Source organism: Heteronotia binoei, chromosome 15 (assembly GCF_032191835.1).
Source record: "Heteronotia binoei isolate CCM8104 ecotype False Entrance Well chromosome 15, APGP_CSIRO_Hbin_v1, whole genome shotgun sequence".
NCBI classification, from domain to species: domain Eukaryota; kingdom Metazoa; phylum Chordata; class Lepidosauria; order Squamata; family Gekkonidae; genus Heteronotia; species Heteronotia binoei.
Window position 1 is genome coordinate 27,122,389 of NC_083237.1, and position 70,084 is coordinate 27,192,472.

Consider the following 70,084-nt stretch of genomic DNA (forward strand, 5'->3'; position numbering starts at 1 on the left):
TCCTTCACTCCCTTACTGGGTTATGATCAGAATGTCTTGCCTTCTTGATGGCTGATTCCGTTTGTTTTTAAATGGTGCTATAATTCACAGGACAGGCTTCTGTGGCAATCCTGCAATCTTAATCCTCATTGTAGAAGCATCACACAGTTGTTTCGGCAACGTGCTGCTGTATGCCCATCGCTGTGCTATAATTTCCAAGTGGTGGCAAGAGAACATGCATCCGCTAAAGCACGAGCCAATTTACAATGCTACAACAATAATAAAAGATTTAATTGTTTGCAGAGGAAGCTCATAATTAACAAGCCAAATACAATTTGAGCAGAGAGGTATTTTTCTCTTCATTACTTGTAAATTCCTCCTCCCTCAGATTATAAAAGAGGCTTGCTAAAAGCTCCAGAAGCTATTTGAGAAACACAGGCCCAGAGGTGTTTTGGACGTGAAAATATAGTCTTGCACCTATTCTGATTTCCCTTTAAGATACCCTAACATTTTTTGTAGAAGTTTTGCTCCCCTTCAAGTTGTCCCCCACTACATGAAAATCCATCAGTCAGACAAAGTTGCCAGCAATGTAGCTAGGCCCTCAAAAGAGTCAGAGGTTGTAAATTTCTCATGCCAGTCCAAATGGGCAAAACAGAACAAGGTCGCTGGTCATTAGTTTTGTTACGCAGATCTCCTTTTCATCCAAAACCACAATGTAGGCCAAGCATTTCCATATTGGAAATTCTGTTGCCTCATCAGATAGGATGTGTTTAGATTGTGAAGTCACTCTCAGTATAGAGACACGACAGAACTATTTGCAGTCAGAGGAGGCTACCCACTGCATCTCTGAATGAGTCACTGCTCTTTAAGAGGCAGTCCACGACAGATACACGGGAGGACAGGTAATTTTTGCACATTTTAGGTTTAAGAGTGACAAGTCCATTCAGTTTCAGTTCAGGAAAAAGTACACGTTGGCCATCTAAGAACAACTGAAGGAGGCCTTATTATTTGCATTTCACATTCAACATCTCTCCCCTTAAATCTTGCCCGATGAAAAATTTTGAGCAACCCAGATTCAAAGACTGTCAATTTTAAAGAGGCAAACATTGGACACAGCTATTGCCCATTCCTCCTGCAGTGTGCCAACTTTTGAAATTCTGTTTTCAGCAAGTGTCCAAAATCATTGACGTATGAAAAAATGTCATCTTTTTTTTTCAGAAGACAAGTCCAAAAGGGCAGTTGATCTTGGTAAAAGCAAACAGATGTAACACATCCATTGTAAACAAACCCTAACTTTAGATGTGTCCATTTGTGGCATGTTTTCCTCTCCCCAAAGTTGGCACTTCTAACATCAGGCCACCAATTATTTACAGAGTTTCTTGGAACTCAAGAGAGAGGCTCTTCTTGGCGACGGCTGAATCAAAAGCACCAACACTCCCAATCCAGCAGAGGAGATCCAAACATATAAGCGGGCATTTGTAGGTTTATTACACATTGGAAGTAGGATCCACAGATATAAATCAGATGCATGTGCAGGTAAGAACAAGCCTGTGTGATTGGATCAGTGGTTCATTGAGCCCAGCATCCTGTTTCCCACATGGACAACCACATGCCCCAGAAGGGACCCGGAGGCCAAAGACTTTCTCAGGCTATTACACCCTCTGGCTCCCAGCAATTTCTGTCCCATTAAGCAGGGAGACTCCATTCAACCAGTATGGCTAACAAACATGGACACAACTACCCTCCAGGGATTTGACTAAGCCCCGTTTTGGAACTGCCTGAACTAGCAGCCATTGCTACATCCCATGGTGGTGAGTTCCACATGTTACTTATGCATGGTGTAAAGAATGAATTTGCTTAAGTGCCAGTGAGAAAGAGGTGCACCCAAGGACAGGCGCTGCCTCCCCCCACCCACACACTCTGCATCACTGATTCAATGGGAAAATCAATCCACATTGGCAACTAGTTTGTGGAAATGCTGATTTTTTAAATAGCACACAATTGGAGATGGATCAGGGTGTACAATTTTGACGTCGACGGGAGCCCACCGTTCTCATCCTCCACCAATGCAAACAGTTGGATCCAGCCAGCTTCTTCACTCTCTCATCCCAATTCCCCTCCTTATTAAAGCCCCCATCCTGCATAACTTCCACCCAAGCAGGTCCCATGATCCCTCACACAACCTTTTTTGGGTGGTCCAAGGGGACCCCATCCTTTTCCTTTATGACCTGACAGAAAACTGTCTGGATCCAACTCAAAGGGTTTTTAAAATAAAATCCTGGCCTGATAAAAACAATGTATATTTAACCTAGTTTATTCCAGCACCTCCCATGAAGAGCAGTTTGTATTTCTTGCACCCTCACTGGCCTATGAAAGCCAACAAGGATCTTGCTCAGGGTAGGAATTTCTGAGGCTCAGTCACCCAGTGACGCTGATGGGAAAGTCTTCTTTCCACAGAGAAGGATTAAAATGTGGGGTTTGCTGCCAGAGATGCAGCGATGGCCGCAGGAATAAACAACTTTAAAAGGGGATTAGATTCATGGAGGAGAAGTCTATCAACGGCTACTAGGCATGATGACTGAAGAGAACCGGCTTAGTGCCTCTGAATCCCAGAGCCAGAAGGCAGCACCAGGGGAAAATCTTGGCCTTTATGCCCTGCTGTTATCCATCCAGAGGAACTGGCTGGCCACTGTGTGAAACAGGATGCTCGGACTGGCAGGGCTTTTCTTATGTTCTTATTGAGCATCTTATGTTCTTATAGAGTGGTGTAAAGAATGGAGAAAGTTATTGGAGAAAGTTGCTACTCTTCAATCCCTGGCATCTCTAGTTAAAAAATCTGTGGCTACAGATGGCGGCGGGGGGAGAAAGTTGTCTCCCTGAGACTGCAGAGAACCACCACCAGCCAGAGTAGACAATACTGAGCTAGATGAACCAACCATGTGACTCAATATAAGGCAACTTCATATGTACTATACAAAGAATCCACAGTATCAAAAACTCCCATAGTGCATTGCTTCAGAACACACTGTGTTACAGGAAATGTGAACTGCAGCTATGGTGGAAGAGTAGCACCTTTCTCCAATAAGCCGCATCAACCTTTTGAAGCACTACTCCAAGGATTTGCTGGACCATCATCTCAGAAGTCTCCCATAATGCGTTGCTTGCAGAGGCAAGCAGGGAGATCAGAAATGGGTGGCAAGAAATGGTTTTAAATAGTTTCTGGAGTAAAAAAAAATTGCTGGCAAATTCCCCCCACCCCAAAAAGGACTCCAAACTCATTCTGAACCTGTAACATACACAGCACTTCATTAACTAAGCCAGCATTGATACAGTTCTGAAACTGAAATTTTAAACAGTAAGTTTAGACTTCTGGAAACCAACAATCCAGTATTAGAAATTTGGCAAACCCGCCTTGAATTCTGTGTGGCAAAATTCAGCACCCCGGGCATAAGGAAACAGGTAGAGAAGTTCAAATTTTAGCACCAAGCGTTCTGGCACCCAAACGGAAATTTTAAAGAACAAATTTTGTTTAGATTGAAAATATCTAAACATGCTTCTGCGCTAACCTAGGCATGGGGATGTTTGTGACTTTCAGACACTTTAAAATGCACACACGCACACACACATGAACAAGTCTCGCTCTCTCTCCATATTGCACTTTTAAAGAAGGAAACGGCTGAATTTGGAACCCAAAGGAAGAACAAAAAGGAGAGAGTGTCTCAGTCCAGATCTTCCATTCCCTGGCATAAAGGCTGACCTCAAAGTCCTTCAAAACTTTGGAGCTCCCCAAGGCGGAGTGTTTCAGAACCACAACTGGCCTCCGTGTGTAACATGACAGAAAACGGTTCTTTAAAAAAGCAGCCAACCGGTCCAGACTCTGAGGAGATGCAAGGCAGATGAGGCAGAGATAGCAGACAGTATTATTATAAATAAAACCCGGGTGACAGACAGGCTGGAGTGGGGGAGGAAGAGGCGTCTGGTGGGGGCTGCTCAGCCTGCGTCAGATGGGCTCAGCCCAGTCGCTGGGAACACGGCCGTACTGTGGAGGAAGAGGAACATAGAGCTGGTTTGATGCTGAAGGCGTCTCCATTGTCTTTCCTTCATTTCCACCCTGCCTTTCTCTTCAATGGGAACCCAAAGCAGCATACATTGTACTCCTCTATTCCATTTTATCCTCACAAAACCCCTGTGAGGGAGGCTAGGCTGAGATGGTGTGACTGGCTCCAGTGTCACCCAGTGACCCTCCATGGGAGTGTGAGGATTCCAAACTAGGCCTCCCAGTTCCTTGAACCACCACACCATGTTGGCTCACAGGGACTTCCACATTCAGGAGCTGAAAGAGCTCCCAAGTCTTGGCTCCCTTTCTCTCTCTCTTCCCTCCCCTCCCCTCCCCTCCCCCCTCCCCATGGAACAAAGTTGGAGACCAGTAGCAGCTTTAAGACCAACAAAGTTTTATCCAGAATGTTAGCTTTCATGTGCTAAAAAGCACACTTCATCAGACAATGAAATGGGGTACAGTGAGCCAGAATTACACATAGCTGGTGCGCATTAGTTAAGCATGCAAAATACTACCAAATCAGAATCTATGCAAAAATAGTATAATTAACAAAGGGGCAATAAGGTTAAGAAAGATCCCCCCCTCGCCCAGACAGCCAGTCCCCGATCTGAGCAGGAGCCCACGTGAGGGTAGCCACGATTCTTTTTACTTTTCATTCTTCCAGGCTAAAACGAAGTACAAAACTTGATCTGAAGGCAGGGAATAAGAAATGCAAGCTACTATGCTGCCCTCTGGTGGCCAAAAAGGAAACCCACAGACCTCAGCTGCCCCTGCGGCACATGGTATAAAACTTAACTGGGCTGCAAAAAGCAGCCATGGTGGGAAGGGGTAGGATTAAAGAGTAAAGACATAGTACTGGAGATGTTTTAAATCTCCCTTCCCCATTGATCTGCCCCAAGGCTGCATTTGAGACCCCACCTCATCAGGGAAGAAGAGAAGGAATGGACACCAACCTCCCCTCCCTCCCTCAATAAGGGCTAAACTCAGCCTAAGAGGAACCCCTTAAAATCTACTTCTTGCCCCAGCTAGATTTACCTGAATATCTGTCAGCTCCTTCAGAAACCGTTTTGCAATCTCTGGTCCGTTTTCCATCGTGGGGATATGATAAGGCTGAGGGGAGGAAACACATTGTGTATTGAGAAAAAAACGGCATTTGGGGAAGAACCAACTAGGGCTGGCAAGTCCCTCCGCTTCTGTGGCAGGGGACTTGTTTCTCTTGCTCGAGAAGCACACGCAGCACGACAACATCACCTGGAAGTGATGGGGACACTCTAGGGCTCACGATAAAACTCTAAGGTACCGTAAGTTTTACCACGAGTCCTAGAGAGTCCCCAGCATGATAATGTCACTTCTGGGTGATGTCATCACATCAGGGGTCTTCGGGGGTGGAGATCCCCCTGGTGGCCTGCTCCCTGTCTGTGGGTTAGGGCCCCCCAGGACAGGGGATCCCCCGCCCTTGGGGGGAGCTTGGCAACGCTAGAACTCACAGGCCAGAATCAGGTCTGGGAGTCAACTCACTTTGCCCTGGTATAAGATCTTGTTCACGGGACAAACAACACATGCTGTGCCTGAGCCAAAAACCTCCTTCACCCTCTTCTCCTCCAGGCCTTTGATGAAGTCAGCCATGGTGATTATCTTCTCTGAGACCTTGAATTCCCCCTGAGCAGAAAGAGATTCAGGGATGAGAAAATGTCTTGCTTACTAAGAGCTGTAGGAAACCCAGCTACTGTACAGGTGGCCAACTATCTGGTGTATTTAAGAGCCACCTGCATGGTTTGTTTTATCTGATTGTGTGGCCAGGTCAGGCTCATCAGGTCTTTTGCTTGGCCTTTGGAGATCTGATCTCCTGGCCCCTTCTTACATGCCCAGGGAAATGCTGATTGCCACTTTGGAGTCAGAAAGCATTTTCTCCACTTTGGCCAGGGATCCTGGAGGGTTTTTTTTTGCCATCTTCTGGACACAAAGCAGGTGTCACTGGGTGTGTGTCAGGGTGTGTGGGGGGGGGGGGAGGTATTTGTGAATTTCCTGCATTGTGCATGAGGTTGGACTAGGTGACCCTGGCAGTTCCTTCCAACTCTATGATTCTATGATTGGCTGTGCAAATTAAAACCACCATAACAATGTAGGTTTATTCTCTCACTCCTCTTTCCCAGTGCATTTTTTAAAATCCCTCCTCTTGTCTCCTGCCTTTGGACTTTCCTTTGTGTATGGCTCCACCTCCCATGATCTTCATTTTGTGGTTTTGTCAGAATCCCAAAGATTCAGCCCCCTGTAGGCTCACCCACTCGCGTGCAAGATCTAGAAGGCTCTGCCGGGTCACGCCGGGCAAGATGATCCCGTTCAGCGGAGGGGTGACCAGCTCCAGTTCTGGAAGAAGAAACGGGAGTTACAAGCAAGCGTCAATGTGCATATCCCACAATTCTAGAGGAGCGCTGAAACAGCACAGCATTTGCATGCAGAGCTCACCATATCGAGAACTTCAGCTTGTTTTAAGTTTGCATGAATGAGGCTTCTACCTGGTTTGATTTTTTTAAGAAATATATTTCAGCTACACGTTTCCTCGCCCCAAAGTGGCTGGAACCAACAACAATCCCCAGGGGCCGAGCCTCTCACCTCCCTGCTGGTCCTTCCAGAACATGAAGATGTTCATAGTCCCCACTTCTGTCAGCTGGTGGTCATTTCCATAAAGCCACAGGACTTGCTGGCAACCCTCTTTGGCGGCCTCAATCTGCACGTAGATGGTGGGACCGTAGTTGCTAAAGGTGGCCAGAGAACAGGACAGATGCCAGTCAGATACCAACCACCCCTAAGGAGCAAGGACAACCTTCTGCGGGTTGGTAGGGGGAGGAGAGGATTAAATTCTTACTCACCCGCCCAACTTGCAGTCCCCAACCCCACCCATCCAGGCCCGGACAAAGTGGGGATCTGCCAGGAGAGAGACAGGGTTGAAGCTGCCGGTGGCAAAATACGGGCCCACAGGCCCCAGGATCACAAACAACAAGGCACGGGTTGACCTGGCCACCCCCAAGGAAGGCTGCAGAGGGAGAAAAGCATCGCATGAAATCAAACCACACTGGAATCAAAGGCACTGCACTTGAAGAACAAGGAAAGTGGGCACAGGAAAACAAGTTTAACCTTTAGGGGTCATTTTGTAGCAGGAGCTCCTTTGCATACCCTGATGTAGCCAATCCTCCAAGACCTTAAAAGGTAAGGGTTAAGGTGCAAGCACCAGTCATTTTTGACTCTGGGGTGATGCTGCTTTTCACAACGTTTTCACGGCAGACTTTTTACGGGGTGGTTTGCCATTGCCTTCCCCAGTCATCTACACTTCCCCCCCCAGCAAGCTGAGTACTCATTTTACCGACCTCGGAAGGATGGAAGGCTGAGTCAACCTGGAGCCGGCTACCTGAACCAGCTTCCGCTGGGATTGAACTCAGGTCATGGGCAGAGGGCTCCGACTGCAGTGCTGCAGCTTTATCACTCTGCACCACGAGGCAGAGACCTAACAGGGCTCTTATTACAGGGCCTACTATAAGCTCCAGAGAGACATGCAAAGAAGCTCCTGCTACAAAATGAGCCCTGAGTTTAACCTTTAGGGGTCATGTCTCTCATAAACCTTTTTTTTTAATTACTATTTTATTGAAAATTGAGATAAATTTTACCTTATGGCTTAATAATTGTGTACAAACATCATACAAAAAGTGAATACACGTAGGTACCTGCTGATATTAGCATGCTAATACAAACAAAAACAGCATAATTTTTTAAACAAATACCATCCAACACATTAGAGTAGACAGAGAAGAGTCCTGGCTTTTTTCTTAGGACCAGTGTTCCCTCTAAGCTGCAGAGTCTTGTGAGCATAAATTCTACTTTGTGAGCTACTGGCATTAAAGTTGTGAACTACTGCATAAATTGTGCTCTCTGGGGCCATCCTTCCTGAGCTAAGGCAAAAATGTGTGAGCTGGAGGCTAAAAATCTGTGAGCTAGCTCACACTAACTCAGCTTAGAGAGAACACTGCTACCAGCACTCCTATCAGCTGGCAGCAGAGACTTGAGCATGTACGTGTTGATCCGTGATTGAATTCTTTGTACTGTGGCTCCAGTTAAAACAGCATTGAGAGAAGACTGATGAAGGGTGAAACCAACGAAACCGTAGGAAATCCAGGAAATACGGTCTTTTGAACTCTTTGCGAAGAGTTGAGCAGAACGATGCCCTTGTCTCCACCCAGATTCTGAGCTGCAAGAAGCGGCTGAAGGCAGTGCCTCCAAGACGTGACTTTAGAAAACAGTCTGGGGGAGCATCGTGTGGGTGTTCGTTCTACTATTTTGCTGTATGGACTCATTATAAACTGTCCACTAAATGTTTGTTTATACACTTTTTGTGCGAGAGTGATAATTCAACTGGTGAGGTTTTGAAGAATATAGAGAGCATTTTGTGGCTAAGGGAAAACCAGAACCTGGGCTCTCCCTTGTTCTGGTCTAGGGCCTGAGCCGCACCAGCTACTGGAATGGCAGCCCAGTGGAGAGGAAGCCTGTGAAAGTACCCACCTCGGTGCCGATGAAGGTGGGGCGGATGTAGAGGCTGGCGGAGTCTGAGTGGGGGACCCAGTCTTGCTCCACGCGGATGAGCTGCCGGATGCATTCGAGTAACTCGTCCTTATCAAAGGGCTGCATGGGAGAGACAAACAGGCCCAGGAGGATCAGCAGTGCTCCTCGGGACACCAAAGGCCTCAAAGCCAGCATTCTTCCCCCCACCACTCTCCCCTCCCCAAACCTCCTAGGTCAGGGGTGGCCAAACTGTGGCTTGGGAGCCACATGTGGCTCTTTCACACATATTGTGCGGCTCCCAAAGCTTCCACCAGCCCGTCAGCTGGCTTGGAGAATGCATTTAAAGCTGCTTTCTTTCCACCTCTCCATCCCTCCTTCCATTTATTTGCTTTCTTTCCATCTTGCAGCTCTCAAACATCTGATGTTCCTTTCTTGTGGCTCTCAATCATCTGATGCTTATTCTGTGTGGTTCTTACATTAAGCAAGTTTGGCCACCCCTGCTCTAGAGAGATGGTCTCCCAAGCTATCTCCTCCTTCCATTAAAAAGTCTCCCCTATCCCAGAGAACCTTGGGGGTCTGGCTCTTGGACACAAAAGCCCCATTTCTTTTCAGTCCTTTCTCTCCTCCCAAGACACTCTCACACTCCCTTCTCCCTAAAGAAACCAGTTAAATCAGCTCGGACTTTGTGCAGAGAAAAAGGGCTCATTAGAATGCCACACACAGTGTCTTCAATTGTGACACGTCCAAGCCCCTCTCGGGAGGTGATTTAAACACCAGTAAGCTGCAGCTTGGTCACCAGGCAAGAGGGAGACAAGAGGAGATTATGGAGAATACTCACAGGCAGGCAAGAACGGAGAGCGGAATAGAACATGCGGTCCATGTTCATTGTGGGACGGAAAAGACGGATGTGCTTGTCTGGGCCTCGGAAAGCCTTCATCCCCTCGAAAAGCTAAATGGAGGGGAAAGGGGGATAGTTTACACCGGGGCCTCAGTGGAAGGAGCCCAGGTGGATCAGGTCCACCATCCTGTTTCCCAAAGTCACTAACTAGGTGACTTTGGGAAGTCTACAAAGCCAGGCAGGAAAGAAACAGCCCTTCTCTGCAATCGCCCCCAGAAGCCACTATTCAGAGGTACACTGCTTCTGAAACTGAAAGTTAGCTACTGAGGCTAAAGGCACATATATGCCTTCAACCAAGTTGAGAGGCAACTGCTTCAGGAATTGGAAAGGGGAACTATACCCCGTGGCGCAGAGTGTTAAATCTGCAGTACTGCTGTCCTAAGCTCTGCTCACGACCTGAGTTCGATCCCCGGCGGAAGCTGGGTTTTCAGACAGCTGCCTCGAGGTTGACTCAGACTTCCATCCTTCCATGGTTGGTAAAATGAGTACCCAGCTTGCTGGGGGGAAAGCGTAGATTTCTGGGGAAGGCAATGGCAAACCACCCTGTAAAAAGTCTGCCATGAAAACGTGAAAGCGACGTCACCCCAGAGTCAGAAACGACTGGTGCTTGCACAGGGGACTACCTTTACCTTATATATATACATATACAGTATATATATATATATATATATATATATATATATATATATATATATATATATATATATATATATATTTGGATTTATATTCCGCCCTCCCTGCTGAAGCAGGCTCAGGGCGGCTCATATTTTAAAGTCTTCAAAATTGCATCTATATCTTTGCATACATTTCATTTCTTTGCATGCAGGGGCAGGGGGAGGGGAGATCTTGTGGTCTGTGCATCTGGGACACACTGCGGACTGATCAGTTTGCAAAGGCCATTGGAATAGCGCCTGAAGTCTCGCGAGACTTTGGCAATCATTTGCTTTGCCTGCAACCACCAGACAGTTGTGCTGCGGGAGGCTCCCTCAGGCAGGAACTGGCTGCCAGGTGGGACAGTCCCTGTAAGTCAAAAGGAGCTGCAGGCCTCCATATGTGTTTGTTGCTACGGCAACCCAAAATGGCATCCAATGTCTCATGAACTCTTCCTGGGAGACTTCCAGGGCTATTCTGGATGCCATAGTAACCCAAGACATACACACACACAGGGGACAATGGCAAGGAGGGACAATGAAGGGGGACAGGAGAGGGAATGGAAAGTGGAGGAAGAGGCACAGAAGACCAGGGGTGGTGGAAGGAATTTCTGTGTATCACTGTGAGCCCTGTTTTCTGCCATACTAAATATGTCACATACTGAATTCAAAATATGTTAAAATAATATTGTAATCAGAATATAAATTATTGAGATTGCAAAATGTAATGAAAAACTTTCAGTTCTAATTGGGCTGCACTTCCTGAAACTCTATGGTAAAACTCTATGGTAAAACCATAGTTTCCAGCGATTCCTAGAGCCACCACCATCATTTCCATGTTTTTCCTGGGAGTGATACCATCACACTTGCAATGAGGCTCCCCCACATCGCCGGCGCCTACCCACCCACTGGTTGTGGCTCTCCAACATTGAATATTAAGCAGATCCAAACTTGTGGGCCTTTCCTTGCATCATTTGGGTGGCTTCTTCCTCAGAATCAGGAGCTCAAAGACATTCCCACAGTTGCAGAAGCATATTCCCTCCAGCATCCTGAGCCCATTTCACCCAGCATTCCTTTACCTGTTCCATGAAGTCGTTACCTGTACTGAGTAGTGCAGGGCTGAAGTGGCTGGATGCAGAGAGATGTTTTGGAAGGGCTTGATATGAGGCTTGCTCCAGCCATTGTCCTGTGCCCATTCCACTGTGAGCATGTGATCAGTGAAATGTTTGCCAAAGACCAACTTCTCAGGGTCTGGCTTGGGCTTTCGATGGCTGCTCAACTCGACCTGGAGATCAGAGGCCTAGGAAACAACGAGGCAACCATTACACCCCTCCCTGTTGAGCAAAGAACTGGATGTATTCCACGATTACTAAAAGACTTTCAGTGGCTTTTGATTCTGGTCATAATCCAAAGTGCTTGGGATCAACACATCAGAAGGATCATCTGCTCCAAAAGGAACCTACCACAAGAACCTCCTCCCTCTCTCTGCATATCAGCATCTGGCACTGTCTCTTTTTAGGTACTATGTATGCACGGTCACCACAGAGAAGGCTCTGTCTCTGGAAGGCACTTCTGGCACTGAACAGGCTTCTGGTTTTAAAACAATTTATTGATAACATATGGTTACAGTATCTAATTACATCCTTGCTATCTCTAACCCATATGATATTTTCAATCCCCCCTCCCTCCATAACTAGACTCCTGCCGAGGTTATATACTTAAGTTCAATTATAAAGGTACCCTTATCCAATCAAAGTTCAATGTCTTTCTTTTCTCACATTCATTTTAAAAAATTGTCCAATGTCTTTTTACATTCCACTCTTGCTCTATATATCCTCTAAATTTCTTCCACTCTTTTTAAAAAATATCCAAATCATAGTCTCTTAAAGTTCTTGTTAGTTTGTCCATCTCACTCCATGATAAAACTTTCACAATCCAGTCCCATTTCTCTGGTATTTTTTCTTGTTTCCACAGCTGTGCATACAATGTCCTAGACACTGAACAGGGCTTCTGAAGATCTCAAAAGCTGGACGGTCTAAAGTGTGGGCAGGTCCCCTGTGTGTACTATGTGCTGCCAAGTTACTTCTGAGTTATGGCAATAATTAATGTTCTCCAAAACATCCTGCCATTAACAGCCATCCTTAGGCCTTGCATCTTGAAGGCCGTGGCTTCCTCAATTGAGTCAATCCATCTCAGGCTGGGTCTTCCTCTATTTGTGCTGCCTTCGACTTTTCCTAGCATCATTGGCTTTTCCAGTGACTCTGGTGTTCTCATGATATAACCAAAGTACGCTAACCCTCTGTTTTCACATTTTAGCTTCTAAGAAGAGTTCAGGCTTGGCTTAACCTAGAAGCCACTTATTTGCTGGCCTGCACACCTCGTGACCAACCAGGTCAAAGGCAGTCCAGCCACTGTGTTGCATGGCTTGGAAAGCGTTCCTTGTTTTGATGGTCCCAGGTGGACTCCAGTCCCAAATGTTTTTCTAAAACCATGCTGTATGTGGCTGCTCTTGACTGTTTGAATCACAAAGTTATACTCAGGGCTTTTTTTGTAGCAGGAAGTCCTTTGCATATTAGGCCACACACCCCTGAGGTAGCCAATCCTCCTCAAGATTACAGTAGGCCCTGTACTAAGAGCCCTGTAAACCCTGTACTAAGAGCCCTGTGGAGAGCTGGTTTGGTGTAGTGGTTAAGTGTGCGGACTCTTATCTGGGAGAACCGGGTTTGATTCCCCACTCCTCCACTTGCATCTACTAGCATGGCCTTGGGTCAGCCATACCTCTGGCAGAGGTTGTCCTTGAAAGGGCAGCTGCTGTGAGAGCCCTCTCCAGCCCCACCCACCTCACAGGGTGACTGTTGTGGGGGAGGAAGGTAAAGGAGATTGTGAGCCGCTCTGAGACTCTTCGGAGTGGAGGGCGGGATATAAATCCAATATCTTCTTCTTCTCTTGGAGGGTTGACTACATCAGGGTGTGTGGCCTAATATGCAAAGGAGTTCCTGCTACAAAAAACCCCCCTGATTATACTACATCAGACCCCTGGCCCGCCTATCTTGCTATCGATTGCTCTGACTCGAAGACATTCTCCAGAGGCCCCAGCAGTCAAAGACCTCTTCCAATCCCCATTGAAGCCCTTTGGCTGAAGACTGGAGGCACTGAAATTTGGGCTCTCTGAACACCAAAGAGGCTTGTCTGGTGGGCACATGAAAGAGGGTCTTTTTGGTGGCAGCCCCACAATTGTGGAACAACCTCCCCATGAAAATGCGCCTGACTCCCTCAATGTCAATCTTCAAGAGAAAGCTAGAAGACCCAGTTAAGTGTTGTTTTTATTGCATTTTTGTAATGTTTTTATGTTGTAGGATTGCCTTGAGTTCCACAATAGAGAAAGGCAGCTAATAAATGTTTTAAATAAATAAACCTGAAGCCTTGATTTTGCCACAAACTCCCCAGCCCTCTCAAAAGCCTAGAATTCACAAATCAAGCCCATACACCTAATATATCATAAACGCGAGGCTTCAGATTCAGCTATATCAGGTTTACTTAGCGTTTCAACTGTTCCTTCATGAGCTGGCCATCCACAAGGACTAGAAACTCTGTTTTTTGCCTTTCCTAACAGTCAGAATTCCTACTGCTCATGGTTCTTCATTAGAAAACATCTTCCTGGTCCAGCATTGATCACAGAATCGGCCTGCAAATTTTCTTACCTTGAATGAGGTGCTTTGAAATCTCTGAGGCCCAAGGAGTGAAATCGCAGTGGCGCAGGCCCTTCCTTTCAAAACCTGAGATGGCAAAAGAGGGAAAAGGTTCAGAAAAGAAACTTTTATCCCAATGAAAGGAGGAGAGGAATCCTTTGCTTCAGGCCCTCCTGGGTCAGCTCAACAATGAGAGCAGAAAGGATACCCAGATAACCTTTATTCAATTGATATGAGACTTCTGTTTATTAAAGCAGGCCACTTTTCAAGTGACTGTTCCCTTAAAGCCACCTCACGAGGCTCCCCAAAACACCGATAATTTAAAAAAAACAACAGATCCCCAAATGAACAAGGACAGGAGAAGATTTACATGAGCAACAGAAGCCCAACAAAAGACTGTCATGAATTATGAGACAGCCAATGAACCCCAAAGCCTTTCTGACCCACCGCTTGCTGCCTCAGTGCTATGTGGAATAAGGGAGGCCTCCCTAGAGAGGGAGTTTCACAGCTAGGGATGCCAATCTCCAGGTGGAGGCAGGGGATCCCCCCAGTTTGGAGGCCCTCCCCCCACTTCAGGGTCATTAAAAAGTGGTGGTGGGGAGGGAAATGTCTGCTGGGCACTCCGTTATTTCCTATGGAGACCGATTCCCATAGGGTATAATGGAGAATTGATCTGTGGGTATATGGGGCTCGGGTGGGGGGGAGGTTTGAGGTAGAGGCACCAGATCTGTAGCATAGTGTCTGGTGCCTCTCCGCAAAACACCCTCCACGTTTCAAAACGATTGGACCAGGGAGTCCAATTCTATGAGCCCCAAAAGATGGTGCCCCTATCCTTCATTATTTCCGCTGCAGGGGATACAGCGTGTTAGACTAGGGGAGACCCCAACTCAGGTAAGAAGTTCACTGGGAGATCTAAAATCCACTAGGCAGGTTTGTGGTGAGGATAAACAGAGCTCCTTTGATGAAAGATGCAAAAGAACAGATACTGATGGGCCACTGAAAATGCCCATGGGCTAATAAACATGGCTTGGTTTATGAGTCTGCCTTACCCAGCTGAAGTAGTGGAGTCATTACAGGAGCAGAAGAGAGAATAATTAAAAACCAACAAAAAGAGAAAAGAGGGAATGCCAATCTTCTGTTTGGCTCATCCATTCTCCTTTAGCAAACAGTGTTTGTTAATGTGTAATCCACAAACACAACTGGGGCCTTCTGGGAGCTGAACAGCTGACATCCCATTACGGGGGTGGGGGAAGAATCTGGCCTTTTCCTTTGCCCCTTCTGTGCCTCCACCGTGCTGGCAACCAACTCCCAGGTTTTCAAAAGTGCCTGCTTCATTGACAGGCTGAGCGAGATTCCCACAAGAGTGACACAAAGGCGCCCATTGACAAGCCAAGCGTGGGAACACCCGCTCGTTCTGGTTTTGCTGAGGTGGTCATTCTCTCCTCAGATGCGGACCAACCTCTGACCCCTACTCCTTTCTTTTTTTTCCTAATCTCCCCAGGGGTTGAACTTCAGCCCCTGTTAAGTTACACGCAGCAGACTGGGATGGGAGAGAGAAGGAACAAGCAGCTATGAAGAGGAACTGCTTCTGGGAGATTTTTTTGTCCTTGTGGCAGAGGGACTGCAACTCCGACAGGCAAAGCCAAGAGGGGAGATTTGAGGAGGTAAGTCTGCATGAATTTTGATAGCATGATGGTTCGTTTTCCCTCCTCCCTGGCCAGAAATCGCACCATTTAGGGGTGTCACCAAGTTAAGTGGTTAAGCTAGAACTGAATTTCAAAGAGTGGTGGGCACTTGAGGATTCAGTCCTGCACTGCTACTCTGTCCTCTCCCATCCAGAAAAAGGCAACATAGCTTAAATTGACAGGGGCAGGGAGTGGTAACAGCAAGGAGTGAGGTTTAAGAAGTTTCCATTTTAATGTCAATCACATTGGCAGGCAGCAAGAGAAGTAGGGTGCCTTGAAAGAAGCCCAAGTATGCCGGAACAACCCATTTTCTGAGCTATTAAAGCACAGCAAATTTAGAATGTGGCTCACAGGAAATCTTCTTCTGAGAGAGGAAGATAAAGGAAGAACTGGCTGACTCTGGAAAATTGGGCTCTAATCACTGCATTGAAAACGTTGGACAAGGACAGAAGAAGAGTTGTTTTTTTAAAGCCTGCTTTTCTCTACCTTAAGGAGTCTCAAAGCAGATTACAATCAGTGTTCCCTCTAAGCTGAGTTAGTGTGAGCTAGCTCACAATTTTTAAGCTTCTGGCTCACACATTTTTGTCTCAGCTCAGGAAAAATGGCCCCAGAGCAAACTAACTCATGCAGTAGCTCACAACTTTCATGCCAGTAGCTCACAAAGTGGAATTCTTGCTCACAAGACTCCACAGCTTAGAGGGAACTTTGGTTACAATCGCTTTCCCTCCTTCTCCCCACAGTGGGCACCTTGTGAGGTAGGTGGGACTCCCAGGAGAATTGTGACTGGCCCAAGGTCATCCAGCAAGCTTCATGTGGAGGACTGGAGGAATCAAAGCTGGTTCTCCAAATTAGAGTTCTCCGCTTTTAACCACCACCACACCATGCTAGCTCTCAAAGCATGTCAGTCTAAGGGGAGCCACACACCCCACCTCAGCATCACCAAAACAGGGTTGCCAACTTCCAGGTGACACCCGGAGACCTCCCATTACTACAGTTGATTTCCAGATGAGCAAGATCAGCCCCCCTGGATAAAATGGCTACTCTGGAGGATGGATTCTATGGCACTGTGCCCTGCAGAGGTCCCTCCTTTCTCCCAACCCTGCCTGCTACAGGCTCCACCCCCAAAATCTTCAGGAATTTTCCAACCCAGAGCTGGAAAACCTGCAATGAGAAAAGTCTAGAAAGTGACTTTGTTTGAGCTAGGAATGCTATCAAATTTTTCAACTCTAGTATATGGACCTTAAAAATCTCCTTTTTTCATTTTTGCGTTGTGCAGACTGAACATGTGACTCTCAATTTTTGCACCCGGTTCTGTTTCCCTGCATCATTCCCCCCCACACCCGGTTAAATATATGAACTTTTTTTCCTGACAATTGCATAGAAATAGGAATGTACAGCAACAAATAATAGGCAAAATGAACAGATTTGTAACAACACACGAGAAGAAACAAGGAAAGACTTCTTTGTACTTTCCCCACTGAGACTGATTGGACATTTGTATTAGAAGTTCCTTCAGTCTCCATTGCTTGCCAAAATTCAAAATCCCACCTATGGCCAGCAGGAGGTATTATGGATTGGCCTAGAACTGAAACAAACTTCAACACACAATCAAAGCAAGTATTATATTGTGTATTCAAAGCCCTTCATGTTATCGTCTTGTTGTAATCTTGCCCCTGTAAAGTATACTAATAACAGTATCCTCATATTCCAGGTGGAGTGCTGAGACAGAGAGAGAAAGTAGCTTGCCTAAGGCTACTGAGTGAATTAGTAGCGTGGTAAAATTCACACCACAGACTGCTCAATTCGTACCTCAAGCTCTTCACCACCGTGAGACACTGGATGAACAATGGCTCATATGCAAATGTGGCAAAAGAGTCCACCTCCAACAAAGGTCAAGCCAGTGCCGGGGAGCATACAGAGACACAGCAGGCAACCTACTTTGCAGGTTGGTAAGCTACATAGACATTATTTGTTTGCTTATCATGGTAGATTGACAGTTTCCTGGCATCATGCCGAGGTGCCTCCAACACACAATTCTGCATCTTTCCTTTTAGAGGGTTAGATCAACAGCAGAAAGGATTCCTGGGTGCTCCATGATAGTTTCCAATGGGTCAGGACACCAGGCACTCCAAAGTAGGGTGCTGGTGGTGCAGTGGAGGAGGAGTAGACTTAGGAGAGTTGAAAGAATGGACCCTGGGATTCTACTTTCATGAAAAATAGGCTTCTGCAGAAGATGGCTGGAGGCTCAAGTGACACCAGTCTCCTTCCTTCTCACTCTTTTTTTTCATTTTCCAGGTTCATGCTAAGAATTAGTAGAAAAGAACTTCCTAGTCAGTACAGAAATGCCCTTGTATAGAAATGATATTGCTAAGGCGGATTCAGGTGGGAAGTCCTGTTGGTCTGAAGAAGCAGATTAAAGTTTGAGTCCAGTAGTACCTTTAAGACCAACAAGATTTAATTCTGGGTATATGCTTTTATGTGCATGAAAGCTTATACCCGGAAATAAACTTTGTTGGTCTTAAAGGAGCCACGGGACTCAAACTTTGTAAAGGTGGAAAGAAATACAGGAAAGAGCAACCAAATTGATCAAAGAGTTGGAACGTGTTCCCTCTGAGGAAAGGCACCTGGGCACTTGGACAGTCTCTGCCCATTACAGTGTACAGGACTGTGCTAGATAAACCAAAGGTCAGATTCAGAATAAGGCAGCTTCATGCTTTTGTTGTTTAGACTTCTCTGGAAGCACAGATGGGGCTGTTTTGCAATCTATTTTACAGACTTTCCCCTCTAAAAAAGATGCAGAATTCTTTTTCAACAGCAGGGGGCAGCAAGAGGCAAAGAACACCAGAAAATATTCCAACACATTAGGCATATGCAACCCTATCAGGAAATTGAGACGGTGAAGACTCCCAGTGGATACCACAAGGGAGTTGGTGCCTGGTTTCCAGAGCTAAGGCAAAGATTACTGTTATCATTCTTGCAAATAAGGTGGGTTAAAGAGTGTGACAAAACAGGGATTCTGGCCTGGATTTGGGTTTGTGAATACAAAACCAGGAATGGCTAGGGGTGGGGCATTTGAATACAGATTAAAAGGCCCAATTTGGGGACCCTGGGAAAGTATTTTGAGAAAGTAGTTTGACACTAAAACACATGCCTTGGGCGCAGAAGGTTGCATGTTTAATTCCTGGCATTTCCACTTAAAGGATTTTGGGTAGCAGCTGTTGTGGAACAGAAGAGCGACATAAGTGACCCACCTGGTCCAGCATCCTGTTTCTTTCAGTAGCCAAACAACTGCCCTGGTGGGCCAACAAACAGGTCCGAAAAGCCAAGGCCTTGCCCTAATATTGCCTCCGAGGGCTGGTATTCAGAAATCGGCTTCCTCTGAATACAGTGGCTCCCTTTGGTCATCATGGCCAGTGGCCACTGATGTTGGAACATGGCTAATAGCCTCCAGAGCCAGTTTGGTGAAGCAGTTAAGTGTGTGGACTCTTATCTGAGAGAACCAGGTTTGATTCCCCACTCCTCCACTTGCAGCTGCTGGAATGGCCTTGAGTCAGCCATCGCTTTCTTAGGAGTTGTCCTTGAAAGGGCAGCTGCTGCAAGAGCTCTCTCAGCCCCACCCACCTCACAGGGTGTCTGTTGTTGGAAGGGGGGAAGGTAAAGGAAATTGTGACCACTCTGAGATTCAGAGTACAGGGTGGGATATAAATCCAATATAATCAAAACCATCACGAAAGAGCCTGCTCCACTTGGGACTAGAAAGCAGCCACAAACAGTAGACCTGGGTGCCCAATGTCAGAACTTGGATGAACTTCAAGCGAGTCCCATACTTGTAGCAAGTTAGGATCTTTATTGGAAGAACAACAGTACTATAGAAACGAAATAACAGTAATGGCGCATCTGGGCAGTTGGTTACATTTTATGCCCACAGCAAAGCATAATAAAACAATAAGTCACACGGGATCAAGTGAGAGTCTCTCCTTCCCAGCCATCGTTATCAGCAAAGGAGGATGCCCCCCTATTGCGAAGGCCAAACGGCCTGGCTTCAAAGCGCACCTGTGATGTTGAGCAGAGACTCTCTGCCGCCTGTCTTACCCCCTGAATATTTTGCATAGCAAAGGGCCTTGGGTCAATGACCGCTGTCAGGCACTCTAAATTATAATATGGAGTCAGGTCAGCCAAGCAAAGCATATAAAGTTACAAGTTCTGACACCCAGCATCGTGCCTGTAGGTGCCATGGTGCCTGCTGAGACTTTTCCTGGCACCCAAGTGTTTTTAGAAAGTGAGTGGGGACAGGTGGGTCTTTAGCACAGCGGGGCTTCTGACTGACTACTGGAGAACCATGTAAATTCAAAGGCATCCTGTTAGACGATGAATTACTATTAGATTTATCTAAGTATAACCTTGCCCCTTGACATTTTGTGGCTGGCTCTACCTCCTGGGGTAGCCATTTTGTTGATGTGTCCACTGCCCTGTGTCAGAATGCCACAGGCTCCAAAAAGCTGGGGACCTCTGCACCGGTCAATACTGAGCTAAGAACATAAGAGAAGCCATGTTGGATCAGGCCAATGGTGCATCTAGTCCAACACTCTGTGTCACACAGTGACCAAAAAAACAGGTGCCATCAGGAGGTCCATCAGTGGGGCCAGGACACTAGAAGCCTTCCCACTGTCCGCCCTCCCCAAGCACTAAGAATACAGAGCATCACTGCCCCAGACAGAGACAGCCACTGATGGACCTCTGCTCCATATGTTTATCCAGTCCCCTCTTGAAGCTGTCTATGCTTGTAGGCACCATCACCTCCTGTGGCAGTGAATTCCATGAACCAGTGATGGGCCTTGATGTAGGACAGTTTCATATATTCCTCTATGTGGCTTTAAGAGAGGCGAGTACAAGAAGTCTCTGTCAAAAAGATCTTTCTGCTTCCACGAATCACATTTGCAAATCATTTGAATTCTCTAATGGGAATAAATATTTGAGGCAGAGGCAACAATGCAGAAAGTGGGGGAGAGGCATTTTCAGGCTTTCAGGTTTTAAAAAACAATACCCAAAATCTGTGATTCTCACATTCCAGGGCAGATTCTACGTTTGCCCAGCAAACTTGATCATGGCTGAAATACACACCACCCCCAAGCAGCTTCAGAACTAGTTCCTGCCTTGTAAAATGAGAGCCTGGGACAAAAGCCCAAGCAGACCAGAACACGCCCCCCCTCACTGCCTAAGGCATCACTCTCCAGCAGGGAGAGAAAAAACAAAACAAAAAAGATGTGATAGGAATTTGGAAGAGTCTGCTTGGTTCTCAAAAGAGAAAAGAAAGACAAACAGGGAACCCAGCCGAGAGATCTGCATGCGCACACAAGCACTATAGAGGTGTGGTCTGAGTTACATAAGCAGCACAGACCATATGCAAAGCACCCGCAGATGCGGAACCTAAACCAAAATCTAGTCCTGGACACCCATCTGTAGCCCTTGACCTTGTTTTTCCACCCTTGAACCAGCAGTTTTCCCAGCTCCTTGGCGCTCCTTTCACCTCTGCCTTGCCTTTGGCTTCCAGGTTCTGTGCCTCACCCACACCCCCCCCCCCCCATCTCCCCACTTAGATTCAAACTAGAGAGGAAGAGGAAGTTCTCAGTCCTTGAGGCAAGAGGGCAACAGAAAGGCAGCAGCCAAGACCTGGAAGGAAGCCAGGGAGCCGTTAGGCAGCCCTGCAAACTATCTGCATAAGCCTCAGCAGACACGTGGCAGAGGGTGTAGTACAGCCCAGGCCAAATTCAATCCTTTGGGCATTGAGTTAACCACTAATTAGGAGGATTAGGGAGGGATTAACAGCAGGCACTAGAGGGAGCGTTTAATGACTTCGGTGGAGAGATCCCTAGCATCAGTCGAGCAGGGCAAAAGCCAGGCGATCTCTCAAAGCTAGCCTTGTTTGGGCTTTTTTCTTTACTTTCCCCCCTTGGATAACAAGGAGTTTGCCATTGCCATTTAAGTGCCAGTACAAAGGACATGAGTAGAACAAAGAGGCATTTGTTTCTTCCTCATGATCTGTCTTCCCAAAATAAGAAGAATTGGAAATTGATTAATGGGTAGGCCTCCCATTCAGGATTTATTTTAAAACAAGAGAACAATGGAGAGTATTTATCCTGGCCATCTACAAGGGCAGGGGACATATATGCATTGAGAAACTGTATGTTTCCATGGCTGAAGTAAAAAGTCATATCCTTTCTCTTCCAAGGACAGTGAAAATGTAACCCTGTTAAGACCGGGAGTAATAATTTCAGTTCTAGGTATCTGCCCTGCATCTCCATTTACTGGGCCACTGACTTCAGTACAGAGATCTGGTCTTATTGTCATGTTTGGCTGCACAGTTAATCAACCCACAGCCTGTTAATCTCTTTCCTCTTCCCTAGGCAGGCTTGCCTAGGAAACAAGGGATGAACCAACTTCATTCCAGCCCATAGCAGCCAGGAATATTGACTAGATCAGCTCTGCTGTAGTGCGGGCTTAATAAATAAAATATTTATTAGCTGTCTTTCTTCCTATGAAGCTCAAGGCAGCTAACAATATTAATAAAAAACATGAAACAACACCCCCCCCAAATTTTTTAAAACCATGATCTTTAATTAAAAACAGTCTTCAGCTGCCTCCTAAAGATCCAAAATGAGGGGGCCGAGCACACCTCATTGGGGAGGTTGTTCTATAATCGTGGTGCTTCCACTGATAAGGCCCTCTTTCATTTACCTGTGCTTAACATGCAAACCCAATAATCATTTTTTTCTTTCTGTTCTGAAGCCTTATCATACTGCTGAATAAAATTCTGATGCCAAATATTTGTTCAGGTTTTTTTTTTAAGTGACACAATGAGGTGAAAGGAAGGGCCTCTCAAAGACAGCAATTCTAAGCAGGTTACTCAGAATCCAACTCAGACCTATTCAATGGGGTTTACTCCCAGGAAAGTGTCCTTAGGTTTGCACGGCAAGTCTTTAAAAGACCCCACATCTTTCAGGTTTTATGTTGCACTTATCTATTTCCAGTTCCAGGCTACATTTATTATTTGGCATATTTATATTAACAGAGTTTCTCGTTCCATTTTAACACTTTAAATAGCTTCCTAATTTAGATGGTCCAGGCTAACCTAATCTTGTCAGATTTCACAAACTAAGCAGGGTCAGCCCTGGTCAGTATTTGGATGGGAGACCACCAAGGAAGACCAAGGTTGTGGCGCAGAGGCAGGCAATGGCAAACCACCTCTGAACATCTCTTGCCTTGGAAACCCTATGGGGTTGCCATGTCAGTTGTGACTTGATGGCACTTTACACAAACACACACAAACAGTTCCCAAAGTCGATCACAGGAATCAAGACCAAATGCAAAAGCAGTTTACAATTACAATAAAATAGAAAATACTTCTTGAGAAAGGGATTTTCAGCAGAGCTATACCCTCACACGATGGAGGGGTGCCCTGCTGCCTGCAGTCCTCCAGCTAAGATCTTTGGTGTATTATTATATTTTTTTCTAAATAGCTTGAGGCAATACAATTTATTTACAGGCATCAGCATATTTTAGAGCTGGATTATTTTTGTGCCTTTAGTTATGTTCTTGACAGTTTACCTCTTTATTCTCCCATTTCCAGCTTTTCCCATGTAGCATGCCACCTACCATGTAGAGGCAACAACCACAGGGCTTTCTTCCTTATCTTCAAACCCCTTCCAACCCTCCCAGCAATTAACACGGAACAATGGTCACATTCAACAGCCAGTTTCCTTATCACTACCCTTCCAGGAAGCCCCACCAAACAATGGGCACATCCACAAACCAATTGCCCTTTCATCACACACCCTCCAGCCTAGAAATAGCAGCTCTCCAGCAGCCCTGGCCCCACTCAATGCACAGCAGCCAAGAAGGTCTGAGCGCCTGCTCCGGCTGCAACGCCACTGAGGATGTTCTCCGCAGCTGAGAACGAAACGTCTGGAAGGAAAACTTTCTCCAGTAGAACACGGCGCTTGATCCCGAAAGATTCTACAAACCCTTTAACACTTTGACAAACTGAAATGCAGCCTGGGGACAGGGTTGATCCTGCCCCATCAGGTGATATTGTCAATCAAAGCCCTGTTCTGGGTGCCCACCTCTTTGTAGGTTAGTCTACCACAAACAACAGGGACTTTTCTAAGGTGGTCTCCCAGTTTAGCTTCCTAAACATATTAGCATAGCAACAATACCATTATTCTTTAAGTGCCAGGTTAACACTGTCATTGTCTCCTATCAGCAAATACTATGGACCAGGCCTCTTACATTTTAAATTGCTGTCTCATCCGTTCAAAGTTCTAGGTTGTTTTCTCTTTTGTCTTGATATTTTATGGGCTATTTTTAAAAAAAGTGTAGGCCACACTGGAGACCCATTGGTGGAAAGGCAAGACACTTTTTTAAATGTACAGGAAGGATGTGGTTCAGTGGTAAACTGTATCCTTTCTGTGAAAAAGGTTCAGCCACCAGAATAATCAGTTCAAGGGTCTCAGTTGCCGAGAAAAGTCTTGTTTTTATCTGGGATCCTGGAAAATGACTGCCAGCAAGTCAACAAAAGAGGGTCATATGGACCAGTGGCACAATGCAGTTGCACACATCTAAATTACCACAACAGATTTGTGCAAAGATTTTCTAGCCATTTTCAGATATGGGATCCCTGTGGCCAGATTTTTGTCTCTTATGATATCTGTAAGATGCTCCTCTGCTACACATTAATGCAATTACTTGGAGGGTTATATATCTTTTAATGCTAATATATTAGTGATGTAATACTTTTATTTATTATTTGTAAATGTTTCTGATGTGATCTATGTTTTAAATGTAATTACTGTTCAGTTCAAGACCTCAGGTTATGGAAGTTATTGTTAATAAAGAAAGGACATGGAATCCATCTTTAGATCACACCAGCAGTGTGAAACCTATTTTAATGTTTTATTATGTATGCCAATATTGCTCTCTTCCTTGTCTCAGAAAAGCAAAACCTATTAAATGGTAGCAGTTTCCACCATTGTGAGTCACTTTAGGTCAGACCATGATCCTGCTGTAGCTCACAATCCACCAGCAAAAGTCTAGCTATCTAGAATGCAGTATTTAAGGTTCCTTTACAGAGAATGTATGCTTCCTGGTTGTGGAGTGCACAACTTTGGAGAAAAGGAAAACTCCAGCTGAATCTCGTAATGAACAGAAACTATTTCCTGTTGCTGGCATGAAATGAGAATTCTTGGCTATGATCTTGGCCTTCCTCTTTCCCACCCTGGCAAACACTAATGCTCTGAACTTCTCTTCTCTGGCAGAAACCCAACCCAGGCCTCTCTCGACACAATCAGCTCAGTTTATCAGGAAGTTGCAGTTCTTGCAAGATGCATGTCAGAAAGTCAGAGGGGAAAAAAGCTGCGGAAAAGAACACAGTGTTCAAGGTGAGATTATCTTGCCAATGTAAATAATGTAAGGCAGAGGTAGATTGCCAAGAGGCTGTGGCAAAAAAGCAAGGGACAGGCTCACAATTAAGACAGGAAGCCAGGAATTCACCAATGACACAGGGTGTGTGTAGAGAGAATTCGACAGGCTCAGAGTGAAGGTTCAGTGAAAGGGGCCTTGGGGGAGTTTAACAAAAGGCAGTTTATTCTGGCCCATGAAAAGTAGATGTCCTGTATGCTTATTCCTTATGAAAAGGATTAGAACTAGAGTGAAGTTATCTTAAGTATATTCCCAGATGAGAGATCTGTAGTTAGGGGTTCCAAGATGTCTGTTTCTCTTTGCTATGTCCAAAATTTTCTAATTGAAATTGATAATCTATTTGGGAACTGCTTCTAGGAATACAAGGAGAGGAAACAAGAAATGATTTCTGGATAAGAAAAAGGATTGGAGCCGTATTCATTTTTTTGTTTTAAATACAGATTTTATTTATTACATTTATGGGGACCCAATGTTGTTTACATCATTTTCCTCTCCTCCATTTTATCCTCACAACTATCCTGTGAGGTAGGTTAGACAGCATGTCTGTGACTGGCTCAAGGTCACTCAGCAAGTTCCCAGGGCAGAGCAGGGATTCAAATCCAGAATACCTCAGATCCTAGAAAAAGGACTGAGGTATAGGAATTCTTATCAAGACTGAAGGATTTCTATGGAGGAAGAAATGTGTTTTGAGACACGGATGGTTTTGCCAATTAGCAGGGATATCCCTTTAAGGAATACTGTTCCTATAGGACATCTTCAGTAAAAGAAGCTGGTGGAACTTTCCTTAGCTGATGGAGGCAGGTAGCTGGGTCATGCCTCTTTCTGAAAGTAAGGTTATGGAACTGTTGACTTTAGCTGGAGGGAAAGAAACAGCCTGATGGTGTTATTGTTGGCACTGGGTTCTATGCTGGAGCACCAGTTTAACGAAGGGAGATGGGAGGGGGGAAGCTTCTGGGATGGCAGACAGCTGGGAGATTTCCCTAGGGACACACTACTTGGAGGAGGGGAGGTTATCTGGAGGTGATGGAGACAGGTAAAGTCATACCCCGTAATTAGATGCCTATGAGAACTGTGAGCGTCTATGTTGTGGAATGTGGACAGCAATTATGAGCGTCGGTCATTCGGCGAGGTATTTGGGAAGGGGAAGCTACTTTCAAAACAGGAGTCACGTTTCCGCCCGGAGCTATTTAAGAAGGGACCAAACCCACCATCATCTCCACGCCGGAAGGAAAGCCCCTTCCCCATTTTCCCGGATAAGGGGAAAGAAGGAAGCCAGGTGGCCCCGTCCCCTCCCATCCCTTTGCCCCTAACTTACCCGCCTGACGGCCCGCGGGACAACTCCTGTCGCTGCCATGCCGTTAATGGTGCTGCTGTCTAATGGGACCGGGCGGGGTCCGCGGGAGCCGTGAGAGAAAAGTTCCGCCCCCGGCCCGCCTCTGACCACTCCTCCTCCCTTTGCTGGCGGGTCGCTTTTCCTAGCAGAAGGCTTGCTATTTAAATCAGGGGACACAGCCCCAAAATCGGTTGTCAGTCATCCTCGATTGTTTTAAAAAAGTTTTTGAGTGTGTGTTCAACGGAAAAACGAGCGCTCTCCCTCCGCTGGTGAAGTATTAGGGCTTCTGGAGCCCCCATAGGAATGATGATCAAACGGGTGTGAAGCATTATAGCACGTTTCGTTTTCACACCAGTCATATCCTGACCGTAAACATCTTATACTTTCATGAATAACCATCTTGTTGGGTCAGATCAAGAACCTCTGTAATCTAGAACTTTGCAGATCCCCCTGAAAGGAAAAGAGCAAGATAGACTCATTCCCCTAGAGGAAGGCGAGCTGGCACGCTTAAGGGCCACAAGGGAAAGCAAGATCAGAAACTCGTTAGATGTACAGGGAAGAAAATAGAGCAGGCAGGCGCTAGAAGGGGAGTACTTGAGGGGTGTGGGCAAGGGAGGAAGGTGTTATTCAGCAGCCTAGCTGGTTATTTTTTTCTGTGTGGGGGAGGGAGTATGCAGCCAATCACATCCACCCTTCCCCATACACACCCTCTAATACAGCCAATGGCAGAGCTGGAAGGAGCCGCATATACTATCTTAAACAAGCACATGTATCTGGCTTGTAAGCATACAGAACTACTAGAAGGGGGTATAGAAAGGTAGCCAATAGGGAACATGTACAGGAACATGTACAAACATTCCCCACGTCATCTAGGTGTGTGCTTATTTAAATTAACAGCCCTCTCAAAGCTTGGGACATGTAAGGGGGGGGGGGAGGAGGAGGAAGAAGCGCAAACATAAAGTTCAGTTAAAATCAGCTCCAATAGGAGGTAAAGCACATAAAAAGTTGTGGGGTTTTTGTTTTTTTTGCAAACGTTAGTGGTTTAGCCAAAGTGGTAGACTCATCGTTTAAGATAAAACAGGAATCTGCTGGCACCTTAGAGGCTAACAAAATTTGTTACTGCATCAGATTTCATGCCAGAGGTCTGGCTCGGGAAAGCTCAAGCTGGAATACATTTGGGCACTCTAAAGCACCAGCAGATTCGGGTTATCTTTTGCTTGTCCAAATATAAGTCTGGAACAAACAAATGTCAAAAAACCCCAACAATGATGCTCAGACGTCCAGTTTTTGGGATCACCTGCCAAGCTGAGTTTATTTTCTGAAAGAAATTTAAGCCCACTTTTTCTAGCTTCATTAAGTACTTTTAAAAAGAACATCTAAGCAAAAATAATTGTCACAATAAATGTATTCTAGAAAGTGTTAGTCTTTCCGTGTGATCAAAAGCATAGTGAACTGGGTGGTCTTCAGCAGATACCAGAAAGATCTGAGAAGGGATGGAGTTCTACCATTGGGGGCCACAAGTTGCTTAACTTCAGCAGACAAAGACACTCAGAGGAGGACCTCTTCTGATTTTCTTTGACAGGCCTGTTCATATGTTGTGACAAGTCAGCATGTGAATCAGTGCTTCAGGCCTTGATCTGAGTTTCAAGCTGGCATTGGCATACTCAAAGTATAAGTAAGAAGGTTCTGGGTACAGTCTTTGCACAAATGTAAATGAATTGGTTGACTTTTAATGTGGTACTATCGAGCTTCAACACTCTCCTCCCATCTGTAAAACAATGGTGTTACTGCCATTCTGACCCATCTTTTTTTTTTTTTGTCCAAAAACTTTTTTATTGAATTTAGTAAACATACAAATAAAGCAATCAATGACTGTATCTGCAATCATTCTTTGTGTATAAGCATAGCATACCAGCAGAAAACAAAATATATATATATACACAAAATACAAACAAAACAACACATACATACATTCACACATACATACATACTTGGCAGCTGAATTAAAAAATAAGTACTCTGTCCATATGTTAATTACATCAAATTAATAATGTCATAATATCTACCAGGAACACATGTACGCATCTGATCTACAGGACTAAAAGAAAATTTAAGAAATGGAAGCCACTTGTACATCAGAGAATCTTTACCTTCTGAATTATTTATATTGCATAAACTATCTGCTATCTTGTCCATAGCATAAACCTCCCAGATTTTAGCATACCAGGCTTTAACTGGAGGAATATTGGGAGATTTCCAAAATTGGGCTAACACCATTTTAGCAGCAGCTAGTAACAGGGATATCAGGGATTTATTGAGAGAAGTAATAGAAATACCTTTCCAACAGTCAAGCAAAATGAGTTCCAATCTTAAGGGTAAACTATAGCCCGTGATATCCTTGATTTTTGCCACAATTACTGCCCAAAACGACTGCACCCTCGGGCAAGACCACCAGCAGTGTATAAATGTGCCCACCTCTCCACAATTTTTCCAACATTTGGAGGATTGATTTATCGCCAATGTCAGAACTTGGATGAACTTCAGAAGAGTCCAATACTTGTTGCAAGTTAGGAATCTTTATTAGAAGAACTACAGTACTATAGTAACGAAATAACAGTAATGGCGATTCTGGGCAGTTGGTTACATTTTATGCCCACAGCAAAGCATAATAAAACAATAATTCACACGGGTCCCAAGCAGTTGTCTCTCCTTCCCAGCCTTCGTTATCAGCAAAGGAGGATGCCCCCCTATTGTGAAGGCCAAACGGCTCGGCTTCAAAGGGCACCTGTGGATGTTAAGCAGAGACTCTCTGCCGCCTGTCTTACTGCCCTAAATATTTGGCATAGCAGAGAGGCCCGGGTCAATGACCGCTGTCAGCTTTCTAAGTTACAACATGGAGGCAGTTTGGCTAAGCAAAGAAATCACAGTTACAAGTTCTGACATACTGCCCCCCCTAAGCTCTTCGGCTTGGGCTTGTGTGGGTACAGTAGGTGAAACTTTTTTAGCAATTGCGGTGCAGATACATCAGTGGCTTTCACCCATTCATCACAGCTAGGGGGAAAGTACTTCCACCTAATGAGATAGTACAGCACCCCCCTCCGGACCTTAGAGTCTAGAATATCTAACACCTCATGGTGACTCTGACCCTTCACTAATGTCGGCGGCGGTTCCGGGGGGCGGGGATGGAATGGCGTAGCTCCAGGATCCTTGCGAAGAAGGCTGCAATGAAAAACAGGGTGGATCTTACTGAGGGATTTGGGTAACTCCAGTTCGACAGTCACTTTATTGATAACTTTCTTTATTTTGAACGGACCCAGATACTTGAGGGCGAGTTTGCAGCACCCTTGCGGAAGGGGCAAGTTTTTTGTAGATAAGAACACTGTGTCCCCCTCCTTCATGTCCCACTGCGGGGCATGTTTCTTGTCAAAGTATCGTTTGTACTCCCTTTTTGCCTCTTCCAGATTTTCTTGAATCACCTTCCATCCTTCCCTTATTCCCTCCCACCATTGGAGGCAAGACGTGGGTTCTTTTGGTCCTGCCGGAAGGGGGAGGTTTGGGAAAGGTCTCCCTTCATAGCCGTTGACTATTTGGAAAGGGGAGGTTTTGGTGGAACTGTGGAGGCTGTTATTGTATCCATACTCTGCGAACGGCAACAGCTCCACCCAGTTTGTTTGTTGGTAGTTAATGTAACACCGTAAGTATTGTTCGAGAAGCCCATTTACTCTCTCCGTCTGTCCGTCCGTCTGCGGGTGGTAGGCTGAGCTAAGCCCTTGTTCGATGCCAGCTAGCTTGCAAAACTCCCGCCAGAAGTTGGCAACGAACTGTGGCCCGCGGTCGCTAATGACCTTCTCCGGGAACGAGTGTAGGCGGACCACGTGATTAAAGAACAGTTGGGCCAATTTTTTAGCGGTGGGTAATTTCTTACAAGGGATGAAGTGGGCTTGCTTTGAAAAAGTGTCAACCACTACCAATATCACCGTTTTCCCCTGGGACGGGGGCAGCTCCACTATAAAATCCATCGATACTACAGCCCATGGTTGGCTAGCCGTGGGAAGAGGGACAAGGTGGCCGGGGGGCTTCCCTCCTCTGCGTTTGGACATAATACATGTAGGGCATGCTAATACGAATTCAGAAACGTGACTTTTTAGTTTTGGCCACCAGAATTGTCGGGTGATGAGGTGGAGCGTCTTCACATACCCAAAGTGACCAGCAAGGCGGTTGGAGTGGCTCTGTTCTAACACCTCCTTCCTCATAGACTTTGGTACGTAAATTTTCCCTTTGTGGAGCCAAAGCCCCCCCTCCCCCTGCTCTAGTCCGTCGGGGCGCTCTGCTCCTTCTAAGTCCGCTTCTGACGCAAAGCGCTCTCTATGTGGCAGTTCCGGGGCTCCGGTCGTTTTCCCTGAACGTGTGGTGACCCCTCCCGCCACTGCCGATGGGGGAATGAGAGAGTCGATCACTTCCTCTCTCTGGCTTTCGTGCTGGGGCATGCGCGATAGCGCGTCGGCCAAGAAGTTTTTAGTGCCTGGGATGTGTTTCAGCACGAAATCAAATTTTGCAAAGAACCCCGCCCAGCGAATTTGTTTGGCTGTCAGTTTGCGGCGTCCCGTGAGGGCTTCTAGGTTTTTGTGATCGGTCCAGATTTCGAAGGGGACTCGGGCTCCCTCTAGCCAAGATCTCCAAGTTTTCAAGGCAAACATTACAGCAAAAGCTTCCTTGTCCCACACCGACCAGTTTCTTTGTTCGTTTGAAAATTTGTGGGAAATGTAAGTGCAGGGACGCAGTTCCCCCTCTTCGTTCCTCTGCATCAATATGGCTCCTACGGCGACGTCGGAGGCGTCGCATTGCACCACGAAGGGTTTTAATTCATTGGGGTGAGCCAGTATTGGTTCAGAGGTAAAGAGTTGCTTAAGTTCTCGGAACACCCGGTGGCATTCTGGCGTCCAGGCCAGGCGCGCCCCGGGTTTTTTCGCCGCTTCCCCCTCCCCCTTTGTTTTCAGGAGCTCTGTGAGGGGGAGCATCACCCGGGCGAACCCCTTAATGAACCCGCAGTAGAAATTTGCGAACCCGATGAAAGATTGTAACTGCCGTCGGGTTCGGGGCGGCTCCCAATCCAGAACCGCTTGGATTTTTGCGGGGTCCATCGCTAGTCCCTCCCCCGACACTCGGAACCCTAGGTAGTCGAGTTCCGTCTTGTGGAACTCACATTTAGACAGCTTAGCATACAGTTTGTTCTTACAGAGTGTAGCTAGTACTTTTCGCACAAGGGGCACATGAGATTCAAGATCTTTCGAATAGATAATGATGTCATCAAGGTACACCACCACCCCAATAAATAGGAATTCTCTTAACACTTCATTTATAAAGTTCATAAAGACTCCTGGTGCACCCTGAAGCCCGAATGGCATCACTAGATACTCAAACTGTCCCATAGGTGTGTTGAACGCAGTCTTCCACTCGTCTCCTTCCTTAATCCGCACGCGGAAGTACGCGTCTCTGAGATCGAGCTTAGTGAAAATCTTGCCCTCGGCCACTGTGTTCAAGAGGTCTCTTATCAACGGGATCGGGTAAGCATTGGACATAGAAATCCCGTTTATCCCGCGAAAATCTGTGCAAAGCCTAAGCCCCCCATCCTTTTTCTTGCGGAACAGTACGGGGGCCGCATGGGGGGCGGTAGCTGGTCGAATGAAGTCCCGTTTCAAATTTTTGTCAATGAACTTTCTCAACTCCTCTTTCTCTGCCCAGCCCATAAAGTACAGTTTTGCTTTTGGTAGCGTCTGCCCAGGAATGAGTTCGATGGCACAGTCTGTAGGGCGGTGAGGGGGAAGTTCGTCCGCCTCCCTTTCGCTAAACGCTTTCCTCAAGTCCCTGTACTCTTTGGGGATCGATCCTACCTCCTCGAGGGTGAGGCAGAGTCTTTCGTTCTGCGGGGGTGCCTTCGGGCCCCACTCGGGTCTCCAGTGGTGGTGCTCGCACCGCCAGTCCGGGAACCGCACTATTTGCTCTGCCCAACGAATGTCCGGTTGGTGTCTTGCTAGCCATCCCGATCCCACCACCACATCGAAGGAGCAGGAAGGGGCTATGACAAAAGCTTCTACCCCCCAGTGTTCTTCAGTTCCCACGAGGATGGCCTGGGTCTCCAGGGTGCACGGTTCCCCCCTCATTGGTGTCCCGTCCATTTGCTCGAATTGGATGGGGTGGGGAAGGGGGGCCGTGGCTAACCCCAGCGCTTCCACTAAGCGGGGGGTGATGATGTCCCGCGTGCACCCAGAGTCAATTAGGGCCCGGGCGTGCATAAATCTTTTCAAGTTGGGGTTGTCGGAGCGGGAGTAGCAGAGTGAGGGAGATGACTTGCCCGACACAGGGCTTCAGGAAAGAAAATCAGGCAGACACGTGCAACTAGTGCCAAAAGGTGTATTAACATATATACACAACAAGTGCTCTCTTGTGCAGTCTATACAATATCACCTCCACGGACAAAGTGCTTCGCCTAACCACCATCTCACAGGGAGAGACCTGTGTGATGCACACACAGATCATATATAGTCCAAGCAGCCAATCCTGGCCATGCTGACTCAGCAGATTGCATCACTTGGCTTCTGCCGGCTCAAGCCGGTCTGCTGATCAGGTCACTGTGACCTAGCCTGGCAGCTAGATCACCAGCTGTCATACTGTAGCTGTCAGACTGGGTTTATGTAGATTCTTGCTCCAACACACCTCCTAATCTATTTAAACCCAGTGCACCAAAACACTTTACACAGTTTACATACATGTCCACCAGCAACATTACAGTTCATATTTACGTAGCTCGGAACCCTTTCCGGAATTCGTTCAGGAACTCATCATGATTGTAAAACACATCATCGTGTTCCTGTTCAGCCAGCTCTTTCAGACGCTTGGCTTCAGCCTCCTTCTCCCTTGCCTCGCACTCTGCCACCCAGGCTTTCCATTTCTTAGCCTTTTCTTTTAACATTTCCTCAAATCCGGGTGGGTCTGGATTGACAGTCAGAGTGACATAGGGACACTTGTACCTAGCGGGACGTTGGCCTTTGGTGGACCTGGCAGACACCCGTGGCCCTGTGCTTGGACCAGCTTTGTCTTCTTCGGGTTGCTCTGTTCCCACCTCCTGGGCTGGTTGCTCTGCCCCTGTAATTGGGTGTTGAACCTCCTGACTCTCACACTTTACCTCCAGTTCCTGCATTTGAGGCTCTGCCTCCTGACTCTGCTCGTCAGGCTCTGTGCCAGCATTCGGCTCACCTTCTCCAGCCCCACTGGGTGCCACCTCCTGGGCTGGAGTTCTGGGCTGCGCTCCAACATCGTTATCGCTACTTGGCAGCAGGACAAATTGTTTCTGCAAGGAGTGCAACCTTGGCCAGCTGCTTTCTTCATTGAACTGGGCACTCTTACTAAGTGTTATCTTGCTTTTGCTATTGCAGAAACGATAACACCTGGCCCTTGGCTTGTAGCCCAGAAAAATTAGGCTCTCTGCCCGGACATCCCCCTCCCCGCTACTCGTGGAGTGGATGCCAACCCGAGCCCGTGACCCAAAGACTTTTAAAGAACTCAAATCTGGGGTCTTGTTCGACAGTAACCTGTAAGGCACATTTTTCACAGTATTACACCAAACCCTATTTTGCAAAAAAACAGCTGCATGTATGGTTTCTGCCCAATAGGTCATTGGCAGTTGTGCATCCTCTAACATGCAATACATCACATTCTGCAATACAGCCCCATGCCCATTTTCTCGGGGCGTTGCCGGGTTCGTCAGACGGTGGGCGATGCCCTTGTTCTCCAGCCAACGTTTCATCTGGTTAGATAAGAATTCCCCCCCTCTGTCGGTTTGTACAGCTAGGAGATTAACCCCTAATTGTCTCTCCACTGCTTTGACCCACTTGGTGAATGTCTTATACACCTCAGACTTATGCACCATGGTGAAAACCCACGCGTACCTCGTGTGGTCGTCGGTGGCCACCAAGCAGTATCTCCTCCCCGACAGACTCTTTGGCAATGGGCCAATAACGTCTAAATGGACTAGTTCCAGGGCTCGTGTGCTTTCCCTTGAGCTTTCTTTAGCAACAGCACACGCCTTGCTTTTGGTCTTCTTGCAGACCTGGCAATCCAAGTAACATTTGCAAGGATTTACTTTCAAACTAGGCACAAGCTCCAGGGTTTTCTTTAACGCCCTAAATCCGCAGTGCCCGAGTCTCCTATGGAGCAAATGTATACAATTATTGTGCACAGGCTCATTCGACACTTGAGCCACCTGGGCACAATCACTCTGGACCACATACAGTTTACCTTCCCTCTTTCCTGTCACAAGCAACTTTCCCCCACCTCCCAGGATTTTGCAGCAGGTTTTCTCAAATCTCACCTGGTATCCCTGGTCAAACAGTGTGCTAACACTCAACAGGTTAGACTGCAGTGAGGGTACATACAACACATTTTGCAACATACATTTCAGTGCAGGAAATTCCACATTGCCTGAGCAAACAGAATTGGCAGTGGTCCCATCAGCCAATCTCACATACTTATGCTCAGGACTGTCAATGTTTTTCAACAACTCCTTCTCGCAGCAGAGATGGCTCGTTGCCCCGGAGTCTAAAATCCAAGCAGACCCTGTGCTCTCTACTGCAGACGTGACCAGCCGGGTTGCTTCCTCACACGGGCTGGCGGTCCTCCGCTCTCGCCGCACACGCCCCCGCCTCTTCTCCCTCTCAGGGCAAGCTCGGAGCAGGTGCTGCGACGACCCGCATCCATAGCAGCGACGGACTGCAAACGCAGTCGGCTCCACTTCCTCCACCTTCGGACGCCTGCCAGCAGCAAAAGCTGGCTCATTCTTGGCTGTCTTCCCGGACACACCGATAACAGCACGCTGCCCGGCCGACACCCCCGGACAGCTCACGGCCGCAATTCTCTCTTGGAAGTCAAGCAGGTGGGCACAGACGTAGTCCATGGTCAGGGTCGCTACGTCCACCGTCTCCAGAGAAGTTATCAGGGGAGTGTACTCAGGTGGCAACGACGACAGCAAAATGTACACTCTGTCGTCTGGAGCTACAGTCTTGCCTCTTGCCTCCAGCTCAACGAAACAGTCCGTTAGCCGTTTGATGTGATCTTTCACACACCCTCCAGCCGGCATAACGGTGCGGAACATCCTCCTTGTCAAGGCCATGAGGGAACCAGCAGTGGTGCTAACATGCACCGCACTCAACGCGTCCCAGGCAGCCTTGGGAGTGTCCTTCCCTCGCACATAAACCAGCTGGTCATCTCCTATAGACAGCACTATGTTGGCCAGTGCCTTATCCGATAACACAGTCTCGGCAGGAGATAAGTCAGCAGGGGGGTTACTCACGAACAGCCATTGCCCTTCACGCTTGAGGTAGTGTTGCATTCTCAGGCTCCACACCGCGTAGTTGGCTGAGGTGAGCTTCTCAACGGCTACTCCAAGCTGTTGCTGAGCCATCGTGCCGACTCCTCCTCACAGCTGGCTGCCGACGTCCCTCTGGCTCTCAAACAGAGAACGGTGGTGCTTCTGTGTCCTTCACCGGCGTTCCTCGCCTCCGGCTCTTTCCAAACTCACAGTCAGCTCAACTCTCAACTCTCTCCTCCGCGCAGCGGAACCGCCCTGGGCCCATAACCCTGTCGGAGCGGGAGTAGCAGAGTGAGGGAGATGACTTGCCCGACACAGGGCTTCAGGAAAGAAAATCAGGCAGACACGTGCAACTAGTGCCAAAAGGTGTATTAACATATATACACAACAAGTGCTCTCTTGTGCAGTCTATACAATATCACCTCCACGGACAAAGTGCTTCGCCTAACCACCATCTCACAGGGAGAGACCTGTGTGATGCACACACAGATCATATATAGTCCAAGCAGCCAATCCTGGCCATGCTGACTCAGCAGATTGCATCACTTGGCTTCTGCCGGCTCAAGCCGGTCTGCTGATCAGGTCACTGTGACCTAGCCTGGCAGCTAGATCACCAGCTGTCATACTGTAGCTGTCAGACTGGGTTTATGTAGATTCTTGCTCCAACAGCAGGAAGGGGCTATGACAAAAGCTTCTACCCCCCAGTGTTCTTCAGTTCCCACGAGGATGGCCTGGGTCTCCAGGGTGCACGGTTCCCCCCTCATTGGTGTCCCGTCCATTTGCTCGAATTGGATGGGGTGGGGAAGGGGGGCCGTGGCTAACCCCAGCGCTTCCACTAAGCGGGGGGTGATGATGTCCCGCGTGCACCCAGAGTCAATTAGGGCCCGGGCGTGCATAAATCTTTTCAAGTTGGGGTTCAAAAGGGTGATTGCCATGAACAACAACCCCCCGGTAACTCTCACCGTCAGTAGTGCCGGCGTTTTGTCAACCTGCCTCGCGGCACTGGTTAAAGCAGGTCGCTGTCGTTTCCCGCCGACTCCTGATCCCAGGATTCCTCGCTGGATTCTTCTATGGTGGTAATATCCTCGTCAATCGCCAAGGAAGTGGCGACGGTGCCCCGACTGGGCTCCTTCGCTCGTCCGCCTTTCTTCTTCGGCGCGGTGGGCGTCGTTTTGGGTAGCGTCGGAGTAGGGGTCGGTTTCCCTGGGCAATTTGCTGCCAGGTGATTCGGGTCCCCGCACCTGAAGCACTTCCGCGCTGCCGACCCCGGGGTTGAGGTTGCGGGGCCCCGCTTCCCTTCTGTCTTGCTCGGCGAGGGGCTCAGTCTCCCTCCTTTCTTACTCTGTTGCTGGCGTCGCATCCCGACGTGCTGGAGGTCGGTCTCTACCTCCCCGGCCAGCTGGATCCATCCCACCAGGGTATCTGGCCTTCCCTGGTGGTAGCACTGGTCTAAGATGTTAGCGTTCAGGCCGTTCTTGAACGCGGTGTATTTCATAACTTCATTCCACCCCCTGGCTGCCGCGCAGTAGCCCATGAACTCGGTGGCGTACTCTCGGGTGGTGCGGTTGCCTTGCTCGATCCTTTGTAGGGCCGCGACGGCTTTTTCCTCTCGCAGGGGGTCCCCGTATTGCCGGAGCATCGCCTGTAGAAAATCGGCCACGGTGGCTAGCTCGGGTTTCCGCCCCGTGTAGAGCCCCACGTACCACTTCTGGGCCGGTCCTCTCAGTCGGGAGGCGATGTGGGCCACGCGGCTCGCTTCCGTGGGGTACCCCGCTCCCCAGTGCGTAAAAAACGTGTTGCACTGGATCGTGAAGTATTCCACCACTTCCCCATCTCCGTCGAAGGTAATCTTCAGTTCCCAGTGTCCTCCCCCGTCTCCCCCGGCCGGGGCAACGGGGGTGGGGGCCACCGGAGCCACCGGCCCACCGGGTGGCGGGGCCGGCGGTCCCACCGGAGGGCCCGCTGGCGGTCCTGCGGGCGGTCCAGCCGGGGGACCTGCTGGAGGACCGACCGGAGGTCCGGCTGGGGGTCCTGCTGGGGGTCCAGCCGGCGGCCCCGCCGGGGGTCCTGCTGGGGGGCCGGCCGGCGGTCCCGCCGGAGGGCCAGCCGGCGGCCCCACTGGGGCCCCGGCCGGGGGTCCAGCCGGCGCGCCTGCCGGCGGACCCGCTGGTCCTCCTCCCGGGGCTTGTCCCGTTGCCACGACTCCTTGGAGCGTGCGGATTTGGTCGCGGATCGCTCCCAGGTTCTGCTGCATCTCCTCTGCCATCAGGGTTCTGGAGGCATGAACCTCGTCGTGGATCTCTCTCACCCAATCGAACAGCTTGTTGCGCAACGTTCGGATCGGGTCCCCTCCTCCATAAGTCCCGAGCCCTTCGTCTCTGGGCTCGTCCCCTTCCCTCTCGCCCGTGGCGATGAGTCGGTAGCGTTGCTCCGCGGCCTCCATAGCGGCCGTAGATTTCCGCGGGCTCCAGGTTCTGGAGGGGAAGGCGTCGACGGAGAACGGTGCCGGGACTTTAATCTTCCTCCTCGCCCCGGTTACCTTCGGGTCGAGGGGTTCCTCGTCTGGTGGGATATTGGGCTCTCCGTTGTCTGGTGCCAGTGCCGCCATGGGGCCAGGCTGCCAGTTCCGATAAGTCCAAACAAAAGATTACTGTTATAATGTCAGAACTTGGATGAACTTCAGAAGAGTCCAATACTTGTTGCAAGTTAGGAATCTTTATTAGAAGAACTACAGTACTATAGTAACGAAATAACAGTAATGGTGATTCTGGGCAGTTGGTTACATTTTATGCCCACAGCAAAGCATAATAAAACAATAATTCACACGGGTCCCAAGCAGTTGTCTCTCCTTCCCAGCCTTCGTTATCAGCAAAGGAGGATGCCCCCCTATTGTGAAGGCCAAACGGCTCGGCTTCAAAGGGCACCTGTGGATGTTAAGCAGAGACTCTCTGCCGCCTGTCTTACTGCCCTAAATATTTGGCATAGCAGAGAGGCCCGGGTCAATGACCGCTGTCAGCTTTCTAAGTTACAACATGGAGGCAGTTTGGCTAAGCAAAGAGATCACAGTTACAAGTTCTGACAGCCATATGGCTTAATCTCTGAGGTGTTAAATACTACCGGAACAAAATTTTTTGAGTTTGTAATTGTATATTCAATGATTTTGAAACAAACGAAGGAGATGACCAGATTTGTTGCCAAACACCCTCCTGAAAATTAATTGAACTATTCCTTTGCCAAATTTCTTGATAGGATAACAAATCAACAGCATCAATGTCTAGCAAACCCTTATAGATAAATGAAATCAGTCCCTTCCGCTTTAAAAAAGGAGATTGTAGCAAGGATTCAAAGAAAGTAAGAGGTCGATTGAAATTGTATTTCTTTGAGAGTGATGTCACCAAGTTGTTAGTTTGCAAGTATTCAAACCATGGGATTTTTGTCCCACCAGTTTTCTCTTCTAAAGATTTTTTGTCGAGCACTTTTCCATTGGACAAAATATCCACAAACCTATAAAGATTATATTTTTTCCAAATTGGAAAAGACTTGTAAAAAAACCCCGGTTGAAACCAAGAAACATCCATAAAATGAGATAGTGGAGACATAGGAGGGGCTAAAGTGAGGCGGCGTTTGTCCCAAATCTGAAAAATAGCTTTAAGGAAAAGGTTGGAGGAGATATTAGGAGGTCTCTTCTTTGGAAATTCCCATAATGTAGATTGAAACGATTTGTTATTTAGATAGGTATCTTCTAGGACCTTCCAGCCTGAATTTAAATCAGCATCATGGTATCTGACAAGGCCTCCTAAAATGGCAGCTTCATAAAATTTATGCAGATCCGGAAGAGCCAGACCACCTGAGGATTTAGAACGAATAAGAGTTGCATACCCTATTCTAGATAAGCCCTTGTTCCAAATGTATCTTAAGAACGAACGACGCCAACCCACAAATAAATCCTCAGGAATAAGAATAGGAATGGCTCGAAATAAAAACAGAAATTTGGGAAAAATAAAAGATTTAATAATCTGAATTTTTTCGTTCCAGGGAATGAGTGAAGAATTTTTATTCTTTTGCATAGTAAGAATGTCCTTAATCAATAAATGATGATTGACTTTAAAAATATCTCCCAATTTTAAAGGTATATTGATCCCCAAATATGTCCAATATCTATCCATTTTTTTGAAGTGATAATTTGAGTAGATGGAGAGCATCTGAAATTGTGATGGGATAAAGAATGGTTTTAGATGGGTTTACTCGAAGACCCGATATAGAAGAAAATACAGATAATAAATCAAAGACAGCTGGTAAAGAAGTCTTAGGTTTTGTAACAAAAAGCACTAGGTCATCTGCAAACAAAGACACCTTAATTTGTTTCTTTCTAATAGGGATACCAGCAATAATATTGGTATTACGGATAGCATTAGCAAGAGGTTCAATTGCGATTGCAAAAAGCAGAGGAGACAAGGGGCAACCTTGCCTCGTCCCTCTGAAAAGATTAAATTCTTCAGAATCCAAATTATTAATAGAAAGAATAGCAGAAGGCGACTTATATAAAGAATGGATTATCTTCAGAAAATTCGGGCCAAAATTCATTTTCTGCAGTAAGGTTGTAAGATAAGGAACTTCAACGGAATCAAAGGCTTTTTCAAAATCAATAGACAAGATAAAAGAAGACTCAATATTAAATTTCCGGCAGTATTGAATAACATCAAGGACCATTCCAGTATTGTCCGTTAACTCACGGTGTGGGATAAAGCCCGATTGGTCAGGATGAATGTAGTTCCCTATAAAAGTATTAAGCCTAGCCACCAGGGCTGCTGTAAAAATCTTGTAATCACAATTAAGGAGCGATATCGGCCTGTATGAACTAGGGTCTAGCAAGTCTTTGTCTTTCTTTGGTAGAAGAATGATTTTTGCCTGTGACCAAGTAACTGGAAAAGAACCAGACTGTACAAACTGATTACAGGCGTCCGCCAAGATGGGAGCCAACAAAGTATTAAAAAATTTATAAAATTCTGGTATAAAGCCATCTCGGCCTGGAGATTTATTGGATTTCATAGACTTGATAATCTCCTGTATTTCAAGTGCAGTAAAAGGTTTGTCCAAAAGGGATTTAACCTCAGGAGAAACAGGCTTAATAACTGAGTGAGTGTCTAAAAAAGATGAAATAAGGTCTGATGCTGGATGCTGGGAGGAATATAGAGATGAATAGTATTTTTTAAAAACTCCTACAATATCCTTAGTGGAATGTTTCAAGGTACCGGATTTAGAACGAATGGAAGAAATAGCCATTGAGGATATTCTCTTTTTAACCTTCCATGATAGGAGTTTAAGGGATTGAGGAGTTCAAAACCAATATTTTTGTTTTATATAAGCCATTTGTTTTTGAATCTTGGAGACGTCAAAAGATTCTAATTTTTCCTTTCTATAAGAAGTTTTGAATAAGTTTTTTTGCTACCAAATTTTTTAAATTTCTCTTCCAATTTGGTAATGTTGGCAACCAAATCAGATCTAATTTTGTCTTTTTCTTTTTTATACGAAGAGGCAATAGCCAAAAATCTGCCACGAATTACAGCTTTAAACGAGTCCCAAACTATATGCTGAGGTACTCCACACTCAGTATTGAATTGAAAAAATTCTTTAATGTCTTTTTCAATGGAATCTGTAACCGATTTCATAGACAGAAGTTTACTATCCAATCTCCAATTAAAAGAAAAAGATCTTTCAGTGATTCCTGACATATAACCTTCCAACCATGCATGATCAGACCAAATCATTGGGCCAATGTCTACTTTAAAAAAAAGGTTAGAAATAGAATCCGAAACTAAAAGAAAATCTATTCTGGAATAAGTTTGATGACGAGAAGAAAAGAAGGTATAGTCTCTTTCTTTTGGATGCCTGCTTCTCCAAATGTCTGACAGATTATAGGATTGAAAAATTTGAGCTAAATCATTTTGGCCATTCGAATCTTTTGATTGAGACCATTTATTGGCAGATAGAGGTAGCAGGCTTTTTTGAGATCTATCTAAAGAAGGATTGACAACATAGTTGAGATCTCCTCCCAAAATAATGGGCCCTTTATGAAAAGTTTGAAGTTGTGACAACGTATCTTTAATAAATGCAATTTGTCCATCATTTGGAGCATACACCGATGCCAGAGTATAAGGGCTACCATTAAAGACCCCATTGATAAAAATATACCGACCCCTAGGGTCAATTGAGGAATTTTCAAAAGTGAATTGGACTGATTTACCTATTAAGATGGCCACACCTCTTGCTTTGGAAGACCCGTAAGCTTGAAATTGATGAGCAAAAAATTTTGACTGGAAGACCTTGGGCTGGTTACCCTTAAGGTGAGTTTCTTGCAAAAAAACTATATCTGGTTTCTGACGAGAGATGGCAGAGGCAACCCGTTTTTTCTTAATTAAATTATTTAGCCCATTACAGTTTAGAGATAGAAATTTCAAGTGGCACTCTGCCATAATTGAAAGAGGAAATAACCAAGGTTATCAAAATTATTGCAATTCATAGCTTTGAACCCAGGTGCCACCAGGATAGCTAGAGGCGAATCCTGTAGATCAAATTTCAAAGGTATGAGGACAGATTTCAGATCAAAGGCTTTAAAAAACTTCCAACTAAATCCATAATAATTCAATACAGTTATGCTGCCCGTAACACAAACAAAAAACCATAACCAACACCAGTGGTCTAGCATTAACAGACACTAGCCACTAACTCACCCTCCAACTCTGTTAACCCAAACTTGGGAAAACAACAACTATTTACTTAAAAGGATAAATTTGAAGCGGAAGTCTTCGTTACTGAAGACACCACACAACTAGCAACAACTACCAAATGGAGCTAATTAAAAAAACTGAAGTTCTCCATTCTCCCTCTCTGCCAAAAATGCTTATATTTAACACTATCAACCCAGCAAAAATAAAATTTATAAACAGAATAACAGAGCCGAATGTATAGAAAGTTTATAATGAAAGGCCAAACAAAGCTGATCGAGTCAAGGCTAAAATGCCTAGAAAGCCACATATAATAAAACCTGTGCCTTTTACCAACTCAGGTTAGTGAATTAAAGATAATTACAGGCAAACTAATATACCATGTGTAACAGCATCAGATCTCGATCACAAAGTTATTGTAAGACTTAAGACACTATGATAAAAATACAATGAAACTTTAAACAGAACTATGAACACTATTAAATACTGGTCTCCCCAAACACTCCCCACCAACTATCCTTCAGCCACTTATAAGCCTATGTAGGGAGATATGATGGTGAGGGAAACAAGTTTCCAAACCTTCATAGTAGCATAAGGCACAAACTGACACACACATACATTCCCTACCCACCCTCTGTCTCACAGATTCATTTCCATTCAACAATTCACACAGGAAGGGAAAAGGTCCTGACAATTCATTAACTCATAGTAGAAAGAAATATATTGATATAAAACCCTAATCATACTATTCAAGTTTCTCACTCTGATCTACCCCCCTCACTCTCTCTCTCTCCCTCCCTCTCTCCCACTCCCTCACTCAACACCCAGCCTCCCCATTCCAGCTCCTACTCAAACCATATATTCCAAGTCACCCCATTCTTCCAATCATGCATACCCAATCAACCAAGAAGATTTCTTTTAATGAGTTGATTTGAATTAATAACTCCCTCACATTCATAACATTGTGTTCAAAAGATATAAATAACCAAAAAAAGGGGGGGAACCCCCCAATTTCGTATATAAACATTGCTTCATAGGCACGAAACAATCATCAGCATATTTCTAAGCCGTGACAGAGTTACACGTAGGCAAAGCTTATAAGTCAGCAGTTCAGTAGGCAAAGCTTATATGTCAGGGAAAAAAAAAAAGGGACGTCAAGAATCCACAAAAAAAAGGGAAGATTTCTGCATAGCAACAGTTCCAGCGTTTAGCTTCTAGGAGAAACAGGCCGATCAGGACGGTTCATAGGCACACGACGCCATCTAGTGTCTGAAGTTATTGAGTGAGCATGAGCGGCTGCTTCTATAAGGCCGGTGGGAACAGGAAGATTCAAATCACTGAGCATGCTTAGGCCTGAGTCAAGGCCTCCAGCGACAAACGACCGATCCTGTACAGTAACTTGCAGCTTGTACGAAGCAACCCATCGATATCTGATGTTTTCCCTGTTCAGGATTTCTATAATTGGCTTCAAAATTTTCCGCCTTTGCAAGGTTTCAGAAGACAAATCCTGTAGAATTTGGATGTTGTAATCTCCTAGCAGAAGTGGATTTATAGCCCGGGCTTTTTGCAGCAGCTTGGATTTAACTGAGGCAGAAGAGAAACGGACTAAAATGTCCCTAGGCAACGAAGTTTTCTGTCTGCGCAAAGGGCCAATTCTATATGCAGCCTCCAGGGCACAAAGATCAGATTCAGAAAAACCCAATGCCTTTGATAGCCAGGAGGCTATAAGAGATTTTAGGTCAGAGGGAGAGGCAGAGTTCTCGGGGAGCCCGCGAATTTTAACATTCCCTATTTTCAGTTGGTTCTCAAGTGCAATAATTTTATCAGTGGCCCATTCATCTCTTTTATAAAAATATTGAGTGTCCTCCTGCACTGCACAAGCCATGTTAAAAGCAGAATCTGCCGTCTCTGCCACCTTCTCTAAGGACGTTTTGAAACCCTCCAATTGAGCAGAAAGGGGCTGGATCATGGCAGATATTTTGTCAGTCATATTTTTTTCCAGTTTTTGAAAAGCCTCCATTACCTCAGAATGAAATGAAGCTAGGTCTGCTGCTGTGTTTTCCCTTTCTCCCGACGCCATCTTGCTTGCAGGGCTGCTTGCTTTTCCTGAGGCCTTAGCCTTGGGCTTTTTTGGAAAATAGTCTTTAACAGAGTTCCTTGAATTTCTTTTTGATCTGGGCTTTTGACCATCTACTGTTCCCATACTAATTAAAGAAAAAAAAGAAAACAAACAACAACGCTGGGCGCTTGCTTAAGTGGATTTGGCAGGGGTAAGTAAGGAGCTCTGTTTTCAGGCGTCCATTCCCTATGCGTGCGACGCCATGCCCCATTCTGACCCATCTTAAAGGGAGGCTATAGATGTAAAGATTATTCTATGCAAAGGCTGTATTTAATGAAGACCATCAAGGCAGCAAACAAAAAGGCATTCAACGTCAACTAAAAACTCATATCTATAAAACTTTAAACTCTTAGGGAATGTAGTATGTATATTAAATAGTAATTACTATTATTCTACATGGTTAGCCATAGCCTTGAGCAAATGATTGCAGAGTCCCAACTTCACTTGTTGACTGTGAAACAGTCATAATTAACTACACGGCAGTGCTGGTTTGAGGATGAGCAGGAGGATGGTGAAGCACTTCTGAAAATGCTTTGTGAAGGACTGTTCGTTCATTAAATGATAAGGTACTACTGATGCACTATTGTCTTGATTTATACAGATGAAAAAAGTCAATAAACATTTTAAAAATACTGAACAGCACAAGAGTTTGCCGTGTAATCTTCAGAGTGGTCTTGTGAGGGCAAATCCCTTTTCATGGGGATTGATGTGTGCCAGTAGCGCTATCACAGCTGTGGTTCCGCATTATCCTTAACACAGTGGTATATTCCCTTTCATTCTGTAATGCCACATCCCCCCACAGTGATATTTCCCCAAGAGGAAGTGAGTCCCACAAAGGGTTAATGAAGTTTGTGCTGACAGTAAGAGCAGAGCGAGGGCGTGAGGTAACTTTTTTCTGTTAAGGGAGTATGTTTTTTGGGGGGGGACAGGCAAACTGGGGGGCAGGGTATGTGGAAAGAGCCCAAAGCAGCCACGGCAGAGTGGACTGGGTGGGCTACTAACAGCTCTGACCCACAGTTGCTGAAGACAAAAAATCCCCTCTGAGCCCTCCCATGACACTGAGACTCAACCCAACCATCATATGAAAGCAAGTCCTATCTACCTATCATACATTTTTACCCTATCCTTTCTCCAAGGAGACATGGTTTCTCCCAGCTACACATTTTGTTCTCATGCCAACCCTGTGAAGTAGGATAAGCTGACTTGACTAACCTAAAGTCAACCTGGTGGAGATTTGAACCCGGGTCTTAGTCAAACATTCTAACCCCTACATATCACTGTGACCTTCCCACCTCTTTGTACCCCCTGGAATTGTGGTGCTCTGTAGGTTCAGCAACCCTGATCTTGCCAGAGAGGGGTCTGAATTACAAAGGAGGCCTGCACTGCAGTCTGATCATTACTACAGCTGACAGCTGGCAGTCCTAGTGTAGGCTAGATCCAGGGGCACATGCAAAGGTTGGGTTCTGCCATTCTGGGGTAGTGGTTAAGAGCAGAGGTCCCTAATCTGGAGAACCGGGGTTGATTCCCCACTCCTCCATATGCAGCCAGATGGGTGGGCTTGGGTCAGTCCCAGTTCTCTCAGAGTTCTCTCAACCTTACCTACCTCACAGGGTGTCTGTTGTGCAGAGAGGAAGGGAAGGTGATTGTAAGCCGTTTTGAGACTCCTTTGGGTAGAAAAAAGCAGGGTATAACACCAAACCTCGTCCTTCTTCTCTACTTTACAGGGAGGGAGGCAAGCAGCAACACAAGCATATGACTGGGGAAGGGAGCATTCAGGAAATCCTGGTTTTCAAAACTCAGTAAGAACGGCCTGATGACATCATTATTGGTTTTCTGCACACAGATTTCCAAGAGGGTGGTCCCTTTTCCTGCTAGGGCAGGTAGAAATTCAGCCAGCTAAGCTTTTCTCCATTACTGCATCAGCACCTGTCACACAATGTCAGGTGCCAAAACGGTGACAACGAGTACATCTGGGAAGCAGCTGGGCAAGGAAGAGTTAATCATGCATTGCTCCAGAACATTAGGTAATTAACCTCCAGTTGCAACTTGAAATACACCCATTAGGAGAGCCCAGGAGCAACTGATTTATTACACAACTGGTTCATTACCACAGGTCTGTTGATTGTTGATCCAGCAACCTGCCAGCTATACAGTCATGCAGCTGCCTCTGGGGTGCAAGAAGCTATTGTTCTCCACATAGCCTCTATATCAGTGGCTCCCAACCTTTTTTGGCATCAGGGACCGGTTTTGTGGAAGAAAATTTTTCCATGGACCGGTGGAGGTGGGAGTGCTGGGGACTTTGCAACCCCAGGCTGCCCCCCCTCCCACGTTCTGTCCCTGGCCCCCCTTGGGGGGTCTTTAAATGAGGGGTAGGCAAAGGTTGCTGCTGCGCTGCCCCTTCTGGGACCTGATCAGATGAAAGAGATGGTGCTTTTCGGAGCGAGGCCATGCTGCCTCTTTTGTCTGTCTGGGTCACAGGTGGGTGGTGCCTCTGCCTCATTCCATGGCTTGGTTGCTAACCCGGGGGTTGGGGACCTGTTCTCTATATTCATAAAACCAGTATTCTTATAGCTTTGTAAAAGGGAAAAGCTGTTTTAATAGAAATCCATCTCCAAGGATGGAAACATGAGTAGTAGAGTGCAAAAAGGCTGCATCTGGAGACACTTTCCCCCTCCACTATGAAACTGGCTTTGCTACTTTGAAGATGCAGGTCTAATAGTGAGTGGCAGCTGCCTCAGAGGTAGCTATTTGTACCACAAGCCATTGCCAAATTCATTTAAAATATTTATGTTCAACTTTTCTCTCGGTCAATAGGACTCAAGCTTACAGTAGTAAAACACACTAAAAACCTCATTTCCCAAAAGTACAATACAAATAAGAAGGTATCGAGTTGTCTGTGCCACCATAACAACTGACCTCCACTCACAAGCCACTAAAAACATGTTAGCCTTACAGAGCATCAGCAAAGGTCACCCAAGACCTTTAAACCCTTCCCCTAGAACTTATGATGTCACATCAAGGTCTTCCCCTACCTGAGATCAGTTCCTCCCACTAAAATTCAATTTTTAAACCTCATATCCTACCTAATATCACTCGACCTTAAAAACTTTTTAAAATTTGTCTTCAGGTTTTTCTCAGTGTTAAGGAGAAAAATCCAACCTGAACTTCCATGGGGGATGGCCAGTCAAGAGCAGCCTCATCCATTTCTCAATACCCAACTGGTCTCAGGGCCTTCAGTGTTTTTGCAGGGGACAATAAGTTTCTCCTAGTCTCTGTGGTATACCATACAACACAGGAAAAATGGAAATCCTAAAGATAGCCACTCTAGATTTCTCTTTTTTTACTAGACTCTGTGACTCCTCCAGGGGAATTGATCTCTGTATCTGGATATCAGCTATAATTCCAGAATAACTCCAGGCACCATGTGGAGGTTGCTACTCCATGGGTCCAAGCATCTTTAACTATTCCTGGAGTACTGGCTGGTGAATGGAATATAAGTTGCTTCTGGGGACAGAGCCAGCTTACCCTCAGTTACACGGTGAAGATCACTGTGCTGTGGTGACAGTTGTTGCCAAAACAAACATTAAAATTCTGGATGGATAGCTGTGCTAGTCTGTCTGTAGCAGTAAAAAAGAGCAAGAGTCCAGTAGCACCTTAAAGACTAACCGAAATTTGTGGCAGGGTTTGATCTTTCATAAGTCACTGCTCACTTCTTCAGATTTTGTTAGTCTCTAAGGTGCTACAGGACCCTTGCTCTTTTCTACTGTTAAATATCTCCCCTGCCAATCAAATCTCCAGTGGCCATTAAGAAACTTTGCTGGGCAAAAGTCTCCCCTGGTCCCACCCACTTTGTATAAACACTTAGAGGGCACCAGGAAACGTGCTGGCATGAGCTAGGATGCCTCCAGGTACCACGTTGAGGACCCCTGCACTACTGTAGTCTTATTCTTATAGCAAGAGAACAAAACATACATAATGAAGCTGCAGGATGCAGCATGGACCAATTACTGCTCCCAACTTAATTCCATGTAAACACGAGAAGACATGCAAGGGAAAAGGCCAGCAAGACATTCATGTCCAGGTTTGTATCCTAACACAACACTTAAACAAACATTGATTGGGTTTGCTCAATCACACTAAAAGGAAAACTTAACACTGTATGAAGGAGCCCTTTCCAGACCAGCAGCGGCTTGGTGGTGTTTACATTGTCCAAATAAATCCATATATCGCTGACCATTTGACAGTGAAGATTTTGGGGGGGTTGTTAGTTGGGGGTTTTTGTTTTCCAGTTCTATCACTACTTACTAAGCAAAATAATACTCAAGAGTCAAGAGCAGCATTTTGGGGAGGGAGGCAGTTCGGTCTGCAGCAGGGCAGACGAAGAAACAAACAAAAAACAAAACAAAAACCCACAGCCCTTGAGTGGAAACCCTTCCATTCATAGAAATGCTCCATTGGATCCAAGGCACTGAGTGTCTAAGAGCGCAATCCTCAATGGAATGACATCCCTCTAAGCCTACTGGTTTCTGAGGGCAGGTGTTCTAGAAGGAAAGGGCCCCACCTGGCAGCAGAGTTTCACTGCCGTCAGACCCACCTGGCCCTCTCCTCTCTCTCTTCCTGCTTGGCAAAAAAGCCTCCCACACTGCTTGTAGCCAGCCTTCCATGCTAGGTGGGGGCCATTCAATTTCAAGGAGGGGCTTCAAAGAAATGAATGGAAACTTGGTGATTTCTTCATTACTCTCAGGAATTTCTAAAATTCTGTTGCCAAGCCAAAGAGTTTGTGCTCATTTCAGCATCCATAAAGTTGTCAGAAATGCAGATTTTACTATTTTCTTTGCTTTTACCTCCTGACATCTTTTTACCTGAGAACCTTTCTGTCATGCTCACAATACACAGGAATGGGAAAATAATTTTTTTATATACCAGACATTCTCCTTTCTTCCTTCAACAAAGCATTAATATCAAAAAAATGTAAAAGGCACGACTTCCACTTCTGGAGAGTGAATCAGTACTCCCAGTGCATCACAGCACCCACCGGCCCCACCGTGGCTGTAGCCCTCATCCCAGAACTTGCAGCCTGAGACAGAAGCAGCCAGCCTCAAGCAACCAGATGTGCCTCGACAAAGGGACAAAACAGAAAGAGGACATGGCAGGGACACATCAGCTCTAAATTCATCGGCAAGCTATCCCCACACAGGAAAAACAGTGTGCGGAGCATTCACTGCCAGGAGCAGACAGGGACATTAAAGCATCCCTGGTGCCAAGTGGCAGCTGTGCACCGACAGCAACATAGGGACTGCTCGGCTCAGACCCAAGTGGCATCACCGACAGCCATGGGGTTAGGCTTGCCAAGACCACTTGGCTCTGCTTCTTCTTGACCTCTGTGGTCTTCCAGGGCCTCAGCCAGTACAGCCTCTAAGCTGTGAGTATGAGCAGCCACTCAGGAACACAGGAAGCCCCATAAATAGAAGACCACTGAAGGAACTGCAGCAGAAACGGCAACCTTATTACTCATATTATGGGAACAGAATAAAGAACCTTGATTCTTGAAACTATCTGCATACTATTATCAAAGGTGAGTACAATAATGATTACAGTCTTTTGATTATTCAGTATTCCGCTAGCATTTAAATATTTAGTAAGAATAAGAGAAATTGTTAAACGATTACGACAATATCTAGGTTTTTTCAGGATGGTTTAAACCTAGCACAGAAATCTGTCCAACTGTAAAAGATGCAAAAGTTCTATTGTTAATAGAATACTGCAACTAAGAAAGTTCATGATTTGTCCCTGTAAAGATAGGATTCACATCAAAATACTCTAATAATGTTTTACTATCTGCTCTCACATTTGAAATATGTTTCTTTAGCAAAATAGAAGCTTTTACTTGTTGTATGTAATTATCAATCATATTTGAAAATTATTGATGGATTTCTATTTTCCCCTTCCCGCTTTTGTACCCTTCCTTCTGTTTTTTTAAAGTAAAAATTTTAATCACAATATGGGAAGCCCTGCTCAGCAGCAATCTGGAGCCACACGGGGTCCTGCAGTGCCCATTTTAAGATCACAGGGGTTCTATTCTGCTCAGGATATGACTTGTTCTGATGGTGGTGGTGAGGAATTAGAGGGAACCCTGACTGCAGCCCACCAGAAAGTTTCCCAGTAAATAAAGGGCCAGAACTGCAAGCCACTTTTGAAGGTATGTAGCCCAAGTGCTGCAGTACTGTCTTTCGTTTTGCTATGACACACACACACAGTCAGGGGTCATTTTGTAGAAAAATAGGTGGTGGAGCTCATCCAGGGATTGTTATGCAGCTGCACCTACTATTCAATGGACAAGGTGGTAAGTGTTCGAATTATGTATCTGTTTTGTATGTCCTTTGCAATGTTCTAAAGTTCCAGTCATTATAGGGTTAACATTGTGCCTGATTCCCTATTGTCTGCATGACCTAGGAAGAAGATACTGACTGCTGTCAATCAAGATCTAGAAGGGAGGGGAACCTGTTTGTTTGTTTGGCCAGTTAGTCAGGTGACTTCCTTTGTTCAGGTAGAGAGGTCAAGGAGAAGGGGGAAGTATCCTCCATTAAGCATGTGTTCTTCAATGTGTTAGGATGTAGTTCATAGTCTTTGCTATTTTCACCTCCCAGTACCCTTTCCCTGTAGTAATAAATGTTTTTGCTTTCAAGTTAAATGCCTCTCAATGATTATTTGATCCAGCGATCCATCGAACTGTTTGAGATAAAGAAATAGAATTTCAAACAGAATTCCCTATAGGAAGGAGGAGGCAGAACTCTCAGAAAGTTTCAGAAGCTGCGTTCCTGTAAGCTCCCACTGAATCCGAGGCCTGAACACAGCTATTCCTGACGTGGATTCATCATCTTGGAAGGATGATTTAGGGTTATTCCATCTATTTATTAAAATATTTGTTTCCTGCTGTTTGGTATGAACACTTCCTCACTAAGTGGTTTGTGTTATAATTAAAAATCTGTTACAAAATTTAAGGTCTGTTAGCAAAATCCAAAACACACCAAATACCAATCCAGGAAAACAACCAGCCCAGCTACATCCATACAGTATCCACAAGGACTCCAGCAATGTCCACAAAGACCAGCTGGTGGCGCCAATCGAGAAATAAAAAAGGAATCAGCCGCCGACCACTCTTTCAGGGTCACAGTGTGTTAGCTAAAATGAAGATCTTCCAGAAAGTGGTTTTTAGCCAGGCTTTTAAATATGAAGTCTAAGTTGCCGATCCAGCTCTTCTGCTCTACCAACCATTGAAGCTCTTTCACTTCCTCAAGAAGTCTTGGGTGGCTCTCAGCTCTAACCTGCTAGCTTTCGCAAACCAAACTGGGATTCTTCTTTGCATAACCAAGTTCAGCTCCACCACTGAGCACAAGATCAATACCGGTGCAGAACGTGCCATCAGCAGCAAGGTACAGGGCAGCCGATGCCACCTCTGCCGGGGTCCCAAACCGTCCCAGGAGCTATAAAAGTGCAAGAGAGGAGAAACGTTGATCCTTATTCCACACAGATCCAAGTAGGCAGCCGTGTTGGTCTGAAGTAGTAGAACAAAATAGGAGTCAAGTTGCACCTTTAAGACCAACTTAGTTTTATTCAGAACGTAAGCTTTCTTGTGCTCTAAGCACACTTCATCAGACAAGGAATCCGGCACAGTGAGCAGAGCCACACATAGCTGCTAGACAATGGTTCAGAATGTAAAATGCTACAGATTTAAGATCCAATGACGTAACAGTAAAATTATCTGGTAGGCAGCGGTTTAGACAAGGCAGTCTAAACCACTGCTTACCAAATAATTTTACTATTAGTCATTGGATCTTAAATCTGTACCATTTTGCATTCTGAGCCATTGCCTACCAGCTATGTGTGGCTCTGCTCACTGTGCCAGATTTCTCGTCTGATGAAGTGTGCTTAGAGCACACGAAAGCTTACGTTCTGAATAAAACTAAGTTGATCTTAAAGGTGCTATTGGCTCCTATTTTGTTATACTTATTTCACACAACTATAGATAGTGCTCTTATTCACTAAGATTTTCCTGAGCTTTCAGAATTTTTAAAAATCAGACTACAGTTTTACTTAACAGTATGAGAGAAGTCGATGAGTTCTGAGAAGGTAGATAGCCATGAGATAACCGTGTGTTGTCCATAGACCTTTTGTCTTCCCCATGCTTAACATATATACTTATGCAAAACAGCACTTTTATGCATAGAGTCCTCGTTGGCATAACAGATACCAGAAGTCAAGTTTTCTTAAGGCAGTCCTACATATTATCACCCTGTATGTAGTGGAATCTACTACCCCCTATCACCCATCCACCTGCCTCAAGGTACCTGAGCATTGCTGCCTTCCTGGATCACTGCTTCCGCTTTGCCTGTCTGGTTAGCTAGCTTTTCCCACATAGGAGTCCAGATATTCCCAGGCGAGATGCTAGAATTCAAGTTGTCAGACAGATTAAATAAAAGGAGCTGGAGGAGGAAGGGAAAGAGAAGGGCAAAGGATTGAGCAAATCTAGTTATATATTGCGAATACATCCTCAAATGCATGAGATTGGGAGAACCATGTCTTTCTTGTTATTTCTGGATATATAAATTTCCACATTTGCCTCACATATAACATTTAAAATATACATGACTATGCATATTCCATGGAACCCGGTAGGTATGCAAAGGATGACAGACAACTAATCCCCTGGGAATTAGTAAACTCCAGTGGAGCCGAAGGTCCCATATTCAATCCTCAGTTAACAAGATGAGGCAGGTGGGCAAGAAAGACCTCAGCCTGAGACCCTGGGGATCCTCTACCAGTCAGAGGAGACACCTTGATAAATGAATTCAATATGAGGCAGGTGCATGCGTAGAAGTCATTTGTTTATATTAAAAGAAATCACAGTAGGAGAGATAGATTCTCTCTCATGGTTAATTCTTAACTTGATTTTGAACCTGCTCAGCTCCAAAGATACTATTTCTGAGGAGCAGAGATCTTGAGAACTGAGAACACCCACCACCACCACTGGATGCCACTGCACAGATACTGAAAAGGTAATGTCCAAGGTACGGCAGCAGGAGCCTAATACGTGAGTGATGGGGAGGAGGGGAAAGAAAAAAACAAATCCTGCATTTTTCAAATGCTATAAGCATAAGAGATAAAAACAAGCATAAAGTCAAACAAACCAATTCACAATTAAAATTAATTAATTACAGTTTCAGATGGCGTCCATTTCAAAAACCTGGTCCCTGGCTGAACAATATATAGATAATAATCAAAACAGTCCTGACTGGGCCCACTGTATAGCAGGGAAGACATACTGATGGTTGGTGAAGGCCTGGCAGAACAACTCAGCTTTTTACTGCTGACATACTTCCTAGAGCAGTGACTTCAGAACAGTGTTCTGGAGCTAAACAGCAATCACCTGGTATCCTTTCTCCTGCCCCCCCTTCTGTTTTCTCTTTCTTAGGAAATTCAGGCTGTAACCTCCATTTCCTGATGTTCCTCTGCAAAACATCCTGTGTGCTGCTGGTTTGCATGGATACTAATCATTTTACCTGTTGACTCGTACTCCATATTTGCTCTCATCTATGGCCATGGCTTTGGTCATTGCAGCAACAGCCCCCTGTAAGTTGAAAGGGCAACAGGTAAGTTTGCCAGCTGACCAGGGTGCTCTTCATGTTGATGTGGAGAAATCAGCAGAGCTTATCTTTTCAGCACTTGCAGACCAGCGTTATCTGCTTATCTGGCATCCCTCAAAATAGTGCAAGTGCTAGGACCAGTAAAAAAATTAACTAAGCTGGCAATTCTAATAATAGGTTGATTGTTTTCTGCCTTTAGTTCTACCTTTGCTTTCTTTGATGAATAATTAACATTTATCAAGTCACTGGGGGAAGGACTCTCCCAAGGACCCCTTGGAAATCACTGTTGTCTTTATCCATGAGGGTCTAATGCCTCGTTGAGCTTCTTTCAGACAATTCATGAGATGTGCAAACATTTTTTTAATCAATGCAGGAGAAATCAAACTTTCATTTTAGTAAAATCAGAATTGGACATCTTTGTTACAAGCTTTTAGCTTTGTGGATGAAAACACACTGAACTGTTTAGATTAGGCTGCTCATTGACAACAGACCACCTGCCCAATCTTCCCCAGCTCTTAAGCACCAGCAGGGGAAGCTTTCTGAAGATTCTGCATTACCTGATAGCTTCAACACCTCAAGGTTCTATTAAAAGCAGAGGAACAGAAGTGCATAAAACCTGAGGCTCAGAATAGTGTGAAAGGGGGTTCGGTGGGGCTCTATCTTTGGCCCAGGCTTACCTTGGTGGCTACATATGGCACTGCCCATTTCTGCCCCATGCTGCCCACAAGACTACAAATGTTGATGATGTTCCCTCTTGTCTCCCGGAGGTACGGCAGTGCAAACTGTTGACAGAGGAATAAGGAGAAAAGGACACTTGATCCTTCAGAAGCAGCCTCATACTGACCAATAGTTCATCTTTCCTAGGACAGCTGACTCCGGTGATGCTTAGCTTAGTACTCATGGTTGTCATGGCACCCAGCTGCTTCCCACCACCCACATGCCTCTTCCTCAAAGCATCTCTGCAAATCAAAGTTGGTTCTGGCTTCCCTCCAGTGGAGTCACAAGATCCCTCACTCCCTCTTCTCCATCTTGCTCTGACATCACAAGAGGCAGCCAAGAGAGCTGGAGCTGCCCAGGGATAAATGCTCAAGAGGAATCCCAAGTCCCTTGGGGGAATTCCCATTTCTCTCCCACCCAAGCCCTTTTTAAGACTTTTTTTTGGGAGGGGGAGGGGAGTCCAAGATTCTGCCACTACCCAAAGATTCCTGGTCTCCCCCAAACTCCTCTAGACACCTCGGGGAATCTATAGGTAGCTTGCCCAAGCAGTTCTATGACAAGTGGATAAGAATTCAAAGGCAGTCTCTTACACCCTTTAATAAAAGCAGTTTATTTAACTAACATTCAGTCCACTCAAAAATACTCCCCCTAGCCCTGACCTGGGTAGCTCAGGCAAGCGCTATCTTGAGAGATCTCGAAAGCTAAGCAGGTTCAACTGTGGTAAGTACATGGACAGGAGACCTCCTTGAAATACCCAGCCAGGAGGACTGGGTATTTCTCCCTGCTCACTCAAAGAAGAGCTGCTCCTAACAGTGGAGTCACTCACCTTTGATGCTAAGAAACAGCTGACAACATTGAGATCCATGAGGCTACGGAACTCCTGGGCACTCACCTCGTCTATTGTCTGGTCAGGAGGGTCTGTTTGCAAGAAGAATGAGTGATTAAGGGAAGCATGTTGCACAGGTGCAAGATCCACAAAGCACAACCGGAAAGAATCTGATGAATTTGACTGATTTTTTTTTAATGGTTTCTTCCTCCATGGAGGTAAAGAGGGCAAGCTATAAAGGCTCCCAAGCCAAGCAACACCATGAGAGGAAAGATTTAAATGAGAGGGTTGGAGGATGGGTGCTGCAGCCCCAGAGAGCTGTGCATCTCCCCTACACAGATACAGTTGCTATGATATTTTGGGGAAAAAATAGCAGATCTCATCATGGGCACATTTACTTTGGTCTTTATAGGCCTTTGGGAAACCAGTAATTCAGCTTCAACCTTCTCATCCACAATGCATGATTAATTCCAGTCTAGCTTACAAGGCTGTTGGGAGGATTACTGAAATAACATGTCTGAAGGCCATGGAAAACTGATTTATGCCATTGTTACACTGTTTTCCTTTCCATTTTATCCCCACAACAACCCTGTGAGGTAGGCTAGGATGAGAGAGAGTTCTTGGTCCAAAGTCACGCAGCAAGCACCCATGACAAAGTGGAGAATCAGACCCGGGGCATCCAAATCCTGGTCCAACATTCTAACCACTGCCCCACCCTGGCTCTCACAAAGCTATGTGGTGTAATGGTTAGAGTGCTGGACTTAGATCTGGAAGACTCCAGGTTCAAAACCCCACCATGCTACAGAAGCCGGCTGAGTGATCATGGGCCACTTGCACACACAATATACTTAACGCACCTCACAGGGATGTTGTTGTGAGGTTAAGATGGATAAGAGGAGAACAATACTAATAACCTTGGGTCCCCACTGAGTAGAATGACAGAATGTAGATGAAGAAAATAACTAGAAGTTACATTGGAATACTCCCATTTCTCCCCTCCCCCCAGTCTCACACATCCTGACTCTTCCCAGAGTGTAATAATTTCGGAAGTAACTCACGCCCTCCAGCATTGTTCACTAAGCAGTCCAGGTGTCCATAGTGTTCTATAGTAGCTGAAATCAATACCTGCAGGCACTCAAAGAGAGATGTAAGGCAGAATAATGACAGACCAGAGACTCCCATACTATAATAATAAATGTGTCTAACATTCCTATTGTTTTGTTTCATATAGACATTCCATGCCTGTCTATGATGTATTTTGTACATAGCAGAATAAAAACAGCTATTTAATAAACTTATACATGGTGATTTTCTGTATATTGTAAGACCAGAGAACCTGGCAATTCCAAGGTTGCAAGAAGCCACTGTCAAAACTACCGGGGCTGGGGCAATCCCTTTAATTGGGAGGCAGATGGATAGCAGAGGAGGTTGTACAAAGGGAAGAGAGGAACACAGAAAGAAATGGGTGCTAAACAACTGGAAGGGAAAAGGAATGTTTTTAGTTTATGGGTGGGTGTGGCTCTCAGGTACCTCATTTAGGAGACCCCTTAAATGTCTGTGGTGATGTCTCCAACCTGGTTGACTCCAGTGTTAAGCTGTAGATAAGCTTGCACTGATTATGGATTCCAGCAATGTCATGACTCTGGCCATTTTGACAATGAGGACTAGAGTTTTGAAGCAGACTCTAGCACAGGGCTTAAGCACAAGAGTTACAAAAAAATGGCTAAGGAAGACGATCAGTCAACTCTGCAGTTGCCTGTAGAAAAATGAACAGCCCATGAGGGGGTGATCCAACAGTCTAGAGAAAAAATAAGTCAAAAAGCAGGGCCCTACTCAGAAAATGGTTTTAGCAATGGATACAGAGAGGAAACAGCATATATCAGAGAGGCTGAAGATGCACCTCAAAAGAAGCAGAGCTGTGACTCCAGGGCTAGCCTACCTTAATGTCCGTCTCATTACGGACATCACAGACCCGGAAGTAACCTTCCCCTGGGCTCCCAGAATCTTGCAGCTCCTTCTGAATCACTCGTCCCCTTTCTTCTGCAAGGGGACAGAACGGAGCAGTTGCAAGCAGAACAAAACCTTGGTGCGGGCTCACCTTTTCTGTCTGGGCTTTGGCTTATCCCTTAACCTTTCTTACCAACTGTGCCCAGGCCCTAAGAACACATGACAACTCTTGCCTGCATATGTCCAAACCTTTGTTGGTTTCCTTATTGTTGGTGTTAGACTGTAAGCTCTGTGGAGGCAGGGGCCTGCTTGTGTCAGCAACCAGCACAAAGTCGCACTGAACTATTGGCATTGTATAACCACAAGGGAAGAAAACAACACACAGCAAATCAACACATGGGCTGGAAGGAAAGTCAATGAGAATGGGAGAATGTCATGTGTTGGGGGGTGGGGGCGCAATCTACACCTGGCAGCAGAAGCCAAGATAAGAACATAAGAGAAGCCATGTTGGAGCAGGCCAACGACCCATCCAGTCCAACACTCTGTGTCACACAGTGGCAAAAAATTTTATATATACACACACACTGTGGCTAATAGCCACTGATGGACCTGTGCTCCATATTTTTATCTAAACCCCTCTTGATGGTGGCTATGCTTGTGGCCGCCACCACCTCCTGTGGCAGTGAATTCCACATGTTAATCACCCTTTGGGTGAAGAAGTACTTCCTTTTATCCGTTTTAACCTGTCTGCTGAGCAACTTCATTGAATGCCCACGAGTTCTTGTATTGTGAGAAAGGGAGAAAAGTACTTCTTTCTCTACTTTCTCCATCCCATGCATTATCTTGTAAACCTCTATCATGTCACCTCGCAGTCGACGCTTCTCCAAGCTAAAGAGTCCCAAGCGTTTCAACTTTTCTTCATAGGGAAAGTGCTCCAGCCCTTTAATCATTCTAGTTGCCCTTTTCTGGACTTTCTCCAATGCTATATCCTTTTTTAGGTGCGGCGACCAGAACTGCACACAGTACTCCAAATGAGACCGCACCATCGATTTATACAGGGGCATTATGATACTGGCTGATGTGTTTTCAATTCCCTTCCTAATAATTCCCAGCATGGTGTTGGCCTTTTTTATTGCAAACGCACACTGTCTTGACATTTTCAGTGAGTTATCTACCACGACCACAAGATCTCTCTCTTGGTCAGTCTCTGCCAGTTCACACCCCAGATTAATCTCTCTGGGAAGGCAATCCATAATTTTGGTGTTGAGACCCGGAAGGCCCTTTCCTAGGGTGCTTCTGCTCTAGCTTCACGTCTAGTGGGATTTCCTAAGCACCATCTCACTCATGCTTTTTTTCCAACTCAACGATAAACTTGAGGGGAGAGAAAAAGAACTGCAGCATGTTTCTTCCACACTGATCACACACAGAAGGGATGGCTCCTTTTTCTAGCAGGCCTGAATCAGCAATTCATCAGGTGCAGTTTCCCCCTCTGGCATCTCCTGGCAAGCTTCAACCGCTTCAGGTTTTCAACTGGTTACCTAGCGGTTTTTCCCTGGTGTGTGTGTGCTGCCCCCTACTGTGCATATCTCATATTTCCTTTAAATTAGACGGACAGACTGAGAACAGAAGCTTAAGGAGTGGGAGAGAAATCTTCTCTAGACTCACCTTCAGATCCTGGGGCACAAAAGACCACTGTGGCTCCTTGCCGTACTGGGGGGGAGGGGAGGGGAAGGGAAACAAATACAGAGCAGAACTTAGACATCTGGCTCACACAGCTTAGGTAAAGGCAGAGGTAGTCCCCCGTGCAAGGACCGAGTGGTCACTGACCCATGGGGTGACATCACATCATGACATTTTCTTTTTTGCCAAAATAATTTTTACTTTATTAAATTTACATACACCACAACTAACAAAACACAGAAACATATAACGGAAACAAAGGTGAGATAAGCATCACGTTTTCTTGGCAGCCCTTTTTATTGCCTTCTTCAGTCACCTACACACATCTTAAGGGCTGGGTGATTGATTATATATTTTAAAACAACCTCCCCCCCACTTTTTGATCAAACTTATTTGATTTTATTTATATTATTTGTAGCCCCCTCTTTCTCATAGGGTCTCAGGGTGGATTACACATGGTGAGCCAATACAAAATGGTGCACTCCATAACCAATGCATTAGGATTTTATTGATCTGGAACCACCAGAAAAACCAGAAGCACAGCAGAAGTATTCACACGACACATAATTGTGTTAACAGGTCCTGCTTACAATAAGCAATACGGGCCAGAATAGATCACACAGGCTCAGTCATTTACCCAAGTCAGTTTGTGAACCCTTTTGTACAAGGAGACGCTATCGCCTTCGCAAGAAAGCCCTCTGGAATAGTTCCGTTTGCATATTCGGCTGAGGGCCGTCAGTAACACGCCCACACAACCGTTGTGCAAATCCTCTTCGTCTTCCTGCAACATTCTGGGAGGGAGCCCTCCCATCCGCAGCGGCTGCCTTTGTAACTCCTGGTCGGCACTAGGCGGCTCGTCGCCTGGGAAGGTGCCCTCCCTGAAAGGGAGGGGGCGCAACTGCCCAGTGAACCTTGGCGCCCCGGAGGGCGGCGGGGCAGTGGCCAGAAGGTCCTTCCCCTCAACTCGGCCTGGAACAGGCCTGGGTGAATCACGCACCTGAGAAGGGGAGGCTCTTAACAATCAACAAGTGAAGCCGCAAGAAAACTGCTGCTCTGCCAACTGCACAAAAAGACGACGACTGCAGATTTATACCCCTCCCTTCTCTCTGAATCAGAGAGGCTTACAATCTTCCATATCTTCTCCCCCCCCCCCCCCGACACCCTGTGAGGAGGTGGGTGGGACTGAGAGGGCTCTCACAAGCAGCTGCGCCCTTTCAAGGACAACTCCGGCGACAGCTATGGCCCAAAGCCATTCCAGCAGCCACAACTGGAGGACTGGGGAATCAAATCCGGTTCTCCCAGATAAGAATCCGCGCACTTAACCACTACACCAAACTGGCTCTCTGCTTTCTGCAAGAAGACTCCCTGCTTTGTGCACAAAGAAGTCAGCGGGGAGGCTGTCAAGAGCGCGCTGTCCCCTTCCTCCGGCCCCACACATCTACCTAGGGAGAAAGGGGGCCAAGACTTCCAGATTGCTTGTGCGCCCCCCCCCCCCCCGGTTTAAATCCCCACCATCACCTGCTTTCCGCGCCCAGTTCCCTCCACCACCTCACCGAATTCCTTCACGATGGCCAGGCCGATGCCACTGGTGCCCCCCGTCACCACGGCCACCTTGCCCGGGTAGCGGAGTCCAGCTGCCATCTCCGCTGCTCGCCTGCCGTGCTGCCTCCGCCGGACTATCGAAACACAGCTGAGCTTTGCAGGGGAACTGGGAGGCCGGAGCAGTCGCATGTGGTTTGCCCCCACCGAGCTCTTATTGCATGCTGGGAGACGTAGTCCTTGAGATGTCCTCCTGGCCCAGGGCTCTTCCCAAAGTCAGGTTGGCGGCTCGCTCATTGCACGTGGACTGATAGCGCAGAAGAGCCGTTCAGAATCACTGGAAAGCCCCTCCCCTTTTTAAATGGACAGTCACATGCATATGTAGTGAAAGCGTATTAGTGCGGCCCAACTAGGGTTGCCAATCTCCATGAGAGAGGTCAATCTGTAAGATTTAACAACGTAAACCCAAAGGGTTCCTATGATGACCCAAAATTGCTATAATAATAAACATACATTAATTACAAGACAGACAGGCAAATACTGCAATCCTCAATATATAGCCACTGAAACTCAGTTCAATCATAAAATACTCAGTTCATATTAATCACGAAGATTCCGCTAGTTTCAATGTATGCAGTCGTGTTCCGATGTCATCAAATCCCAGGAAAAGATGTGTGTGCACAGCTGGTATTTCATTTCCTGTTTCATGAATTTCCTCAGCCACGGGATTATAATTTTATTTCATAACATCAATGAAGACATACTTTCAGTACAAAGCTTTGAGCCATCTGAGCATTTGCCTGTAAGAAAGGAAGCCAGGAAATGATTTGTCCTTCATAAATTTATGTATTGAAATTAGGTTTGTAAGAAAGACCCAATGTGGGTTCACTTTCGGAATGAAGATCAATGTGCTGTTTCAGGCACACATGTAGTTGCATGTGTTGTTGAATTTAACATGGGGATTATTCAAACCACCTATACAGAACTATCAAGTATGCCAGCACTGGATTGAGAAATAATTGCATACTTGAGGGGTCAAGGCTGGGGAGGGCAGGGTTTGGGAAGGAAATGGATCTTAACAGGGTATAATGCCATCCAGTCTGCTCTCCAAAGCAGCCAGATATTTCAGTTATGCATACAATAAACAGGAATAAATCACACAAAGAAAGGCAGTACTCCAGGTCTGAAATAGCCTCTGTAATATTTCCTTACTTCTGGTCACCTTGTGCATTTTTTTCTGCAGGTGGCAAATTCCTGTTCTTTCCCTTCTTAAATCTCACACAGTGCTTGGTCACTGTTTCCCTGGCAGGATTTTCTGATATTATTCAAGGCTGGTTCCAGGTTCTGAGTGGCCCTTGGCAGACAGTTCCCAGGACCCCTCCCTTCCTCTGTCCTACCCCAAGCACTCAGGCCCTTCCACCCACCTGCCTGTCTCCCACCTGCTGGGTCTCCTTACCCTACCAGCCAAGCTGCAGACAAAGAGAAGCCCCTTTAGGAAGAAAGTGCTTTCCCCTAGGGTCCTCTCTAGCTAGCTGCAGGACCATCTTTCCTCTTCTTCTTTATACACAAGACATTGCTGTATTCCAACAGGAAGTTAAACACAACAGGAAACCACAGTTACAGATTACTGAAATGAAAAGAAACCACTGTGTGATATACTCTTCAAAAAATGCTGTACAATATTTCTTGTCCACTTACTCATTGATATTGTTTTACATACGTGTATGTTCATTAACATTCATGAAATACTCTTTAGAATGCTTCTCAAAAATCCAAAATCCCTCATAAGTATTACTAAAAGCAAAAGTCCATATCCTGGTTGCTGGAAATTCACGTTGCTACAAAATCCTGATGATTCCAGATGTCCTATGCTGGCAGATGCAGGCAGTACCAAAACAAAGCTTGACTGAATCTTGAGGCAGCAGACCTCTATTCAACAGGTGCGGCTACACAATTCCTAGGTATAGCTTGTGTTTCATAAGCCACTTCTTCTGGCACTTCAGGGCCAAGCAAGCGCTGCTGACTTCATCTGTAAGCCTGTTTCTTTTATTTGTTTTAATATTATTTAATGCTGAGAATAAGGTCTCACAAAAATATGTTGAGGGAAAAATAGTGAGTAAAGCCATTTTAGATTTTTCAGGGCACTAAAAGTGTCCGGTAATCTGTTCCAAGCACTCCAAATTTCCTGTTCGTAGTGGCATTCATCATTCTCCAAATGATTTCTTTCCAGATTCTCAAGTTTGGACCTCAAATCGACAAACACTTGAATCCAGATGCTGTCTTGAAATTCAGCAAGTTGCATCTCCAAATCATCAAGATTCATCCATGTGAAACTATTTAATTCTAAAGCACTGTAGACTACTACATCTGGATACTTAATTACTTAATGGTCTGTTCAAGGCTTCTGAATTGATTAAATCTTTCACTGAACTGGTCAAGTAACGAGTTCACAATATCATGGTACTTCATGTGCATGGGCTCTATTTCATTTTGTACAGTTGTGTTGGCATTCTCAAAATACTTTTTAAGCCGTGGAAAATACTTATACGTTTTACTTTCTATATCTCGCTTAAAGATTTGAAGTTTACTTTGAAAGGCTTTTATGTATCCAAACATAACATCAATACTTTTGCCAAAACCTTGTAATTTTAAGTTTAGCTCATTCATATGAACAGAGATATCTGTGAAAAACATCAATGAGTTGACCCACTTATGGTCATTGAGCTGAGGAAAGGTTGCATGATCCTTATTCTCCAGAAAAAGCTTAACTTCTGAAAAGTACTCCACAAATTGCTCAAGTACTTTCCCTCGGCTTAGCCACCTCACATTATTGAACATCAGCAATCCACTGTAGGTTGAATCAACTTCCTGTAAAAGTGCAGAAAATTCTCGCTTGCGAAGGGGTTGAGCAGCTATGAAATTCACTATTTTTGTTACAACAGACATTATATCATTTAATTCTGTGAATCCTGCCTTGGCACACAACACCTCCTGATGGATGATACAATGAAAAGGAACAAGTGGATGTCCAATAGCTTCCATAAACAGCTTCACAAATCCTACATTTTTTCCCACCATATTGGGTGCCCTATCCGTTGTCACTGACACAACTTTACACATATCAATGCTTAGGTCACGGAATGTTTCTACAACAACCTTACATATTTCCTTCCCTGATGTACTTGTTGGTACTGATTCTAACTTAATCAACTCTTCTCTCATTGTGAGGCCATCAGAATATCTAGCAATAATGGCCAACCGAGCATTTGATGTGACATCAGTAGTTTCATCAAGAGAAATTGAAAAATATTTGCAATTATCTAAGTCTCCTTTTAACTGATGCTGTATGTTTGTGTTCAATCTCATTATTCTGTCTTTGATGACATTTCTACTGATTGGTAACTCAGAAATTCTCTTAATAATAGCATCTTTATTTTGCATATCTTGAAATAAAACTGGTGCACATCTTAGAAGAGTTTCTTTAATAAATTCACCTTCACTGAGGGCTTTTCCATGCTGAGCTATGGAGTGAGCAACGCATAAACTTGCAGAAGTTAAATTTGTTGATCCTTTTACAAATTTAAGGAGGGAACTTGATTGGCTCTTATAAAGGTGTAACTGCCTAGAAATGTATTCCTTCCTTTCATCCAGACTTTTTTCTAAGAGCTGACGGTGGTTAGTTTCAAAATGTCTGTTTATGTTCCACGTTCTGCTTACTACTGTCTCATTGCATAGTATGCACAATGATCTGTTTTTTCTATCTATAATGCCATACATCTCTGTCCATGTGTCTTGAAAGGGTCTGCTACTGCTACTGCCACTCCCTTTATCATTCACTTTTGCTTTTTTATTCTTTGGCTTATCCATCTCTTGGCTGCAACAATACATAAATAAAAATAATGGCATTTTATATAAAAGGTAAATTCAGAAATATTATTTGTACCAGGAGTCATTTCAACAAACACTGTTAGAGGTAATTAAAAACCTATTAAATTAGCTGCTATATTACCTCTGTAATGGTGTTGTTGGACAGACTCCTGTTACAAAATAATTTCTACACTACACTACGTGATTTCTTCTCTAAATAGCAGTAGGCAGGCACATACCTGCAGCACGTATGGCAGCGCTCAGCAACTCTTTGTCTTTGGAACAGGAAATGGCTTGGAACAGTGGAAGGGTCCAGATGACAGGACAAGGAAGCACAACTTCAGAAGACGAACCCTGCCAGGAGAAGGAGCTTAAAGTCACAATGTTGTCCAACACAGGAGAGGGGCTGAATGCTGCAGCATAGACATCCAGCCTGGCATCTTACAGTGGGGGGGGGGGCACAATGTCTCTTCTGTAATGCACCTACCTACCTGCAGCACTTGTGGCAGAGCTCAGCAAGTCTGTGGAGCAAGAAACATGGCTTGGAACAGTTGAAGTCTCAATATGGCAGGACAGGGAAACACAACCTCAGAAGAAGAACCCTGCCAGGAGAAGGAACTAAAAGTCACGATGATGTCCAACGTAGGAGAGGGGCTGAATGCTGCAGACTAGACATGCAGCCTGGTGTCTTACATTTGGGAGAGAACAGTGGATGACTCAATATGGCAGGACAGGGAAACAGGCCTCAGTATTTTTGTTCATTTCAGATTTCATGGTTTTTTTTGGGGGGGGGTTGTTTTTTTTAAATTAAAATTAAATTACATTTTTATTTTAAAATGATTTTTTTTATTTTTTGCTATCATTTAGGCCTGAGGTAGGTAGGAGGCCAAGAAAGGGGTGACACAGTGAGTCAGTGGTCATGGAGCCGTCCAGCCAGAGGTGCCCTGTGTTCAGAGGGCATCTTAACAACACGGGAGGCACACCAGGGGCCAGGCTGGCAGGAGACACAGGGGGCAGTGGTGCCCGCAGCTATACAAAACGGGCGGCAGCACAGGGGACAGGTACAACTTGACTCATGGCAGCACAGGGGACAACCACACTCACCAAATGAGGGGGCTGCAGGAGAACCAGGCACAAAGGATCCAGTGCGCGGTCTGCGGCCTAGGTCAGATGCCGCGCCATCGCCCGTGTGAAGTGTGTCTTGCCGCTCGGAATCCTAGCCACCCCCCCCCCCCGCGTCAAACGTCAGTTTATATAGCAGCGGCTCCACGCCTGCACGCAACCAGCGGGAATTGCAGGGATTGGAGCACAGCACTGTAAATCAAAACACAGCCTGTGAATGTGTAGGTTTCCGGTGTGTCAGCCAAATTGCCTCGGCGTGTCACCAGTGACACGCGTGTCATAGGTTCGCCATCATGGGACTAGATGATCCTGGAAGTACCTTCCAACTCTATGATTCTATAATATATCTAATTGTGTTTGCCTGTATCCTTTATAAAGTTTATATCTCTGATACCTGGCATTACATTTTATGTGTTTTAACAATTTATTGATAGCATATGGTTACAAAACTTAATTATTTCTTAATTATTTCAGTATTAGCCCATGCGACATTTCAATCCCCCCTCCCTCCAATGTTGACTTCCCCGAGGTTATAAATTCAAATTCAATACTAAAGGTACTACTAACTGATCAAAATTCAAAATTCAATATATATGCTCTTACTACTAAAAAATTGTCCAATGTCTTTTTATTTTCCACTCTTTCTCCATATATCCTTTAAATTTCCTCCACTCCCTTTTAAATATCTCTAAATCATAGTCTCTTAGTGTTCTAGTTAGTTTGTCCATTTCACACCACAATAAAACTTTCATGGTCCAGTCCCATTTCTCCGGTATTTTTTCTTGCTTCCAAAGCTGCGCATACAATGTCCTAGCAGCTGACAGCAAGTACCAAATTAGAGTCCTGTCTTCCTTTGGAAATTTTTCTAATTGTAATCCAAGCAAAAATGTCTCTGCAGTTTTCTTGAAGTCATAGCCCAGAATTTGGGAGATTTCTTGTTGTATCATCTTCCAGTATTCTTTTGCTTTTTCACAAGTCCACCACATATGGAAGAAAGAACCTTCATGTTTTTTACATTTCCAACATCTATCCGACATTTTCTTGCTCATCTTAGCCAGTTTTTTCGGAGTCATATACCACCTATACATCATCTTAAAACAGTTCTCTTTTATACTCTGACAAGTTGATATCTTCATTGAGTTCTTCCAAAGGTGTTCCCATGCATCCATTTGTATTTCTCTATTCACATTGATTGCCCATTTAACCATTTGAGACTTTACTACTTCTTCTTCTGTAGACCATTTCAATAATAATGTATATACTTTTGATATCAGTTTTTCATTATCACCAAGCAGGACCCTTTCCAGTTCTGTTTGTTCTCGTCTAATTCCCTCCGATTTAATATCATTTTCCATCAAGCTTTTAATTTGTTGCATTTGAAACCAGTCATACTTATTATTTAGCTCTTCCGAGGATTTTAATTCAATTTTGTCTCCTTGAATCTTGAGCAGTTGATTATATGACATTTCTCTTTCTTCATCGGATTCAGCTGTTATTTTTATTACTTCTGCTGGCACTATCCACAGCGGTTTTCTCTCGTCACTGTATTTCTTATATTTTGTCCAAGTACTTAGTAAAGTATTTCTAACATAATGGTGAGAGAAAAAACTGTCCATTTTATTCTTCCCATAATACATGTACGCGTGCCAGCCGAATTTATTTCCATGGGCTTCTAACCATAAAGGTTTTTTGTCTAACAGCATTATCCAATCTTTAATCCATGTCAAACAAACTGCATCATGATACAATCTTAAATCAGGAAGTTGGAAACCCCCTCTCTCTTTGGCATCCGTTAAGATCTTCATCTTAATCCTTGGTTTCTTTCCGGCCCAAATAAAATCAGAAATTTTCCTTTGCCATTTGTTAAATTGTTTGGTATCTTTTACAATCGGGATGGTTTGAAACAAATACATTATTCTTGGCAAAATATTCATCTTAATTGCAGCTATCCTGCCCAGTAAGGACAAGTTAAGCCTATTCCATTTCATCAAATCTTTGTCAATCTTACACCACAGTTTTTCATAATTATTTTTGAATAGATCAATGTTCTTCATTGTTATCTCTATTCCAAGGTATTTAACTTTGGTTGTGACTTCACAACCCGTCACCTTTTGTAGTTCTTTTATTTTATTTGGTTGCTGTTTTTACATAAGAATTTCGATTTCTCTTTGTTTATATATAATCCTGCTAATTCTCCATACTCTTTTATCTTAGCTAGCAACAATGGTGACACTTAAATCGGATTCTCCAGTATAAACACTATATCATCGGCAAAAGCTTTATATTTATAAGAGAATCTCCTGATTTTTAAACCTTCTATTTCTTCGTCTTTTTGAATTTGTTGTAGCAGAATTTCAAGAGTCATTATAAACAACAATGGTGATAACGGACATCCTTGCCTTGTTCCTTTACTCACTTTCAATTCTTTGGTAAGATCTGCATTTATGCATAGTTTTGCATACTGGTCCATATATATTGCTCTTGTCATTTTTATAAATTGTTCCCCTAAATTAATTTTTTCCATTACCACAAACATAAAATCCCAATTCAAGTTGTCAAAGGCTTTCTCTGCGTCGACAAAAAGTAAGGTCGCTTCCTTTTCTGGATGCTTCTCATAGTATTCCACGAAATTGATTACAGCTCTTACATTGTCTCTTATTTGTCTTTTAGGAAGAAATCCGGCTTGGTCTTTGTTTATAAAATTGATCAAATATTGCTTCAATCGCTCTGCTAAAATTCTTGAGTAGATCTTATAGTCATTATTCAACAATGAGATTGGTCCATAATTCTTTACATTTGTGATATCTCTGTCTTCCTTAAGGATCAAAGAAATTACAGCTTCCCTCCAAGTCTTTGGAATTTTCCCTTCTTCTCTTATCGTATTTAACAACTTCAACAGTTTGGGTGTTAATTCATCCTTAAGAGATTTATAAAATTTTGATGTAAATCCATCTGGCCCTGGAGCTTTACCCTCCTTCATTGCTTTTATTGCTGCTTCTACTTCAATTTTCTCTATTGGGTCATTTAATGTCTTTTTCATATAATCCGTCAAAGGCGCCACCTGAATGTTCCGCAAATACTCTTCCACTTTTTCTTTACTAATGTTCACACCTTTAAATAAATTTACATAATATTTAAAGAATTCTCTTTTGATTCCTTCTTGATCCACGATTGCTTTCCCATTAGCCATAATTTTATTTATAGTCCTATTTTCCTTCTTTTTTTTAATTGCCAGGCCAAATATTTACCAGGTTTGTTTGCACTTTCAAATGACTTCTGTTTCAGATTTTTTAAGTTCCATTCTAGCTCTTTGTTCAGCAAGTGCTTAATTTGGGATTGTAATATCGTAATTTCTTTTACTAATTTCTTTTTCCCTGGTATTTTTTTCAAGTCTCTTTCTTTTTTATTTATTTCATTTTGCAATGCTGACAATCTTTCTTCTTTTGCTCTTTTATCTTTATTATTCAATGTAATTAATAGTCCCCTCATTACTGCTTTGAAAGTGTCCCATACTGTTTGAAATTCCATATCTTCCGTTTCATTTATTTGGAAGAATGCTGCAGTCTCCTTTTCTAAGAATAACACATTGTCTATCTTGTAGTAAATCCTCATTAATTCTCCATCTTCTTGTTTTCCTTTGCAATTTTGTAGACCAACATATTGGGTTATGGTCCGCCCAGACCTATGGTAGAATCTCAATTTTTTTTGTTATGACGCCCAAGCTTTGGGAACCCCATAACATGTCTATTCTGGAGAAAGAATTATGTCTTGCTGAAAAAAATGTATAGTCTCTTACTTTGGGGTTAAACTTTTTCTAAATGTCTTCCAAATTTTCCTGTTTAATCAACTCAAAGAAAGATTTGGGTAGCTTCCCTTCTTTTTCATTCTTCTTTTGGCTTGATCTATCAAGATTATTTTGTATTGTCCCATTAAAATCGCCCATCATCAATACCTGATCGTATGTCTTTTCATCCATTTGTCGATTTATGTCCTTAAAGAATTTATCTTTCGCTCCATTGGGCGCATATAATCCTAATAATAACGTTTTTTTGGCCTCTATCATCACCTTGACAGCAATATATCTTCCTTCTTTATCTTTAAAAATTAATTTTGGCTCAAGTTGTTCTTTGATATAGAAGACCACCCCTCTTTTCTTTTGCTCTGCTAATGAAAAAAATTCCAACCCCAAATTTCTATTCCACAAAAATTTACTGTCTT

At 45.1% G+C, this 70,084-nt stretch overlaps 2 protein-coding genes across 2 annotated transcripts; both read right to left on the minus strand.

Annotated features, from left to right (window-relative positions):
* Positions 1–249: 249 nt before the first annotated feature.
* On the minus strand, positions 250–26,427 carry LOC132584186 (branched-chain-amino-acid aminotransferase, cytosolic-like). Its single transcript, XM_060255995.1, has 11 exons — positions 26,299–26,427; positions 13,837–13,911; positions 11,235–11,435; positions 9,426–9,536; positions 8,588–8,707; positions 6,907–7,070; positions 6,650–6,792; positions 6,318–6,403; positions 5,555–5,695; positions 5,072–5,146; positions 250–4,018 (listed from the first exon to the last, which is right to left on the minus strand). The coding sequence occupies exons 1-11, from the start codon at positions 26,335–26,337 to the stop codon at positions 3,980–3,982; spliced, it is 1,194 nt and encodes a 397-aa protein (XP_060111978.1). The 5' UTR covers positions 26,338–26,427; the 3' UTR covers positions 250–3,979.
* A 24,988-nt stretch (positions 26,428–51,415) lies between these two features.
* Positions 51,416–61,172, minus strand: LOC132582925 (17-beta-hydroxysteroid dehydrogenase 14-like). The gene is made up of 9 exons (XM_060254580.1): positions 60,892–61,172; positions 59,324–59,368; positions 57,651–57,751; positions 56,770–56,836; positions 55,712–55,803; positions 54,846–54,950; positions 54,085–54,152; positions 52,873–52,969; positions 51,416–52,008 (listed from the first exon to the last, which is right to left on the minus strand). Exons 1-9 carry the CDS (start codon positions 61,067–61,069, stop codon positions 51,853–51,855), a joined length of 909 nt encoding a protein of 302 aa, XP_060110563.1. The 5' UTR covers positions 61,070–61,172; the 3' UTR covers positions 51,416–51,852.
* Positions 61,173–70,084: the final 8,912 nt, after the last annotated feature.

Excerpts from the sequence above, each read along its gene's own strand:
- LOC132584186 (XM_060255995.1), bottom strand. The coding sequence starts at position 26,337 with ATGGCAGCGACAGGAGTTGTCCCGCGGGCCGTCAGGCGG. Across the intron at positions 13,912-26,298 it reads TCCCGCGGGCCGTCAGGCGG|GTTTTGAAAGGAAGGGCCTG; the intron begins GTAAGTTAGGGG and ends TTGCCATCTCAG. Across the intron at positions 6,404-6,649 it reads CTGGAAGGACCAGCAGGGAG|AACTGGAGCTGGTCACCCCT; the intron begins GTGAGAGGCTCG and ends TTCTTCTTCCAG.
- LOC132582925 (XM_060254580.1), bottom strand. The coding sequence starts at position 61,069 with ATGCGACTGCTCCGGCCTCCCAGTTCCCCTGCAAAGCTCAGCTGTGTT. Across the intron at positions 59,369-60,891 it reads GGCCATCGTGAAGGAATTCG|TACGGCAAGGAGCCACAGTG; the intron begins GTGAGGTGGTGG and ends CCTCCCCCCCAG. Across the intron at positions 52,009-52,872 it reads AGGAAGGCAGCAATGCTCAG|CTCCTGGGACGGTTTGGGAC; the intron begins GTACCTTGAGGC and ends GCACTTTTATAG.